The sequence below is a fragment of the Equus quagga genome, chromosome 5, assembly GCF_021613505.1.
Source record: "Equus quagga isolate Etosha38 chromosome 5, UCLA_HA_Equagga_1.0, whole genome shotgun sequence".
NCBI classification, from domain to species: Eukaryota; Metazoa; Chordata; class Mammalia; order Perissodactyla; family Equidae; genus Equus; species Equus quagga.
Window position 1 is genome coordinate 60,032,065 of NC_060271.1, and position 71,101 is coordinate 60,103,165.

Genomic DNA, 71,101 nt, shown 5'->3' on the forward strand with positions numbered 1-71,101 from the left:
TTATTGCTGTAGGCATGGTGAGGAGTGGAGCTGTGAGGGGTTAAACACCTAGTTTGCAGAGCCAGATGGCTGGGTTCCTATTCTGCCTTTGATACTTACTAGCTGTGTGACCTTGGGAAAAATACTTTACCTTTCTGAGTATGACTACAATAGAACCTAGCATTTAAAGTCTTTGAGAGGATTAACTGAAATAAGTCATGTATGTCACTTAGAGCTTGTTTGGCATTCTCCAAATGTTAGCCTTATTACCACAATTATAAGTTAAGCATTTATGTAGATTAAAAGGAAGTATGCCTGGTCAGTGCTATATCCTCAGCACCTAGCACAGTATTTACCACATAGCAGAATTTAAGAAATATTTGTGATTGAATGAAGGCCAAGTGTATCCTACAGGATATCAGAGGAAGGAGAGGCATTAAAGAGAAGAGATGGCCCACTCTTATCAATTGGCAGTGACAGCCTGGAGTCCTGTATGGAAAAATGATATTGCAGCTGCCTCTGGGTTCACAGGTAGAGTGGACTGTGATTGATTAATCATGTCTGCCATGGGCACAGGAAAAAAACCTGCAGCACAAGCACTAACGATTTGACATCCCTGCTGTAGAGAAGGCTCAGAGTTGTGTTGAAAACAGTACAGAATTGTGAAGTGACAACTTGCTCCTTCTCTCCACTGCCGGCCCTGCTTTCCTCTAGGCACTCAGGACTCTGCGTGGCATTGCACAGGCCCTCCGGAGCACTGTGTCTTTCTTTGGGCTGGTGTTGCACCCTGTTTCCGTCAGCATTACAAGTCAGTAGGCTCACTCCTGCCCTGATAGAGCAACCAAAATGAACCAATCCGCTAATCACCCTGAAATGACTGGACTTGACCCCTGATTGTGTTTTCCATCCCAGGGACATCTGCATTTAAATCTAGCTGGGGCTGGTGTGTGTGTGCGCCTGTATAGGGATGGGTGATGGATCGAACGCCACAGGGGCCAAGGAGGCCTACTGAAGCTGGCCAGAGCACGGGCATAAGCAGACCCCACGCCTGCCACACCAGAAGGTCAGTCCAATGCTGCCACAGCCTCCAATTTTTCAAGAGAATCCAGAAATCTGGATTTTTACATGAAATCTCCCAAGTTTAAAATGTTTGCAGTTAAATAAAATTTTAAGAGAGTAATGTGCGGGCTAATGAAAACAGTGTTGGGTGTATTTGGCTTATTTGCTATCTCTGCACAGGTCCTCACCAACCTTTCCAATCCTTCTGCAATGGCCTGGTCCTTCAGAGCCCAGCCTCAGGTGACTTCCTCTTCATGACACCACCCCCATCCTCTGGTCAGGAAAGCTTTCTTCTAGAACACTCTGTGGTCCCTCATGGTAATTACCATCTTGAAATCTATTTATGTTTCTGCCAGGCACCATGCATTACCCATTTCATTCTCTCAGCCACCCAGTGAAGTGTTTGCGCATTTAGAGATGAGGGGACGCTGCGGTCTTGCTGGGGTCACGATGCCAGCTAGTTAAGTGCTGGAGGTGAGATTCCAACCCCCTAAGCCTGCTCTCAGCCTTGAGGGGCACTGCCTTCCCTTTATCCTTCAACTCCATACCGGCGGGGCCCTGGTCTTGATTCATCTCTGCAGGAACCAACACCACTCTGGAAAGCTGGATAAATGTTCCTTTTCCTTTTATTTAATACACTTTCTTTTTAGAGCAGTTTTACGCCCCCAGCTACCTTTTAGTTTAAAATTTATTCTAATTTTTATCGTGGTCATTTCTAAAGAGTAAATTCTTAACGAGCACACGCAGCGGCGCCCCGTCCCCACCCCCGCTCTGGCGGAGGTAGAAAGTCGGTTGCGCGCCCTCCCACCCCTGGCCACGCACCGGGCAAAGGAACAGCGCAGGGCGGGCAGCGGGAACCGGGGCTGCAGGAGCCAGCCTGCTCCTTTGCCCAAGCTTTCCCTGCTGAAAATGCAGGAGGCGGAAACTCCGGACTCTGCGCGGACTTTCGGCCTCCGAGACCGGCGCGCGTTCCCGGCTCTCCTCTTCCCGCCTCCCAGGCCGCCGCTGTATCCTTTCCGGGTTTTCCCGCTCACCGCTCCTCCCTTCCCAGGCCGCAATCCGCTTCCGCGTTTTGCCGGGGCCCGGAGCGCCGGGGCGTGGAGGCGGTAACGCGCACGCGCGCGGGGTCCGGCCCGGGCCGAGCGCGCGGCCCGGAGATTGCGGGTGAGGGCAGGCTCGGCCCGGCGCGGTGGCGGGCCCTGGGAGTCGCGGCCGGGTCGGAGCGGGCGGGGGGCTCGGCGAGGGCCGCAGGGCTCCCGGGGCATGCGGGGACCGGGAGCTGGAGCCCGGGGCCGGGGCGGCCGGGGCCGGACGGCCGTGTTGGGCGGGGGGCGGACTTGGGCCGCGGTGACGCGGGCGCCGGGCCGGGGCAGGGCCCGGGCGGGCGGGAGGCGGGTGCGAGGCGGCTCCTCCTCGTCGCGAACTCTCGGTGACCTTGGCCAAGTCCCTTCATCCTCTCGAGCCGGCGCCTTCGTCTGTAAAGTGCGAGTTATGAGCCCTGCCGACTAGATGGGCCGTTTTGAGGTTCCGTGGCGAGACCCCCGCGGGGTCCGTGGAGTAGCGGGCGGTTTGCCTGGACGAGCCCGCCCCCGGGTGAGGGAGCGAGGGCTTCCTGGGGCAGCGTTTTGTTGCAGGCTTTGGGGAGGCGCTCTCACGGGTATATTTTAAAACCTCCAGAGTATTATGAAGTAGTTGCAAAACTTTTGTTTAACGTAGAACAAGAGCCTTCCAGGGCTTTCGAGGCCCGGGCTGCCCCGCAGTCGCTGCGGCGCTCAGGCTCCGGCTGCAGAGACGGCTCTGTGAAGCTTTAGAGGGTGGGAGGGAGCAGAGACCCTTCGCTTGGGAGGGATTAATATTTTTGATTCCTCTTGCTTGCCCAAACCCTTCCCGTCCGCGTAGAAAATTCTGGCGCCGGCCAAGCAAGTGTAGTATCTGTCATGTGAGGCCTTTGGAACAGTGGAGCCGCTCAGCCTTCCAGTTAGCGAATTTTGTAGAGGTCGGGTGTGGAGGAGCTCATGGTGCCATAGCCTGTGTTGGTGGTGCTGTGGGATCTCAGGAACCCTCCCTGTGGGGCGGCAAGCATCTGCTGTGTAATGGATATTCAATTATGATGATAGACGGTCACAAAAGTAAGAAGCATGTTAGATGTTCTAGGTTGGAAGAGTATTTGAATTGACTTAAACTGAAACTCTTTGCTGCAGGTGACTAGCATGCAGTTACCCATTCTCTGACTTGCTGCCCTGTTACTGACATGGCCCACCGGGGTGGGGACAGGGACTTCCAGACTTCAGCGCGGCGCATGGGCACCTCGTTGCTCTTCCAGCTGTCAGTGCACGAACGGGAGCTGGACCTGGTTTTTCTGGATCATAGCTATGCCAAGCCATGGAGTGCCCACCCGGATGCCAGTAGTGCCCGCCCCACCCGCATGCTTTTTGTTACTCCCCGGAGGCAGCACGAAAGTACCATGTGAGTTTGGGCTTCTCTCCTGAGGCCTGCCGTTGACGTCATTGGGCGGTGATCAGATTGTGGCATTTAGGATTCTATGTGGGAGATTATAGAGGGGGTTCGGGTGTTTAATTCAGGCATCTCTCTTAAGCATTGTGAGGCTATCAGGCTTATAGGTGGACATCTGCATTCAAGCCATCTAAGGAGTTAGGAAAGCAAGATGTTCAAAGGAGGGCCAACAACCTATTCCACTTAGATAATAGGACTTGTATGGAAAGAGGAGATTGAAGAGGATTATTTAGCTGGTGAAGAAAAAGACTAAAGAGTTGGTTTTTTAAAAAATTTTTTATTTTTCCTTCTCCTGAAAGCCCCCCCAGTACATACTTGTATATTTTAGTTGCGGGTCCTTCTAGTTGTGGGATGTGTGACGCTGCCTCAGCATGGCCTGATGAGCAGTGCCATGTCCGTGCCCAGCATTTGAACAGGTGAAACCCTGGGCTGCCGAAGTGGATCGAGCGAACTCAACCACTTGGTCACAGGTCAGCACCTAAAGAGTTGATTTTTAAAAATTGCCGTACAGGATTAGACTCATTCCTTTAGTCCAGTGTTCTGGCTTGTCCAACACTGGCAACAGTGACCTTTTTACGGTAATGCAGTTTGCTTTTTCTGGCTTCACCTGCAAAGTTTAGGAGCATATTCCCAAGACCTTGCTTCTCTCTTAGCTTGTTACAGAACTGTCACCCATGGGTTGATCTAAACCCTTCTTAGGTCTGGTTATATTTTCAGCTGGCCTACATTATAGGGTAAGAAATTTTTTCATAAATTTACTGTGTAATATGTGACACAATTACATTAGGCCTAAATAAATTTGTTTACCAATTCTTTTGAGCTTTAAGGTATTCTAATTACTTTACATTTCAAGATTGTTGATGTATTTTATTTTGATGATCACATCATGCCCTTAATAATTTTGTAAACTTTTTTGTTTGTTTGTTTTAATCTGACCTAATGTTTAATCTTTCCTCTAGCACAGGTCTTAGGTTTGTTGGGGAATAGAGATCTTATATTTTGCTACTTTAGGTTCCCCAGTGAGCCTTAATAAGCTAAAGGTACCGTGATGTATGTATTTTAAACACATGTCGAATAGTGGTTTTTGTTTCATTTCCCAATGAGGGCAGCATTTTGTTGGCTTCTTTGGTTGTACAGGGCATGGGATCTGTGACTACAGGGAATAATCCAGCTTAATCCTGATGCCTCTGGCCTAGGGCATAACTGAAGAGCTCCTTCAAATAGAATTTGAAGTCTTTTTTCTCTTAGTTATGTAATAGCTTCTTGCTAACATTGAAACTCCTATGTTGATATCTCATGATATTTTCTTAAAGTGAGATTCTTTGGACTTGGTCATTTCAGTACTTAGAAAATTATTTCCTCTTATATACTGTCTCCATATATTGGCCCTGAAAGTAGGAGTTTGGCACATTCTGGGAACCCTTTTTAGGCCATTGTGTCTAGAATATGGTTGCAATGGGGGTGTAAGTGGGAGCTAGGGGAGAAGTTGACAGAGGCTGCCTCATGTAGGAATTTGATTCTAAGAGTGGTAAGAAATTGTTGAAGGGTCTTAGACTTCCTGCTTGAGCAGCTGGGTGATGCCATAAGTTGGGGAAGACAGGGAGAGGATAGGTTTGGAATGGTGAAATCGAGAGTTCTCTTTTGGGCATGCAGGTCCAAGCGCCCAGCTGAGTGTCTGGTCCAGACAAGATAATCAGCTCTTTCACCTACCACCAAATCTAGCTGCACATTGTTTCACTTCATTTCATAGTGATGTAATTGTTCCAGCCATTGGGAACGGGTGCAGTAAGATCATCGAGGTCAAAAAGTTAAAGTGGCGTTTGGTAGACAGCCAGTAGACCAGTTTGTTTGGCGTAGTGTCGTGAGTCACAAAGGTGGTACGGTGAAGGACCCTTATAGCACTTTTACAACACTTTAAACTTATACAGCATTTTAAAATATGGAAGATCCCTCACATATCCATTTCCATTTGTTTTTGTTCTAGGCTCCTTGTGCAGTGACTTAAATACCTAAGGTGTCTACATTTCAGGTGATCTGTCTTAGGGAGTCATAGGCTTTCACAGCATATAATTAACTATCAGTTGGCTTGTTAATGAAAGGGAAAGTTTATGTGGATAATTTAAAACGCTAGACCAGCACTGTCCAACAGAACTCTCTGTAGTGGTAGAAATGTGTATCTGTGCTGTCCAGTATGGTAGCCACTAGCCACATATTTCTGTTGAGCACTTGAAGTGTCGCTAGTGTAACTGAGGAACTGAATTTTTAATTCTCTTTAATTTTTATTAATTTAAATAGTTGTGTGTGGCTTATAGCTATTGTACTAGAAAGCACGTTTAGGCAGTCAGCTATTTGCTTATGTAATATATTTGTCTTTTTAAAAAAAATAGCTGTTTGTCATTTTTTGCGTGGACTCGTTTTAAAACGACTTTGTGTTCCCCTTGCACATACCAGCATGTCAGAGGCCAGAGATCTAGACAAGTGTGAGAAAGATGACTTTGGATCCTAATTTTCTTCTTAATTATATTAAAGAGACATTTTTTTGGCAACCCGATGATCATTAAACACCTGTGTTGTGTGAAGTACATGTGGCCTGGTCCTATTTTCTCACCTGTTTACAGTGAATCAGACGTCCCAATAGACGTGGAGACAGTCACAGCAACCCCTGTGCCACTGTATGACAATCAGAAGGCGCGCAGCGTGATGAACGAGTGTGAACGGCACGTCATCTTCGCCAGGACTGATGCGGATGCCCCTCCCCCACCAGAGGACTGGGAGGAGCATGTCAACAGGTAGGCCGCTCCTCAGGTGGACTGGTCACTACTGGATTAATGGTCACCACACTGTAGATGTTTTGTATCATCGTCATCAAAACACATTTGTTAGGAGTTTATTTCATTTGCAGTCACGCAAGTCAGAATATTCTCTTAACTCTCTGTATTGTAACTCTCAGCTTCTTAAGAGGAGGGCTTGTATCTCAGCCGTCTTTGCATCCCTGACACCTAGGACACTGCCTGGCACATAGTAGGCATATAATAAATGTTTATTGAATAAATAAATGAATTAAATTGGATGGATATGACTAGCTCTGTAGCTTATGTAGTGCAAATTATGGTATCGGAGTTACTCAGGCTACGAAAAAAAAACCCCAAACCATTAAATAAATGTACGTTTAAGTATAAGATACTGTATTTATATGGGCTATAACTCAAGTAATGAAAACATTTTGGGAGTCATATGAAAAGCTAACAGATGTTTGATTTGAGTGGCTTTTAAAAATAGGTTTACAGTCTGTGGTTTTGAGGGAGCACTTCAGCCCATTTTCATGAATTTGCTGACTAGTTTTGTTCCTGTGCTTCCTGCTGACCTGGGGGCCTCAACACTCCTCTTCAGGTCATTTGTCATTCATTTGGCAGACATTTATTTATCTTTTATTTATTGCATAATGACTTTATGAAGATAAAATTTACATATACAATTCGCCTATTTAATTTGTACAATCAATGTGTGTTTTTAGTATATTCATCACCCCACTCAATTTGATGAACATCTTCATCATCCCAAAAAGAAACTCTGTACCTCTTAACAGTCACTTCCCATCTCCTCCCAACCCCTGGCAACCACCAGTCTACTTTCTGTCTCTCTAAATTTGCCTATTCTGGACATTTCATATAAATGGAATCATACACTATGTGGTCTATGATGGACTTCCTTTGCTTAGCAGAATGTTTTCTGGGTTCATCCATGTAGTAGCATGTATCAGTACTTCCTTCGTTTTTATTGCCGAGTGATATTCCATTGTATGGATATACCACATTTTGGTCATCTATGCATCCATTGATAGATATTTGGGTTGTTAACACTTTTTGGCTATTGTGAATAATGGTGCTACAAACATTCATGTACTTGTTTTTATGTGGACATAGTTTTCAGTTCTCTTGTGTGTATACCTAGGCGTGGAATCGCGGGTCATATGGTCTCTATGTTTAGCCCTTGAGGCATTCCCAGACTGTTTTCCAAAGGGGCTGTGCCATTTTACATCCCCACCAGCAGTGTGTGAGTTCCAGTTTTTCCACATCTTTGTCAATGCTTGTTATTATCTCTCTTTTTGTGTTAGGACCATTCTAATGGATGTGGAGTGACGTCTCATTGTGGTTTTAATCCGCATTTCCCTGGTGGCCCGCTCTCTCTATATTTACCTACTATGTGTAAGGGAACGTTAAAATGCTTACATCAGGAGTTGGTAGGTGGTAAACTTGCCGTAATGTTGGAGAGCTCTTTTTTTATAATAACAGAAGAGAAAGAGGTAATTTGGTACGAAGGAGGGTAGGAAAGTTTGAGGCAATTGGCCTGATTTATGAGTCTGGTCGGAAACAGGGAACGAGAGTGAGCCGGTGTGCTTGTGTGATCAAGGTAGTAGCTGTTGAGGGAGGAGCAGTTCTGTACCCTGATTGAAGAGCGTGTGAGGCACTTGTTTGAGGTCTTGAATTGGAGTTACTGTTGTGCCTTAAGAGGGAGAAATGCTCTCCAGAGCTTTAGATACAGAGGAAAACCCTGCTGTGAATGAAGATCAACTACTGGAGTACTGCCTAGGTCAATGAATTCAGCAAAACGGCTTATCACCATTGTTAGAGTTAATAATAATAAAAATAGTGACCAATGGTAGTAACAAAAAAGAACTACCATTTGTTGAGTGCTTCCTAGGTGCCAGGCATTGTGCCAAGCTCTTCATATGCGTTCTTTCTTTTGATCCCCACAGTGACTCTCCAAGGTCTATCCTGTCTTCATCTCTATTTTACACGGTGAGGAAACTGAGCTCAGGGAGTTTAAGAAACCTTAATTAGGAAGTGATGGAGCAGGGATTTGTTCAAAACAAGCAGTCTGACTCCAGAGCCCAGTGTTCTTGGCTACTGTACCCGCTGTTTAAGGGCAGTAAAGAGAGAGACCAGTTAGTGGTGGCTGAACAAGGTGACCTCACAGAGTTGTGTCTCCCGTTGTGGTGTTTACTGATTGCCTTGTCCTCAGTTTGCAATTTCAGTAACTGCACAGGAGAACTGCATAAAGTTTTTTATCAGTTCACCCAGGGTCGTGATCAAGAGGTTTTAGGGGACTCTTCATACTTGCCAAAGTCATCAGAGGCTTAATAATACACATGAATACAATTTCTTAATTTATAAGGAGAAATATAACTGCAAGGCAGATGAGACAGTAGGGTGGCCTGGCCAGAGCACTGATTCTCAATGGGAGAGTCTGGGAAGCCATTCAATTCCAGAAGTGGATGGCTAGTGGAGAGTCTGCACAGGAGGCACCCTCCTTCAACAAGGTAGCTGGATGCACCCATCTTTCCTCAAAGCAAGATGGGACCATAGCCTAGGTCAGGGCACACCCTCACCTGCCCAGTCCTGCAGAGATACAGTGACAGGTTCTTATCGTTGGCTTGTCTTTCTCCATGTGGACCTCCATCTTGTTATGACATTCCCACAGATTGATATGCTTAGTTAGTGCTCAGTTTATCTCAGATTATTTGTTTTTTGGTGTCTGATGAGATTTTGGAGGTGTCCTTCTCTCATTAGCAGCAGGCTTAGAAAGCTTCTCTTCAGGTAGGTCACTTTTGCACACAGCTAATTTGGTTATTTGCTGCTACTTACTGGCTTCAGTTCTGGAGGTCACCATCTTGTGACCTTGTCCCTGGATTCTGGATCTGTAGCCTATTTGGAGGTTGCAGTTGCCTCTGCTCTGATTATAATCATCTTGTTGCCGTTCTTTCCCTTGACTTGATTGTTAAATTGCTGCTTCTTTTCTTCCTGTATAAAATCATGTGAAATTACAGTTTCCCACATCAAGAACTCATGGACTGTGGGACAGCTCCCTAGAAATCTGTTGGCCTCAGAGCTTACTGATTATCAGTGGAGTCAGAAACTTAATTTTCTTTGTTAGTGCTCTTTTTCCCCCTCTTGAATTATTTCAGTAGAAACTGCCTTCAGATAACTTTCTGAGTGTAGAAAATGAAGTCCCCCCGCCGACTCTCACTTTCTCTGCTAAAGCCTGATGTTTTGTGAGACAGTTTAAATCCCCCTTTCCGCCTGATTGAATTGTCTAGAGCAGGGGTTGGCAAACTGTGGCCCATGTGCTGAATCTGGCCCATTACTTGTTTTTCTATGGCCCATAAGCCAAGAAGGTTTTTACATCTTTAAGTGGTTGGAAAAAAATCAAAAGAAGACACATGAAATTCCCATTTCAGTGTCCGTAAATACGGTTTTATTGGAACACAGTCATGCCCGTTCATGTAGGTGTCTGTGGCTGCTTTTGTGCTACGACTGCAGAGTTGAATAGTTGTGACGGAGACCATTTGGCCACAAACTCTAAAATACTTACTATCTAGTCCATTACAGAAAAGGTTTGCTGACTTCTGGTCTAGAGCATGTTCTCGTGTCTACGTGCCAAAGCCATGACGTGCAGAACCTTTGAAAGTGATTTACGTTTGCTGGTGTACTAACGTTGTCCTGAAGAAGTTGGACTTGCTTTTTTTCCCAGATGTTTGTCAAATACCAAGTTTAATTAGATGTACAGCTTTTGAAAGACATTTAACAAAATACTCCTGGCACACGATACTTCTCAGCATTGCTCAAATGGATTTTAGACATTTCCAGCTTTTTAGTAAAAGAATCTAGTGTCCTAAAGCAGGTTGTTATATCTTAGGAATCAGAACTTCTGAATTCAGCCAAAACAACCCCATTCTCCTTTTTTACATTTACTCTAATTATATCTCTCAATATTGTATGTATCTATCTGTGCATTAGTCTTAGGTTGGATGTTTGACATTTTGAGTCCAAGGTGTTTGAGTTGTTTATTTTCCCTCTTTTCTACCCCCCCTTCATTCCTTCCTTTCTCCTGGTATTTCCCCCACCTTTCCCCTTCCTTCCGTCCTTCCTTTCTCCTGATGTTTAAGCAAAGAATTTTTATAATCTGAAAAAGTAAGAGTGACCTATTCTGTCTCTCTGATGTTCTTTGTCCCTCCTTGTTTGACTTCTGGTTAAAAAAAAAAATCCTTTTAGATATTTTAGTATTGAATTAGTCTCCCTTGAAACAGTATCAGAGAAAGAATAATTACCTTTGAGAATACCAGGCTCTTCTAGGACCAATGTGAATTTTTGGCTGCTTTGGATAAGATGAACCAGAGGTCAGAACATCGTTCAGGTTAGTCAGAGCATGAGAACGTAAGATTATCTGAGCTCATCTCAGAAATGAAGAAAAGGCATGTTTGCACTCCTGAAAATTGAATAGGTTTCGGTGGGGACACACTGGCTCACCACAGTTCCCGTCAGCTATTTGACTCCTTAGGCTTGTATTTAAAATTCTGTCTCCTGTTTTTAAAATTTTCCTTAATTATATCTTTTGCATGCTCTTTATCTTAATCTTGGGTTAGATCATTTTTTTTTCTTCCCACTTAATTTTACAGCCTCCCACGAAGCTGACAAAATATAGAGAACATGTTTCAATTCTTGGAATCACTTTGTTATGTATCCAGCAACAATCCTAAGAACTTTTTCTGGAATTTTAGACTCTCAACGTTGTGGTTTTTCAATTTAATTTCAGCTGTCATTGGTGTATGGTAGTAATTTCTAAATAGCTTTCTAGCCTCTGCCCCCCCTCCCATTTTGTTCACATCATTTTGGGTTTCAGAATAAATACAGAATAAGAAAAACAAATAGAGAAGACATCCTGTTACAAAATAAAGAACAGGATAATTTTGGAAATGCTGTTGGTGCCTCATAAATAAATTATACCTCATTCTCTGTCCTTGGAATTAAAATTTGCAGCATGATCAATAGGCTTTGAGAAAGCTCAAGAGGTTGTTAAACATGAGGAAATTTACTCATTGCTTAACCTGCTTGATTATCAGTGATCATTGTTGCTGGACGTAAGGCTGTGGTGTAATACTGCTTTCAAGATGTCGCAGGTTATTTATACATATTATTTTCACAGAACTGGTAATTTGAAAATTTTAACACGGATAGCCTTTGCTCTTTCATTTCCACTTCAAGAAATTTATCCTACAGAGATACTTCCACAACCCTATAGAGATGTAGATTGATGTGTGTATTGGTGGGGAAAGGAGGGATGGTCACAGCAATGTTTATAAAGGAGACGCAACCTAAATGCCCACTAATAAAGTAGAAGCGGCCGTTCAAAACAAACAGGTGTTTTAATATGGAAATATATCCATGTATTTCCAGAGAGCTTTTTAAAACTACTTGTGGGAGTCCTCTGCCTCCTACCCCCACCACCAAATCCCCAAACCCGCCTGAGAATCACTGTACATCAGAGAGATGCTGGTTGCGTGAGTGTGTTGTGCATTTAAATAACGTGAAGGAATATGAGGTTCAGAACCAGTGGGCTGGAGCTGCTGGTCCCCACAGCCTTTCTGGTGCCAAGGTCGTCTGTGTCCCAACATTGAGTTGAAGCTTCCACTGCCCGCCTCCCAAGTCCAGAATCTCTCTGCATATCAAACCACAACAAAAGCTGATTGGATCCTGATGAAGCAGCAGGAATTAAGCCAAGAGAACTAGGGGAAAATAAGAAAAAGGACAATTCCAAGAACCTCAAGGCTGCTTTTATTTTTTTTTTTTTATTAATGTTATGATAGATTACAACCTTGTGAGATTTCAGTTGTACATTTTTCTTAGTCATGTTGTGGGTACACCACTTCCCCCTCCGTACCCTCCCCCCACCCCCCCTTTTCCCTGGTAACCACCGATCAGATCTCCTTCTCAATATACTAATTTCCACCTATGAGTGGAGTCATATAGAGTTCGTCTTTCTCTGACTGACTTATTTCGCTTAACATAATGCCCTCGAGGTCCATCCACATTGTTGTGAATGGGCCAATTTCGTCTTTTTTTATGGCTGAGTAGTATTCCATTGTGTATATATACCACATCTTCTTTATCCAATCATCAGTTTCTGGGCATGTAGGCTGGTTCCACGTCTTGGCTATTGTAAATAATGCTGCGATGAACATAGGGGTGCAACGGACTCTTGAGATATCTGATATCAGGTTCTTAGGATAGATACCCAGTAATGGGATGGCTGGGTCATAGGGTATTTCTATTTTTAACTTTTTGAGAAATCTCCATACTGTTTTCCATAGTGGCTGTACCAGTTTGCATTCCCACCAACAGTGTATGAGGGTTCCTCTTTCTCCACAACCTCTCCAACATTTTTCGTTCTTGGTTTTGGATGTTTTTGCCAATCTAACGGGGGTAAGGTGATATCTTAGTGTAGTTTTGATTTGCATTTCCCTGATGATTAGCGATGATGAACATCTTTTCATGTGTCTATTGGCCATATTCATATCTTCTTTTGAGAAATGTCTGTTCATCTCCTCTGCCCATTTTTTGATCGGGTTGTTTGTTTTTTTGTTGTTAAGCAGTGTGAGTTCTTTGTATATTATGGAGATTAACCCTTTGTCGGATAAGTGGCTTGTAAATATTTTTTCCCAATTAGTGAGCTGTTTTTTTGTTTCAATCCTGTTTTCCCTTGCCTTGAAGAAGCTCTTTAGTCTGATGAAGTCCCATTTGTTTATTCTTTCTATTGTTTCCCTCAACTGAGGAGTTACAGTGTCCGAAAAGATTCTTTTGAAACTGATGTCAAAGAGTGTACTGCCTATATTCTCTTCCAAAAGACTTATTGTCTCAGGCCTAATCTTTAGGTCTTTGATCCATTTTGAGTTTATTTTGGTGTGTGGTGAAAAAGAATGGTCAATTTTCAATCTTTTGCATGTGGCTGTCCAGTTTTCCCAGCACCATTTGTTGAAGAGACTTTCTTTTCTCCATTGTAGGCCCTCTGCTCCTTTGTCGAAGATTAGCTGTCCTCAAGGCTGCTTTTAGTGCCCTCCACAGGGTTACAAAAGGCGGGAGGCTTTGGAGGTTAAGGGGATTTAGCTGTAGCGAGGAGAGCTGCTGAAGACAAGGTGCTTCTCATGAGTTCTGTGCTCATGGACTTTGGCTGCTCTCTTGTACCTTTTGCTCCCGTCAGTAATCATAGCTAACCTGAGTTTTTATTGCTGGAAGGAAGCTGAGACATCATCCAGTCCTTGTCTGTTTTACAGTCAAGGAGACTGAGGGCACACAGCCAGCTCTTTTTGCAGAACTGGTTAGAGTCCTGGCTCCTAGTTGGTGTTCTCCTGGACTGTGTAACTGTGGTAAGTTGTTAAAATGGAGATGTGGTAGGTGGAGATTTTATTTTATAGGAGAAGAAGTTGGACCATTTTCCTTCTTTCTAGAGGGTATTTACTCTTTCCGAGGACAGTGGGATGGTTATACGAAGTGAATAACAAAGGGTAGTTTGTCCTCCATCTGCACATTTACTGGGCCGCGTTGCTGGTATTCTTAGAGAGATGACTTGTGGGAAGAAGGGTATCTGGTTGGTGGGGTGTGGTGGAAAGGGTGCTAGTTGGTTAGAAAGTAAGAGAGATTGAGATTGTTGAAGTCGTTTCAGGCAGCTTCCCTGCAGTTTGACCCTCCTGGTGTGGTGAAGGCTGTGGTTACAGTTGAGCCTAAATGCTTTTCAGTGCCCCTGCTGTCCAGTGCCCAGGTGCCTAGTGTGGTGGGCAGGGGGAGGGTTTGAGTTTGTATTCAGCTATGTACAGGACTTGGAATGCAGCATGCACACAATTCTTGCATTGATTTATTCAGCAGATGTTCACGTCCCTACTGTGTGTCACACACTGTTTTATGTGCTGGGGATGTACCACTTGAAAAAAGCCAACAAAAATTCCTGCCGTCTTGGCCTTTACATTCTAGCAGAGGGAGACAGACGAAAATAAACAAATAAAATGGATAGAAAGCGAGGTGGCGATATGGCTGGAAAGGGGGAGAGGGAATCTGGAGTGGGAGTAGGATGTTGGCAGTTTAAAATAGGGGTGAGTCAGGGGAAGCCTCAGTAGAAGGTGACATTTGAGCAGTGACCTAAAGGAGATTGGAGCCATTGTTTCAGGTAGAGGAGTGAATGACAAGGGCCCGGTCCGTGATGCGGGAGCAGGCGTGGTGTGTGTGGGGGTGGCGGGCTGTACAGTGAAGCCTTGTGTAAGCCGGGCGGTCATGGATGACGAGGTTGGAGAGGCAGTGGGGTGCAGACAGCCCATTGCAAGGATTTTGCCTTTTGACTGATTGAAATGGTGTCACTGAAGGGCTTTGAGCAGAGTGACATAATCTGACGTGTTTTTTGATTGAGTTTTTCCAGAGTTGATTTTCCAAATTGACTTTCCAAAGGTTGTATTAATTTACATTTCCATCAACAAAGTGTAGAGTGGCCTATTTTCTTACACTCTCACAACACAGAGGATTCTTAAACTTCTTAATTTTTATTCATTTAATAGGTAAAAACTAATATTTTATTATTTTAATTTGTATGTTTGATTTTGAAGGAGGTTGACTGTACTTTCCTTTGTGAACGGCCTTTTCATATTCTTTGCCCATTATTTTTGTTTTGAGTATTTTGTCTTTTTCTTAATAGTTTTCTAGAGGCTTTCTCTATTTTAATGGAATGGCAATTATTTTCTCATTTTTGTTTTAACTTTATGATACTTAATTTTTTTCTTCACAAAAGTTTGAAATTTTTAGGTAGTTATATTTGTCTATCTTCCTTTTATGGCTTCTAGGTTTTAGGTCACACTTAGAAAGTCTTACTCATTCTAAGATAGTTTTATATATGTGTACATATATATATATATATATATATATTTTGTCATTTACTTCCAATGTTTAATTTTTTTTTTTGCTGGGAAAGATTTGCCCAGAGCTAACATCTGTTGTCAATTTTCCTCTCTGTTTTTTTTTCCCTCCCCAAAGCCCTGGTACTAGTTGTATATTCTAGTTGTAAGTCCTTCTAGTTCTTCTGTGTGAGCTGCTGCCACAGCGTGGCTAAGGATGGGTGAGTGGTGTGGTTCTGCAGCCGGGAACGAAACCCAGGCACCGGAAGTAAAGTGTGCTGAACTGTAACCACTAGGCCATCAGGGCTGGCTCCAATGTTTAATATTTTTAATCTGTTTTACATAGTTGTGATTTATTTTTTTTAATGACTATTTTTTCCTAGTATTTTGGTAACTTTATTTTTTAATATTTATCTTTTCCACCTGAAATTTATTTTGGTATAAAGAGTGATGTGTAGGGATCCAGATTTGCTTTCTCCCCTTGGCTAGTGGTTGTCTCAGCCCTACTTACTTTATCCCTACTGATTTGAAATGCTATCTTGATCTCATTCTGGGTTCTCATTTGGATCTGGCATCCACTTAAAATTTTGTTAAGGTAATTTAATCACCAGTTTATGGCAAGGAGAGTTGGTAAACAAATATTAATTGGCCATCTTCTATTACCTTTCTCTTGCTATCTTTAGGCAGATTACTGGCCAGAGTTGGAGTATCAGAGTAATTAAGATTACCGGAAGTGGTGTGGAAGGGGGCTTTAACAAGCTCCACCCCACTGTGCCGGGTGTGATGAGTGGGGACAAGAGCAGCAGGACAAGTTTTTAATTGCAGGGAGTACAGCTGAGTTGGAGGAGGACACATAAAGCTGTCCGTAAGCAAGGTAGACGTGTGTATGCCAGTGTCACATGCTGGGATGATACGGTGTCAACCTACATGGAGCAGACCATTCAAAAGTAAATTTGTTAATTGTGTGATAAACAGAAAAAATATAAAAAATATACGTGGAAAAGGGAGCAAGATTAGTGGGGGGGTGGAAGATTAGGGAGTGAGAGAATGCCACCTCATTTCGTAAATTTCTGTTGTATTTTTGTTCGTAAATCTAATTTAAATAGGCCTCTTATCTTAGTTTGAGGTTTTAGTACATTAAAATGTTTGCGCATCCTGTCTGCCTTCTTATGTGAAATAGTAAACCTGTGAAATTCAAATAAGTCTGTGCAGTGGTGCCATGCTTTTATTTGCTAATGGATCATTTTAGCCACTAGGTAAATAATTAGCTTTGCTAGCTCTAAAAAGACTTGATTCGTGACTGGTTTTGACTTGTAGTGTGTGTATTAATACAAGTGTAAGCTGAGGTGACTCCGTGGCAGGATTGGGGCCAGAATCTAGGTCTTGTGCTTTAGCTCAGTGGTCTTAGATTAAGCTACTTTGAGTTATAGTGTTTCATAGTGGGAACAAAAAACATGGCATAATCTTCTTTGTACAGTGTACCTGTATGGGGAGTGTCCCCTGAGTTTGACTTAATTCCTCTGAGTTTCTCTTACAGGACTGGCTGGACAATGGCCCAGAACAAGCTATTCAACAAGATCCTCAAAGCCCTGCAGTCTGACCGGCTTGCCCGCCTGGCCAACGAAGGGGTAAGACTCCAGAAATCTGTCCACAGTGGGCAACTCTCCCTGGTTCAGGCCTCACTGGTGGACTGACTTGTTGCCCACCCCCCACCCTCACCCTAGTTGCTAATAAGGTGGCCCTCATGTTTTATCCCTCCACGTTCAGGCTTGCAATGAGCCAGTGCTGCGCCGTGTTGCTGTGGACAAGTGTGCAAGGAGAGTGCGGCAGGCTCTGGCAAGTGTGAGCTGGGACACCAAACTGATCCAGTGGCTGCATACCACCCTGGTGGAGACCTTGAGTCTGCCCATGCTGGCAGCCTACCTGGATGCTTTGCAGACGCTGAAAGGGAAGGTAAGGCCATGATTGACGTCTGCCCTGTCCTGGGGTAGCCAGCCTCTGTTACGGGTTCAGGAAGTGGGCTTGGGCAAGGAGGGCATGACTGAAGCTAATGGGTTTGCTATTAAAAATAGGAGACATGGTATCATTTCATGTTTTTGTCTGATGTAAACGTCTGCAGCTCTTCTGTCTCTAGGATGAGGTGTGGGGCCTGAAAACCTGAGTACGCTTTTAGCGTATACAGCCCTGTGGCTTGTGGTTTGAGTCACTTCTGAGGTGAGGTGAGAAAAAAATGGAATTATCTCGAAGAAGATGAAGGGAGGAGTGTTGAAAAGGGGGCAAGAAGCAGACCCTTGGTGCTGAGTGCAGGGTGGGGGCTGGGGAGATGTTCTAGAGCTGGAAAGTACAATAAGGCCTCAGTCTTTCTTCATCATGGGGTGAGCCTTCAGTAGCAACACTCTGACTTTAATAATTCTTTGTAAAATGAGTCATGACATTTTCCTGCTTTCTTACTTAGACAATATTGCACAAAGTTAAACTTATTGATGATTCCAGTTTATTGTGATATCAGTTACTGCCCTGGACTGTGTTCACGTGGCGGAATACAGGTTCTGGTTGAGACTGTGGCTGACCTTATGTGGATCACTAATTAGCTGTGTAATCTTGGATTAGTGTCTCAGCTTCCTTATCTCTAAAATATGGCTAATAATACCTAAGTAGGATTTTTGTGAAAATCAGTTAATTCAGATAGAATGCTTGACACAAAATTCGGCACATAGTAAGCGCACAGTAATAACTATTAACAATTATATAAGTGGTACCTTCATAGGTTCTTGAAATTTTTGGAATGTTTTGCTCCAATACAAGATGGCCTCAGACAACTGGGGTTAATTCAGTTCTTGACCATTTTTTTAAAAAATAGTTTTTCTTTCTTCTCCTTTGTAGGAAGCTGGCCCATTTGGCTGCTATAATTTGCTTGGCCAACAGATTCCCCCCAGCCATAGCCCCAAAATTTTCAGACTCGTTTCCTACTTTTTTTTTTTTTAAAGATTTTTTTTATTTTTTCCTTTTTATCCCCAAAGCCCTCCGGTACATAGTTGTGTATTCTTCGTTGTGGGTTCTTCTAGTTGTGGCATGTGGGACGCTGCCTCAGCGTGGTCTGATGAGCAGTGCCATGTCCGCGCCCAGGATTCGAACCAATGAAACACTGGGCCGCCTGCAGTGGAGCGCGCAAACTTAACCACTCGGCCACGGGGCCAGCCCCTCGTTTCCTACTTGTTTTTAAGTTAAAGGACGCTGTTTGTTTGAAAGCAAAAGAAGGCTGGTTCAGTGCAGAAATAAAACAAATCTCAGGACTAGATGCATTAATGATATGCATGGTAGGAAGTTTGACATTAATTTATTCATTCAACAAATATTTATTTCGTGCCTACAATGTGCTAGGCACTGGGGTGAGAAAAACAGAAATGCTCTCTACTCTGATGGAGCTTATTTTCTAGTGGAGAAAGAGAAAAAATAGTCCCAGACTTCCCCCGTATTGCTTCTCTGCAGTAGAATCCCTGGACCCAGGAGGTGAATGGTGGGCAGCCATGGGCGCAGGTGGGATGAAGGGCCAAGATAAGTCTCTGGCAGAGAGTGGTGGCCTGTGAGTATTTGAAGCATTTAAATGTTCTTCACAGCATACTACCTATGGTGAAGGTACAACATTGCTGGATACGCTCCAGGGAGTGCCTTGTTAGTAGTGGCCAGAGTCCCACTTCTCTGTGACGCTGCCTTACTTTGCATGGCCAGCATGACCTGGATGTAATTTCCCTCATAAGGAAGTGCAGTGCTTCCCCATTTAGGTTACTATCTTGATGTTCCCCAGTGAATGAGGTGGTGGTCAGGTTGTATGAGCATGACAGACCACTGAGGAGACTCCACAGGTGTACACAGTAGCATGCTCCCCAGCCATGCTGCTAGGTTCGTGCGGGTTAGCTGGAATGGCAGAGGACATGCTAGTGCACCAGCCAGCCAGGGCCTTAGACAGCAAGGCACTGTCCACCCCAGGCCATGCTCTCAGCAGTGTTTCCTCTACCATCAGCCTCTTATTTTCCTGTGACTCAGATTCACTTCAAATACTTTGGTTGTTTCCGAAAACTTAATGTACCTGCTGAATGAAAATGCAGGTGGCTGGGATCTTGCTCCTGGCCCAGCTACTTTCACCATGGATCCATTGTAAAGGGAGCAGAGACTGTATAGACCCTAGCCTCTTAATTGTCTGTTGAGAGTGATGCAATGCTGGGAAGATCAGGGAAGCTCGTTCTGCCTAGGTCCAAGCAGAGAAGTGGTTATTGATTAATTATTTCTAAGTATTCTATATTAACAGTGAATTTCAAGGCTTTGTCATTTCAGAGGTGTACTCTACTGCCAGGTAAAGTCTAATTTAGATCAGATCCTCCGCCTCAAGGTGTTGAAGGCTTCAGTTATAGAGTAAGTTACAAAGAAACGGCGAGTTTGGAGTGAGGATCCTTGGCAGTTTGGCCCTAGCCTTTGTTACTAGCCTTATGTCCTACTTCCTTACTCGAGTCCTCAACTTCAGGCCATCTGCGCCTAGAACAGGCCCCGTACATTCTTGCTTCTGTCTGGTGTCTCTCGTTGGAAAGCTTTACCCCATCTTCCATTGGAACTCTTGAGAGCTCATCTCACTTCACATGCTGTATCTTCAGTTCATCTCCTTGTTCTCTGTGGGATGGTATGAATCATAGCAGTGTGGGCCTTCTGTTTCTTTATGGCACTTATCAGCCCCCTTTTGTTATGTGTCTGTTTGTCTTCGTTACCTCTTGTAGATTAAATTCCTTTGCGTGACTAGCATGGTGCCTTGTAACAGCAGCTGTTGCATAAACATTTGCAACACTTGTTTCCTGAATTAAACTGAGAAAGTCTCTTAATATTCCCCTACTTTCTCGGGTGGAAATCTGTTTAGTCTTGCTTTTTTAAAATTAGAAACACTGTCTGCTTGTTATTGCCTGGAGCAGCTTATCTTCTTGTACTGTCTTGGAACTTTTTTTAATATTGAGGTATAATTGACATATAGCGTTATATTAGTTTCAGGTATACAACATAATGATTTGATATTTCTCTATATTGCAAAATGATCACCACAATAAGTCTAGTTAATATCTGTCACCATACAGAGTTTCAAAATTACTTTTTTCTTGTAATGAGAATTTTTAAGATCTACTCTCTTAGCAACTTTTAAATATGCAATACAGTATTATTAACTATAGTCACCATGGTGTATATTATATCCCCTATTACATGACTTATTTATTTTATAACTGGAAGTTTGTATCTTTTGATCCCCTTCACCCATTTTGCCCACTCCTCAGCACCCCCTTCTGATAACCACCAATCTGTTCTCTATATCTGTGAGGCTTTTTAAAAATTTTTAGATTCCTCATATAAGTGATATTTGTCTTTTACTGTCTGATTTATTTCGCTTAGCATAATGCCCTCAAGGTTCATCCATGTTGTCACAAATGGCAAGATTTTCTTGTTTTTTTTTTGCTGGATAATATTTCATTATATACGCCACATTTTTTAAATCCATTCATCCATTGATGGACACTTAGATTGTTTTCATATCTTGGCTGTTATAAATAATGGTGCAGTGAACATGGGGTACATATATCTTTTTGAGCTATTGTTTTCATTTTCTTCAAATAAGTACTCAGAAATGGAGTTGCTGAATCATACGGTAGTTCTATTTTTAATTTTTTGAGGAACCTCTGTATTGTTTTCCATCGTGGCTACACCAATTTACATTCCCACCAACAGTGCACAAGGGTTCCCTTTTCTTTACATCCTTGCCAAGACTTGTTAACTTTTGTCTTTTTGATAATAGCCATTTTAACAGGTGTGAGGTAATATGTCATTGTGGTTTTGATTTGCATTTCCCTGATGATTAGTGATGTTGAGCATCTTTTCATTTACCTGTTGGCCATCTGTCTTTCTTCTTTGGAAAAGTGTCTATTCAGATCTTCTGCCCATTTTTATGGATTGTTTATTTTTTCGCTATTGGGTTGTATGAGTTCTTTGTATATTTTGGATCATTCCTCTTATCAGATATATAATTTGCAAATATTTTCACCCATTTGGTAGGTTGCCTTTTCATTTTGCTGATGGTTTTCTTTGCTGTGCAGAAGCTTTTTAGTTTGATGTCATACCACTTGTTTTTGCTTTTGTTGCCTTTGCTTTTAGTGTCAAATCCAAAAAATCACTGGCAAGACTGATGTTAAGGAGCTTACCACCTATGTTTTCTTTTAGGAGTTTCATGGTTTCAGGTCTTACGTTCAAGTCTTTAATCCATTTTGAGTTAAATTTTGTGTATGGTGTAAAATAGTCATCCAGTTTCATTCTTTTGCATGTGGCTGTCCAATTTTCCCAAAACTGTTTTTTGAAGGGACTGTCCTTTCCCCATTGTGTATTCTTGGCTCCTCTGTTGTAGATTAATTGACCGTATATGCTATATACGCATGGGTTTATTTCTGGGCTCGCTATTCTGTTCCATTGATTTGAGTCTGTTTTTAAGCCAATACCATACTGTTTTGATTACTATAGCTTTGTAATAAAGTTTGAAATTCAGGAGCGTGATGCCTCCAGCTTTGTTCTTCTTAAGATTGCTTTGGCTGTTCAGGGTCTTCTGTGGTTTCATACAAATTTTAGGATTGTTTGTTTTATTTCTGTGAAAAATGCTGTTGGAATTTTGATAGGGATTACCTTGAATCTGTAGATTGGGTAATACGGACATTTTAACAATATTAATTCTTCCAATCCATGAGAACAGAGTATCTTTCCATTCATTTGTGTCTTCAGTTTTTTCATTAATGTCTTGTAGTTTTCAGTGTACAAGTCTTTCACCTCCTTAGTTAAATTTATTCCTAGGTATTTTATTCTTTTTGATGCAATTTTGAATGGGATTGTTTTCTTAATTTCTCTTTCTGCTAGTTCATTATTAGTGAATAGAAATGCAACAGATTTTTGTATGTTGATTTTGTATACTGCAACTTTACTAAATTTGTTTATTAGTTCTAAGAGTTTTTTGGTGGAGTTCTTAGAGTTTTCTGTGTATACTACGTCATCTGCAGACAGAGGCAGTTTTACTTCTTCCTTTCTAATTTGGATGCCTTTATCTCTTCCTTCCCTAATCGCTCTGGGTAGCACTTCCAGTACCATGTTGAATAACAGTGGCGAGAGTGGGCATCCTTGTCTTGTTTCTGATCTTAGAGGAAAAGCTTTCAGCTTTTCACTGTTGAATATGATGTTAGCTGTGGACTGAACTTCTACAACCCACATCACCATAGTACTCTTTTTTCTCCAGTTTCTCAAAAACTTTGTTTTTCTGAAAACTACCTCTAACATTTAAAGATCTTTCCTTTCCCCTAGGTCACTTTGACCTTTTGTGAGTAGCATGGAATTCACACAGATATTTCTTCTCAGTGTAAGCATCAGCATGTCTGAAACCTATATTTACACATCTGTGAGGTCACATTTTTGGTGAATAGTGAAAAACAGGATATGGTATAAATCACAGTATAGTAGGATGTAATATTTTGGGCACAATAACAGATTTCTCTAACATGCCACAGCTTGGAGGCAGTATTCTAGAACAAAATGCAGAATTTTAAAAAAGTTTATAAAATCAACTAATATTCATTGAGGCAATGTAGAAAATACAGAAATCTAAAAAGGAAAAAGTCATCCATAGCTCCATAAAGATCACCATTAACATTTTGGCGTATTTTCTTACGGTATTTTTTCTGAGTAGAGGTAACTTTTATATTTTCTGTTTTACCTTTAACATTTTAGCAAAATTATTTTCCTATGTTATTACAGATTCTTTTAAATATTTCAAATTAAACTTAATATCTAATTATGTAGATAATTTACTTACTTGCTCCCTTATATGTGCATTTAGGTTGTTTCTACTTTTTGATTATTATTGAGAGTGAATTTGTCTTTTGCATAACCCCCCCTCTCCTGAGAGTGTGTGTTTGTATTTGTGTTTCTGATATATTTTGTTAGGAAGGGCTCTCAGAAGTAGAATCCTTTAAGAAAGGGATAGGAATAAATTTAAGTTTCTTGATGTGTATCACCAGATTGCTTTCCAAAGGATAAAACCCACTTACCTTTAATGGTGGGAGGGAGGCATACTTTTTTAGCCATCCGGTTATTTGTGCTTTTGCTCCTGAGGAAAGTTTCAGAGGCTTAGCGTCACTGCGGCTCATAGTGGAGCGCTTCCTCCAGGCTGATTGCTGCTGGTGGGCAGGTCTTCTGCTTCACACTGGGAGCATCTTTGGTCTTCTTGCTTCTAGATCCCTAGCTTGATTGACCGGATGCTTGTGTCATCCAACACGAAGACCGGGGCGGCAGGAGCTGAGGCCTTGTCCCTCCTGCTGAAGAGGCCCTGGGACCCCGCTGTGGGGGTGCTTTCTCATAACAAACCGGTAAGTTGGGCGGCCCAGGACTTAATTATGGCGCATGAAACTTTTAGAATCCCGTCTTGGAACCTTGGCAAGAGGATAATGAATGGCTTGTTTAACTTTTTTCATTAATAACTGGTTATGTGTAGTGCTTGACATAGTTTCATAAGCAAATCAGCATTAGTTGGGCCAAGAAAGGTATTGGGATACTTGGGATTTTGTGGAGGAACATGTCTCACTCACTGGTTCTCTGGTGGGGTCTTTCTCCTTAGAGCAAACTCCCTGGCTCTCCTCTCATTCTCATTGCCTCGTCTGGGCCCTCTAGCTCCGTGTTCCCCACCTCACGCCGCCACCGCTTCTGGCAGTCTCAGCTGTCCTGCTTAGGCAAGGTATGTGTGGGGCCAGAGGACCTCTCGTGGGTGGAGATATAGTCTTGGGGGCTGGAGCAGACAGAGTGCAGGACTGGGTCAAAATGGATGAACTTAAATGTGGAGCATCCCCCACTTCTCTTTTTGTTTGGAATTGGATGGTGCTTATCCAGAGTAGAAGGGATCTCTGGTAGGTTAAGCAGAATTGAGAGATTTGAAACTTGCCTCTATTGGCATGGCTGCCACTTTCTTTCGTTTAGGTCATCCCTGTAGCCACCCATCTACTGAACAATGGTTGTGGGGTAGGAGTTTTGCAGTGTCTTGAGCATATGATCGGGGCAGTGAGAAGCAAAGTGCTGGAGGTGAGAATGCCCCTGTTTCAGTTCACTGTGGCGCACCCAGCATTCTGGGCTTGTTCTGTCCCCATCTGTGGCCTCCTGTCTTACTTCTTCCTTCTGTTCCCACGAAGGTTCACAGCCATTTCCCCCACAAGCCCGTTATCTTGATTGGCTGGAACACAGGAGCTTTGGTGGCCTGTCATGTAAGTGATTCTCGTCTTATGTGGTGGTTGTCCTGGGGTGGAGTAATGCTGCTACTGCTGCTGAAGGCTACCATGGGGGCCTTTTACGTTCCAGGCACTGTGCCAGGTGCTTTGCCTATGTGATTGCATTTAAACTGTAGAAGACAAACTTCGTTTTTTAACTTTATTGTGGAAAATTTTAAGCAGAAACTTAAAGTGAGAATAGACTAGTATAATAAACCCCCTGTGGGGTCAGCCTGATGGCGCAGCGGGTAAGTGCGCACATTCTACTTTAGCGGCCTGGAGTTTGCTGGTTCGGATCCCAGGTGCAGACATGGCACCGCTCATCAAGCCATGCTGTGGTAGGCGTCCCACATATAAAGTAGAAGAAGCTGGGCACGGATGTTAGCTCAGGGCCAGTTTTCCTCAGCAAAAAGAGGAGGATTGGCAGATGTTAGCTCAGGGCTAATCGTCCTCAATAAATACGTTAAAAAAAAAAACAAAAAAAACCCTTGGGCCCCTCACCCAGCTTTACCAGTGATCAGCTCAAGGCCTGGCTTTTTACTTCTTACTCCTGTCCACTTTCTCTCTCCTCCAGTTATTTTAAGGAACATCCCAAATATCATTTCATTTGTGTATATTTCAGCATGTATCTCTGAAAAAAAATTCCTTTTTCTTCCCAAACATAAGTACTATTCTTCCACCTAAAAGGACAAAACAAAACAATAATTCCAGCAGTTCCAGCAATAAAAGCAGACACTTTGAAGACTTCTAGCAGGCAAAAGTTTTAATAACTCTGGAATTTGATGTTGTGTTCATGTTCTTTCTCTTTCCAAGACATCAAGGATCCTTTTCTTTATTATTTTATATACAATTCTATGTATATTAGTTGCGTAAGTGTCCCTGACCTGTCCAAAGCCCCAGTTCTCAAGTGGATCAAATAAACAAAGTCTGTGCTGCTTCACATGGTCTAGTCAAGGGTGACGTCTAAGACCACAAGAGGAAGAAGGCCATCTCCTCATACGCCCTGGTCCCAGGGATGGCAGAACTCAGCGACTGCTCTAAGAAGTTTGAGCAGACTGGGAGCTATCCATTAAATTCAAAAGGGGGAGATTTTCTTTACTTAAGGGAGAAGAGCAACATTTGTGTTCTCCTGATTGCATTTCTTATTGGTGGAGGGAAAAGCGAGCAGGAGCACTCTAGTCTAGGGAATTGACAGAAGTATTAAACCTCCCATCCTATGGTTCAGCCCTCTGCTGGGTTACTCTCAGGGCCCCAGTTCTCTGGGTGGTGGCTGCTTGTGGAACAGTACGTCTTGTGTTCTGTGCTCTTACTGCTGCCACTGTGACTGGTACCCATGGAGTTAGGACAGGGAAAGAGGAGATGGGACTAGCTGGTAGGTTTGGATCACCCCTGGATTCTGCGTAGGAGTAGCTGCAGTGATGTCACTTGACCTTGAGACAAATTGTTTCATTATTTCCAGGTGTCAGTGATGGAATATGTCACTGCAGTTGTCTGCCTTGGGTTTCCTTTGCTTACCGTGGATGGCCCCAGAGGGGTAAGCATGGGGTGCAGCTGATTGCTGGGTCATTGGGAGGTGCGAGTAAGGGACTGCATGCCTCAACCAAGCAGGTGCTCAGCGACTGCAGTTGCCCAGCTGACTCCTGAGCAGACTTGCCAGGTCAGTGCTCAGTGAATATGAGCCAGCCAATTGTAAAACCTGTACCTGTTTTAGGATGTGGATGATCCCCTCTTGGATATGAAGACTCCAGTCCTGTTTGTCATTGGTCAGAATTCCCTGCAGTGTCACCCTGAAGCCATGGAGGACTTCCGGGAGAAGATTCGTGCTGAGAACAGCTTGGTAGTGGTTGGGGGAGCTGATGATAATCTCAGGTGAGTGGGTTTCCTGAGAGCTGCAAGAGAGCCATGTTGCAGTGTTAGAGAGATGCCTGTAAGGGAGAGATGTAACTGTAGACTAATCTGGTTCAGTGGAAGGGGGATGGTAGAAAACATTTTAACTAACAGATTTATAAAAAGTTTAAAAAATAGTACAAAAAAGTCCCATATAGCCTTAACCTGGATTTCCCAAATGTTGGCATCTTACGTAACCAAAGGATAATTATGAAAGTCAGGAAATTAACATTGATTCGATACTATTGTCTAATCTACAGACTCAGATTTTGTCACTTGTCTCTCTAATGTCCCTTTTCTGGTCCAGGATCCAGTGCAAGATCACAGGTTACTGTTAGTTGCTGTGTCTCCTCAGTCTCCTTTAATTTGATGCTGTTACTCAGTCTTTCTTTGTCTTTCATGACCTTGACACTTTGAAGACTTCTAGCCAGTTATTTTCTAGGCTGTCAATTTGGGTTTTTGACTTTTTATTTTTTTTATTTTTTTTTTATTGAGTTATTGATAGGTTACAATCTTGTGAAATTTCAGTTGTACATTAATGTGTGTCAGTCATGTTGTAGGTGCACCACTTCACCCTTTGTGCCCACCCCCCACCCCACCTTTCCCCTGGTATCCACTAAACTGTTCTTGGTCCATAGTTTTAAATTCCTCATATGAGTGGAGTCATACACAGATTATCTTTCTCTCGCTGGCTTATTTCACTTAACATAATTCTCTCAAGGTCCATCCATGTTATTGCAAATGGAATGATTTTGTTCTCTTTTGCAGCTGAGTAGTATTCCATTGTATATATGTACCACATCTTCTTTATCCATTCGTCTGTTGATGGGCACTTAGGTTGCTTCCACGTCTTGGCTATTGTAAACAGTGCTGCAATAAACATTGGGGTACACAGGACTTTTGGGATTGCTGACTTCAGGCTCTTTGGATAAATACCCAGTAGTGGGATGGCTGGATCGTATGGTAGTTCTATTTTTAGTTTTTTGAGGAATCTCCATACTGTTTTCCATAGTGGCTGCACCAGTTTGCATTCCCACCAGCAGTGTATTAGGGTTCCTTTTTCTCCGCAACCTCTCCAACATTTGTTGCTATTAGTTTTACATATTTTTGTCATTCTAATGGGTGTAAGGTGATATCTTAGTGTAGTTTTGATTTGCATTTCCCTGATGATCAGCGATGATGAGCATCTTTTCATGTGCCTATTGGCCATCAGTATATCTTCTTTGGAGAAATGTCTGTTCATGTCTCCAGCCCATTTTTTGATTGGGTTGTTTGATGTTTTGTGGTTGAGTTGCGAGAGTTCTTTATATATTAAGGATATTAAGCCTTTGTCAGATATATGACTTGCAAATATTTTTTCCCAGTTAGTGGGTTGTTTTTTTGTTTCAATCCTGTTTTCATTTGCCTTGAAGAAGCTCTTTAATCTGATGAAGTCCCATTTGTTTATTCTTTCTATTGTTTCCCTTCTCTGAGAAGGCATGGTGTCCGAAAAGATCCTTTTAATACTGATGTCAAAGAGTGTACTGCCTACGTTTTCTTCCAGAAGCCTTATGGTTTCAGGTCTCACCTTTAGGGGGTTTTTGACAGTTTTTTGTGATTAGATTGAGAATATGCATTTTTGGCAGGAATGCCACAGAGGTGATGTGCCTTTAGTGCATCTGCTCGGAATGCGTGATGTTCCTGTGTCTTATCACTGGTCGTGTTCACCTTGATCACATGGTTAAGGGAGCATCTGCCAGGTTTCTCCACTGTAAATTTACTATTTTTCCCCTTGTAATTAGTAGTTATCTTATGGGGAGAAGATACTTTGAGACTCTGTAAATATAGTCTTTGTCATCATGCTTTTCCTGGGGTAGGCCTCTCTGTATATTTTGTTTCTTACTGAGGATGAGTATGAACATAGATTTTATTTGTATTAAGCATCCTCTTATATATTTTGGAATGTAAACAGTCACAGTTTGGAAGGGGTTTTAAGAAGACACTTTAGTCTTTGAGATGGCCGTTCTTCCCTTACAAGTCTGGCTGCCTGTAGGGCCTTTAGTTATCTTGTCAGGAAATGTACTGAAAAAGAGGTTGTGTCATTTATTGAGCCTCCTTTTTTTGAGGAAGATTGGCCCTGAGCTAACATCTGTGTCCATCTTCCTCTATTTTATATGTGGGACGCTGCCTCAACGGGGCTTGATAAGCAGTGCATGTGTCCACGCCCGAGATCCAAACCGGCGAACCCTGGGCTGCCGAAGCAGAATGCAAGAACTTAATCCCTGGGCCTCCTTCTTTTATGTGCTCAGTCTTAGAGATTAATTTCATTTGTGTGCTGTAACTAGAGAGCTTAGAGCAAGTACCTGCTCCCACCTGTCTTGTCGGTTTCCTACCCAGAGATGTTTTGGAGAAGTCTTCCTGGCGTTTGTCTTTCTCTAGCTTCTTAGGAACCTAGTATCTAATCCTTGGATGCTCAGGGCAGTGTTTTGTTGTAAATACATGACTTTTCTTGGTAATTCAGACAGGAGAATCGATTGTATGTGTTGCGTTGCTGTGAGGGAGTGGGAGAGGTAGGAATACCCTTAGTGAGAGTTGGACTGTGACGCTGCTTTGGACACACATTTGCGTGGGGCGAAGAGCGCTGGACTGAGAATTGGGAGACCTCAATTTAACCTTGGCTCCTTTTGCTAAGAAGCTTGAGTAAATTGCTCAACTTCTGGGACTCACTGTCCTCATCTGTAAAATGAAGGTGTTACACAAGGTCAGAAGCCAAAAACCAGTAAATTGGGGTTTCAGAATTTGGAGGCTCACAATGTCACTTGGTGCCCTGTTTCTCTCTGCTGAGACCCCACTTGGAAGCCAGGGCTTTTAAGACGAACTTTCAGAGGGCCATGTAGCTGGCTGTGGTCATTTTCTCTTATCCCTTTAGAACTAACCTGTGACCACCCTTCCTCTCCTCCTACTCATCTCATTTCAAAGCGCGCAGTCATCTCAGGGTTTGGGCCTGTGCTGGAGGACATCTAGATGAAGTCTTAGCAATTGGGTAGAGTTTATCTCTGAAGCCGTAGGTATAGGACTTCTGGAGTATACAGTCCCAGGCACTTTCCATGTGTTCTTTGGTTCTTTACATATGTTATTTTGTGTAATCCCCACAAATCCACGAATGAGGTGTCATGATTCTCCATTTTGCAGATGTGGAAACTGAGGTTCAGATAGGTTGTGATACATGCCTAAGGGCTAATGTAGTCTTCCTTCCTGTGCACTAGAAAATAATCAACACAGAAGAGAAATCCATTCTTATTTCCATATGATGCCATGGAATGTTTAGAAAGTAAACATTTCCTCCTTTTTTTCTCTTAGAATAAGCAAAGCAAAGAAGAAATCAGAAGGATTGACTCAGAGCATGGTGGATAGATGTATTCAGGTACACAGTTGCTTTATGTGTTTTTCTTGGCTAGGCCTACCTTTCCATAACCTTTTAGGCTCGGTCTTGTTGGCAGCAGCCTCTTTGACTCTGAAGGGTGAGGGAGTATCCACTGGGACCATTGGTAGGCCTAAATCATAAGCAAAGAGAAGGGGAAAAGAGAGAGGGAGAAAAAGGGAAAAGGAAAGGAGCGAACGAAGACGTGAGTAAAGCATCAGAGGAGAAAGGGTTTATTGGAGGAGTCGTGGGGTGCGACTGCTGCAGGGCGCCACCTCACAGAGGCTTCTGGACTCAGGCTCCTGCTGGTCTTTGGCTCAGGCTGGAGTTTGTGCCAGGCTTTGTGTGCGGGGGAGGGACCGGCACATCTGATGCCAAAGCAGAGATGAATCGATTTTAGTTGCACATGTTGGGGAGGTTCCTGTTCTGCAGATGAGGACTCAGAGGCATCGGCCCCTCTTTACATAGGATGAGATTGTGGACTTTCTGACTGGAGTGCTCACTCGTGCTGAGGGGCACGTGGGCTCCGAGCCTCGGGATCAGGATGCTGAGAAGAAGAAGAAGCCCCGGGACGCAGCCCGCAGAGACCTGGCCTTTGAGGTCCCTGAGCGGGGCAGTCGACCTGCCTCGCCGGCTGCCAAGCTGCCTGCCTCACCCTCGGGCTCGGAGGTAATGCAGGCAGGGGGAGAGCTCTTTTGCTGGGGAATCAGGACTGCAGAGTTGGTTCCTCGTTTCCTGGGGATGCCTGTCTGCCTTGCCAGTGCTGTGGGCCTCTGAGTTCCTACAAGGAGAATTCCTGACCAGGGAATTCCAGAGAGGCATGATGATTGATGGTCAAATCCAAACAACAATGGCTACACCCTTGTCCCCACCCTACTCAGGATCTCTCCAGTGTGTCCAGCAGCCCAACCTCCAGTCCCAAGACCAAAGTGACTACAGTGGCCTCTTCCCAGAAGTCCAGTCAGATTGGGAGCTCTCAGCTGCTGAAGAGACACATGCAGCGGACAGAAGCTGTGCTGACCCACAAACAAGCCCAAGGTATGGGCACCTGGCCCCATGGCCTCTCTGGGGTTCTGCCTTCTGCAGTTGATGTCTTGTGGCAGTTGGAAAGTATTGGCATCTGCAGCTTTTTCCAGGGGTGTGTGAGAGGCACCCTTTCCCACATTTCTGTCCAGGCAAAATTTGGTTGAAATGAATACTGAGGGCTGTTAAACATCACAAAAGGTCTGCACTGGTGGAGCTGTACAGTTCCTCTGAGTACAGCTTTGTCTTGGTGTTTTGGGAAGTTAGGCTTTGTGAGCTGACTACACGTATATTGGCCTCAAATGGTTTTCTAACTCCCAGCTGGGGAAGCTGTGTGTACAGTTCTGGGCCCTGTGCAGCCACTCGTGCAGTCAGGGAGCTCTCCACATCCTGGGGACGGAGTGATTGGCTTTATTCATCAGATTCTAGGGCAGCTTAACTGGTGTTGCGCCCTTTTTTTGTTCTGCCCTTGAAAAATTAAGATTCCCATTCTGGGACTTTGAGTGAAGTTTCCCAGGGGTCTCTGTAGATAGTTTTTAGATTAGACTGGGAGATACTTTTATGGTTGAAAATAGAGTTTGGAGAATAGTGAGTGCTGTGTAAGAAGCTATAGAAAAGGGAGAGTTCAGTGGGAAGGGAGAGAAGAAGAAACAGTAGCTCTACCTCGCCCCTGCTTTGATCATTTGGGAAGCCCTGAGGTGAGGCCTCTTGGGTGTTGGTGTCTGATGATGTGTCCAGGAGTGTGTGTCATCTGAGATTCTCAGGTACCTGGGAAGAGGTAGCAGCCAGAGAGATGTCAAGTAGAGAGATGTGGAGGTGACAGGAGGCTGATTGCTCACTTCCTCTGTGTTTTAGTGGAGCCAAAGGGTCAGGACCTAAACCCAGGCCTCTTAGAGGTTGCCCTGAAGAGTGGTGCTAACAAGGAGCAGAAGTGTGAGTAGAGTGGTGAAGGCAAAAAAGAGACTAGGCCCTAGGGTCCACGTGGATGTTCTGTGACCTGGATCTTCTTAAGTGGTGGCAAGTTCCCCGTGGGTGGTGACCCTTAGACTTTTGATGAAGAGAAAGCCAGCAGTCTGCTGTGCTTCTGGAGGGATAATCACTTGAGGATCTAAGAAACTCTGGAAGGCTGATGGGTGAGCTGAGTTTGAAACGGGCCCCAGAGTGTCGTGGGGGAGAGCAGCAGGTGCTGCACCCTGGCTGTGGCAGAGCCCATGGGCAGGGGCATGATAATAGCTCGTGTTTATAGAACCTTTACTGCGTGCTAGAGCCTTTTCTTGGCACTTAATTTGTTCTTGCTCATTGAATCTTGGCAGTGGCCCCATGAGGCAGGTACATTTATTATTTTCAGTTTATAGATGATTCTAAGGAGCTACTAAATGGCAGAGTCAGGTTTCAAATCCATACAGTAATTCCAGAAAAAGCCCCTGTTGACCATTTTCTAGAACACTTTCGTATCTTTTTCTTACTCCTCCTCTTTCTTCTTTCTCTGGCTGGCTATGATTCTGTAATTCTTTCTGATTCATTCCAGCACAGTTTGCTGCTTTTCTGAAACAAAATATGCTGGTGAGGAAAGCTCTTCCTCCCGGCACCTCCTCCTGTCTCTTTGGTGAGTATCACTCTTTCTCTCACCTTTCACCTCTGCTCTCTGCTTCTCTCCCCTTCTCCCTCTTATTTTTTCCCCATCACTGCCTCTCGTTTGTCTCTGTTTAGTTTCCTCCTGTTCTTTTCTGCCTTTTTCTATCTTCTGAGTCTTTTTTTTTTTTTTTACTAATTCTTTCTGCTTACTCCATAGTCGTTGCTTTTTCTCCATTCTTTCTGTTTACCTCTCATGGTGTTTTTCTCTTTTTGTCTCTTATTCTGGTTCTTGGCTCTGCTTCTCCTGTGTATGCCTATGGACCATTGCCTGTGAGCCTGAGTTTCCTTGTGTGTTTTTCTCCCCGCCTTTGGCTTCCTACTTCATCTTGGCTGCTGCAAGCACACACCATTTATCAGCATAAAACCTGTAACTCCTTTCCCTTTTACCCCCCTTCCTACTTTGATTTTAGTCAGTGCATTTATTCCCTAAGCAATCCTTCCAGCTGGTGATGCCCTGACCTGGTCTAGCGTAGCTCCCTGTGGCCCGATGCCAGGATTACCCCTAATCCTTGTGTGACTGCTCTCTTTCTCCCCACCCTACCCCTGATTGCCTATGCTAAGAAGAGGGACTAGATGGGCTTCTGGGTTTAAAGAGAAGGGGATCTATGAGGAAGCCTGACAGATAACTTGAGTCTAAGAGGCTTGGCCATGTGTAGGATGAGTCTCATTGGTTCAGTGGAGGGGGAAACCCATGTGTGAACAGATGGCCTTTACTCTGTACTAATAAAATGACCTAGGGACTACGTTGTGACATGGGCCACTGTTGCCTGTTATTTTTGGACAGGAACTATAAAGTTGTCTTGGCTGAGGTGTTCCCTTACCTAGTAGATGCTCAACGCCAGCCTTGAGTCCTGGTGATAATCCTTCTCGTTGCTTCCGTTTGGCAGGCAAACCCTCAACCTTGGGCTCTTAGGGCAGGGTGGGACTCTCAGAGCCTTGTAAAAATCTCCCCTTGGAGAGGACTGGATAGCCTGCTTCTCCACTGCTTCTTTGTAGAATGTTTAGTGTCCTCCGGCTGTGTGACGTGGGGCAGGGCCTGAAACAGGACGATCATCATGTTCTTTGAGTCTGGGAAGCACTGTTTAGGCCCGTGTGCTGAGTCCTCTGTCTTTTGATTGGCTTCTGCTAGGCAGGGTCGGGATGTCTTCTCCTTTCTTTTTGTTCCTACCAGCTTAAAGCCCCTTCCTTCCTATTCCAGGACCGGGTGAGGGGTGGGGGTGAAGCCATCCTCTGAGAGGGCCAAGGTGGAGCTCCAGCACAGGTGGGGCTTGAGGCACTGGCAGCCTGCTGATGTGTGACTTCTTACGTGGAATGGTTCTTCCGTGTGTTCCCACACACGGCCATGCCCCTGCTGGTACTGGCTGTCAGTGTCTGTCGGCCTCTTTCGCATTGTGGAGAACCTTACCTCAGATCCATCTCTTAGTTCCCATTTCATCAGAACAAACGGAGGAAGCAGAGAAGGAGGATCTTAGGGTCCAGCTGAAGCGGCACCATCCCTCCAGTCCTCTTCCTGGCAGTAAGACCTCCAAGCGACCAAAGATCAAGGTGTCCCTTATCTCCCAAGGGGACACACCTGGAGGGCCTTGTACTCCTTCTCAAGGAGGAGCTCCAGAAGGTGAGTTTCTCTTGGCCTGTTTAAGTAAAAACTGACCGAGCTCTCGCAGGGCAGAGCGTTGCTCTCTTTGTGATTCTTGCTGGGTGGCTCAGCCTCTGCTTCAGTGCAGGAGGTGCCTGGAGTGAAGAGAGTAGGAGGTTGTACATGGAGGAGAGTGGGCAATGACCTGATGTGAACTAGGATCAGGGCGGCAGAGCCAGGATCAGAGGAAGCTGTGGGGTCATTCAAAGCATCGTATATTTTGTTCTTTTTTGGTCTCAATTAAAGATAAAATATTATAGAAAGTCTAGAAATAGAAGGAGAAAATAACCCCAACTCTCCCTATTCTATGTAGTTATTCTTCATTTTCCATCTTCTGGTCTTTGTCCATAATATCTTGCATTTAGCCTGGGCTGTGGACCCTGAAAGGTTGGGGCCACACAGGACTGACCTGTGACCTTTGGGTTTTCTGTTCTGCAGCTGCGGGAGGGAAGCCGGTCACCATGACACTGGGGCAAGCTCCCACAGGGGCCAAGGAGCTCACAGGGCTTCTCACCACAACCAAGTGAGTCTGTTTCTTGGTCTGTTTGGCCCTGTTCTCTTCTTTCTCTTCACCTTTTCTTTGGTCTATTTAGTGCTTTGGGAAGATGATGGATTTTGGATTCTGTCAGTTTTGGTAATGTGACTTCTTTCTGAGTGGTATCTTTTTCTTTTGGGTCAACTCACAGTTCATTTCTACTTAAAGTTTGCAAAGCACCCTGTAGCTCTTGCTTCAAGGCCTGACTTTAAAAAGGACTTGAGGCCGGATTCAGCAGGTGGGACAGAGAAACCAAAGGTTCTAGCCTTGTGTCCATTGCTGAAAGCCTTGCTGGGCCCCACTTTGGACCCTCACTGTCTTGTCAGGGTCTGCTACCCTTCGACCTTTGGCTAGTGGAGCTCCTGTCTTTGTCTCCAGGTCAAATGCTTCTGAAGGGGGAGTCTCAGCCAGCCCAGCCTCCTCGGTAGTCTCCAGCAGCACTACGCCCAGTGCCTTGCACACACTCCAGAGCCGCCTGGTGGCCACCTCTCCTGGCAGCTCCCTCCCAGGTAACTGGTAGCCCAGCCTTTCCTACCTCCCAGCCGAGCCTTTTGGGCTGCAGCAGGAGGGTGGTCCTGGGAAGCATCCCTGGAGCCGAGTCTGGAGAATGCTCCTCTGGTCTCAGGCTTGTTAAAGAGGCTCGACGTGAAGCTGGAATTAGCTTGGAGTTGGGGGAGCTCTTGGCCTTAATATCTACAGGGACTAAGTATCCCAGTCTGTACTATAAGGAGGAGAAGCAGCTGGTGGGAGACGTATGTATTGTGTTTCATTTTGGTGTTTTTAAGCATGTCTGATTGAGTGAAACTGTAAATGGTGCTATACTGGGCATTAGGAATACGAGACATTTTCCTGCCTGTGCTCGTCTCCTCGCTTTCCACACCCCGACCCTGCACTAAAAGGCTAGTCGCTGGAGTCCAGCAGGGCCAAGGCACTGCAGATGCTCTTCTCCTGCAAGACCTTCCTCTGCTTTGAGGCCACTAGACTGTGTGTAAAGTAAAGTGTATTGGGGATTCTTTTGGCTTAAAAAGTCCTCCTTCTTCCCTGAAAAGAAAGGAGGGAATTAAGATTTCTGGGAAGTGGGGTTCAGTCTCTCTTTGGTTTTCCTAAAACTGTCCGAAATGTAGGACAGGTGGTTTGGAGCAGGTTGGGATGTGCACAGCAAATCTAAGGCAGTGTGTCTGGAATAGTACCTTTCCTTATGTGGGCATCCAGCGTGCATGCCTGGGGAGCCCTTCCTTGCGTCTTTTTTTTTTGCTGAAGAAGATCTGCCCTGAGCTAACATCTCTGCCAGTCTTCCTCTATTTTGTATGTGGGTTGCTGCCAGGGCATGGCTGATAAGTGGTGTAGGTCTGCGCCTGAGATCTGAACCCGGGAACCCAGGCCACCGAAGCAGAGCGTGCTGAACTTAACCACTATGCCCGGGGGCTGGCCCCCTGGCATCTTTCTGAGAGCGCTGGGAATGTCTGAGGGAAAGAGCATTGGTATCTTGGTTGTTGAGGGTGGCTGGGCGTGGCCATTCTTGGGATAAGGGACTGAACCTGTGCTGATGTCTCTTATATCCTCTCCTAGGGCCCACGTCAGCCAGCAGTCTTCTCCAAGGTCTCAGCTTCAGCTTGCAGGATATCAGCAGCAAGACCTCTGGCCTCCCAGCAAATTCCTCCCCAGGGCCAGCCCCACAGGTACACATCTGCCTTCCACTGGACTGGGCAGGTGTGGGGAGGAGGCCTCCTCAGCTTAGTTGGTTTTGGCAGGGAGACTGGGTCTGGAGTCTGGGTCAAGGACAAACAGCTTTCTGACTTCACAGTTAGGAGCTACCAAAGGTTAAGGCTCCATCACTTACTGTGTGACCTTGAGCAAGTTTCTTGACCTCTCTGTATCTGTTTCCATCTGTGTAAAATGAGAATAATAATAGTACTACCCTTGCAGAGTTGTTTTGAGGATTAAATAAGATAATATATGGAAAATGCCTAGAAGAGTACCTTGCATGTAGTAGGCACTTGATACATGGTAGCCCTTAATATATGCTATGGGCCCTCCACACTCGAATGTTGCTGTTGGACAACAGCTTCTGATCAACTGGGCTTGTGTGTCCCACAGGCCACCAGTGTGAAGTTGCCCACCCCCATGCAGAGCCTGGGTGCCATCACCACGGGCACCAGCACCATTGTCCGTACCATTCCTGTGGCCACCACTCTCTCCTCCTTGGGTGCCACTCCTGGTGGGAAGCCCACAGCCATCCACCAGCTGCTGACCAATGGGGGCCTCGCTAAGTTGGCAAGCAGCCTCCCTGGCCTGGCTCAGATCTCTAACCAAGCATCAGGTGAGTCTCTCATGAGAACCGTGGGGACTCCCAGGTAGGGGATCTTCCCCCAGGACTTTCCCATCTCACATGAGCGGGGTATGATGTTGAACCCAACCCCAAGGGGTCCTGGCATTGACCCTCAGGGATTCAGCCATGTGGGTCTGTCCCCCAGAAAGGTTGAGAGAATACAGGCTGTTTCCTGCTGTTTTTCAGACTGACCAGTAGGGCACAGGTGACCCAGCTGGGGAGGAGGCCTAGGCGGGAGGCCGAGGGGGATGTGTTATGTGGGGAAGAAACTCTCCAGGAAAAGAAGGTGGAGGCTGTGGGAAAAAAAACCTACTTTCCTCTCTCACTCAGGCTTGAAGGTCCCCACCACCATTACTTTGACACTACGTGGCCAACCGAGCCGAATCACGACGCTGAGCCCCATGGGCTCAGGAGCCGCGCCGTCAGACGAGCCCACCTCCCAGGCACTGCCCTCCAGCTCACAGGTGAGTCTGCCTGGGAAAACTGAGGACACAGGCTCCATATTGGAAGTTGGGGGCTGGCTGACTGGCTGCTTGGAGGAGCTGCCAGTGCACTGGACTTGTAGGCAGACCACATTCAAATCCAGACTCGGGGGTTTGTAGCTTTGTAACTTTGAGCAAGTTAGGGACCTCTGTGAGTCTCTTTTTCTCTAACGCTCCCTGGATTGTTGTGAGTATTAGATATGTAAGTATGTTCAAGTGTGTAGCTGTGCCTAGTGCCTAATCTTTTTGTTTACTTTCCCTCTCCATTCCTCTTCTCCTCTCATTCTTGGTTTCATCAGTCAGAAGTTGTGATGGAAGCTAGTTAGCTAATACTCTTCTTTGACCAACGGTTTTCCAGCATTGTGCCATTCCAGATCTTGGCATTCGTTGCCATCTTTTTTAGGGCACAACTAGGTTTTTGTAGCTCTTACCCAGGAACTCACCATCAATTCCTCGTAGCTGATCTAGTTTCTGTTATGGCCTTTTTAAGTAAAGTGTTTCTAATCTTAAAGAGGTGACTGGAGAGCCACCCAAAGATCAGAGGTTAAAGAAAAAAGTAGTTGGAGTTCAGTATTCAGGGTGCTTTCCTTCAGTATCTTCTGTTTCAGCCAAGGCCTTCCTGTGCAGGGCACGGTGCTATGCAGGCTGCCGTGACTGAAGGCCTGGTCCTGTTCCCCTCATTCCCACCACACCAACCCTGTCTGGGAACTGGGCGGCTGGGTACTGTTGGCAGGTGACAGTTCCCAACTGTTCCAGAAGCTCTTCTGCCTCTTCCTTTTCAGGGGACATTGCTGCACAGAGATTGTTACCTGGTGTTCATAGGGATCATAGCTACCGTGCCCCCCCACCCCCAGCCTTTTTGCAGAGAGGTTCTTACTTATTTTATTCCTTGTTTTTTCAATTACAAAAGTGATTACCCTTATTTTAAGATTGGCACCTGAGCTAACTGTTGCCAATCTTTTTTTTTTTCCTTCTTCTCTCCAAAGCCCCCCAGTACATAGTTGTATATTCTAGTTGTGAGTGCCTCTGGTTGTTCTGTGTGGGGCGCTGCCTCAGCATGGCTTGATGAGTGGTGCCATGTCCACGCCCAGGATCTGAACCGGCGAAACCCTGCTGCACTGAAGCGGAGCTCACCAACTTAACCACTCGCTCACGGGACCAGCCCCTGATTACACTCATTTTAAAGAATTCAAACATTACAGAAATAATACAATTTGGAAAGTGAAAATTTCCTATGATACACTCTCGGAGATGATATCTACAGTTAGTAGCTTGATACACATTCTTCTAGATTTTTCTTTCTACACAAAGTACTTTATTTTATTTTATTTTTTTGACAAAACTGGGATCACAGAACATGGACTGTTTTGTAACTAGCCGTTGTTTACAAAACATGTGACATGTTTTGTTGTTGGTTACACAGAGACCTATTTGTTGTCAATGGCCTAGTATTTCACTGGGCAGGTGTACAAAAGCATGCTTTACCACCTCCCGTTAGATAGAGAGTGAATTATGTTTTGTTTTCTGATAGCGTAAATAGTGGTGTAGGGAACACCCTTGTTCATGGTATATGTCTGCAGGCTAGAGGCCAGTAAGTGGGGGGGGTGTGACTCTAAGGTCAGGCTGGCTGCTGACTAATTGCCCTTCAAAAGGTTCTGCTGGTTTACAATTCAAGCCACAGTGATGAGAATGCAACTGTGGAGATCAGTATTTTTAATTTTCTTGATTTGATGGGTGAAAAATGAAACTGTTTTAATGTGCATTTTCCTACTACTTATGAGGTTGCATGTCTTCTTATATAAATTGCTTGTCATTCTGCATCTATTTATTTGGTTTAATAGCAGTTTTATATATTCAGATGTTAATCCTTTATCTATTATACAAGTTGCATATACTTTATTCCAGTCAATGGCTTATCTTTTTTTCTTTCTTTCTATTTAAGTATTAAGTGCTTGTCTTTTAACTTTTGTTTCAGGATCTTTTATGATACAGACATTAAAAATTTTTATATAGTAAAATCTTCAAATTTTTCCCTTTATGGCTCCAAGGTTTTGTGTCTTAAGAAAACTCTTCCCATTGCAATAATATAATCTTTTTATGCTTTCTTTTCATGTATATATATATATTTTTTTTCCTTCATCTTCCCAAAGCCCCCCAGTACGTAGTCACATATTCTAGTTGTAGATCCTTCTAGTTGTGGCATGTGGGACACCACCTCAGCATGGCTTGATGAGCAGTGCCATGTCCGCACCCAGGATCCGAACTGGCAAAACCCTGGGCTGCTGAAGTGGAGCGCGCAAACTTAACCACTCGGCCACGGGGCTGGCCCCTATGTATTTTTTAAATTGTAGTAAAATTTACGTATGTGCAGCTTACCGTTTTACTCTTTTTAGGCTTACCTTTCAGTGGCATTAAGTACGTTAACGTTGTTGTGCAACCATCACCGTCATCCATCTGTAGAGCTTTCCCATCATCCTGTACTGAAACTGTTTTCGTGCTTTCTTAAAATGCTCCTGTTTTTACCTTTAGTTTTTCAATCCACTTGGAATTTATTTTTATATGCTAAATGAGATAAGGATCCAATTTTATTGATGAGTCCATTCATTCTTCCTTCCTTCATCTAGAATCTGCTGCTCTCACATTCTAGACTACTGTACACATGTGGGCCTATTCTGTACCCTTGACCTGTCTGTTCCTACATGAGCTTTATATTATTGTTTGATAATGCGGGTCCTTAAGTTAAGGAAGTACCAATCGTGTTTCTAGTTTGCTAGGATTATCTTCATTCTTTTCCTTTCTCTTGATAAGCAATGGGTTTTGAATTTTGTTCATTGCCCTTTTGGAATCAAATGAGATGAGTGAGCATAAACATTTTCTTTTAATCAGTTAAAATGAGGAATTATTTTAATAGATTTCCTAATATAAAACTGTCTAAATTCCAGATTGAGTAGCTTGTTCAATATGTCCTATTCTGGTTTGTTGCACGTGCCCAAATTTATTTTTATCATGCACGCAAAGGAAACAAGAGAGTGAAACAAAAAAAAAAGGAAAGCAGCTAAGTGCTTTAGAGGAAAGGTGGATCTACTCCTTTTTTTTTTCTTTTTTTGCATGAGGAAGATTGGCCCTGAACTAACATCTGTTGCCAATCCTTCTCTTCTTGCTTGAGGAAGATTGTCCTTGAGCTAACATCTGTGCCAATCTTCCTCTGTTTTGTATGTGGGATGCTGCCACAGCGTGGCTTGATGAGTGGTTTATGTCTGTGCCTGGGATCCAAACTCACGAATGAACCTGGGCTGCCAAAGCAGAGCGTGCCAGACTTAATCACTGCGCCACTGGGCCAGTCCCAGGAAAAGCCTATCTACTCTTGATTTGCTTTTATTTTACTTAGGATTTTGGCCTCTGTGCTGATTAGTGAGACTGGCCTATAGTTTTCTTTAATCTGGCCCTGCTTTTGTGTGTGTGTGCTTTCCTTGTCCAGTTGTATCAAAGGGGTAATTCTATCTTACAGAAAGAGATGGGAAGCATTTTAATTTTTTTCTCATATTTTAAAACATTTATATAGCACAGAAATTATCGGTTGCTTGATGGTTTGATGGAAATGACCTATAAAGCTGTGTGGGCCTATTTTCGAGGAGTCTTAACCTCTGCTGATGCCACGGTGATGCTCGAGTAGAGCACAGATCCCCACCGTGTGATCCCTTCCTCCTCTCTGAGGTGATCCTCTTCGGCCTTCTGTGGCCTGGAGGAGGGAGGTAGTGTTGAGAAGAGAGTAGAGGCCGTTGAGAACCCTTTTCCATGGCTAAATTGAAGTACAGCCTGAAGATCAAGATCTGGCTTCTACCTGATGGTATTAACTCAAGAGCTTAGTTTTTGTCTCAGTAAAATGAGTGTGTAGCTATTAGGAGGGTTCTAGTGGTGATTCTTTTCTTACAGACAAAGGAGGTATTGTTAGATTAAGACTTGCTGACTTGAAAGCTTCTAACAGTTACCTCAGGGTTCAGACTGCCAGGGAGCATGCTATCAGGGAAAGCACAGGGCCAGGGGTCAGGCCCCCTGTCTTCAGCCAGCTGTGTGGACCTGAGAAAATCACCTAGGCCCTCTGAGCTTTTGTTTTCCCATCTAGTCTAGTGAAGAGGTTGGTCTAATCAGTGATTATTTTGGTGGTGGGATTAGTAGGGGCTGTCTCAGAATCTCCTCAGGCTTTGAGAAGATGAATTTTTAAAAAAGTTTTTATTGTGGTCCTAATAGTTTATAACATGAAATTTCAGTTGTACAGCATTGTCAGTCACCGTATGTGTATGCTCCTTTACCCCTTATGTCCACTCTCCAACCCTCTTCCCCTCTGGTAACCACTAATCTGTTCTCTTTGTCCTTGTGTTAGTTTATCTTCCACATATGAGTGAGATCCTACGGTATTTGTCTTTCTGTGGCTGCCTTATTTCGCTTAACGTCGTACCTTCAAGGTCCATCCGTGTTGTTGTGAATGGGACGATTTTGTGTTTTTAATGGCTGTGTAGTATTCCATTGTGTATAAATGTGTATACCACAGCTTCTTTATCCATTCCTCAGTTGATGGGCACTTGGGTTGTTCCCACTTCTTGGCTGTTGTGAATAGTGCTGCAGTGAAAATAGGGGTGCATAAGTTTCTTTGAATTGTTGATTTCACGTTCTTTGGATAAATACCCAGTAGTGGGATAGCTGGGTCATATGGTATTTCTGTCTTTAATTGTTTGACGACTCTCCATACTGTTTTCTACGGTGGCTGCACCAGTTTGCATTCCCACCAGTAGTATATGAGGGTTCCCTTGAGAAGATGAATTTTTAAAGGTTGAGCAACAAACCACCCATTTATGGTATTTATGAGACAATTGGAAATTTGAACACTAACTGGATAATTGTTGATATTAAGGGATTGTTAACCTTTTTATATGTGATAATGTTGTTTCAGTTTGAAAAAATAATCCTTTTTTATTTTGGGATTACATACTGCAATATTTATGAATAGAATGAATTTGAAAAGAAAGAAGATGTAAACACCAGCTAGGCTCCTAAGGTCTATGCAAGCACTTAATTATCTGTTTTGTTTCTGGCACTGATGAATATTTACTGTTTCCTTTATGGACCTGGACTATTATGTACTCCTTACAGCTGAGAAGCTGCGGGGGGAAGGGAAGGGACAGAGACCATGTTGTCTCTGACGCCCTCCCTCAGAGTCTTGAGAATGCACTCCTTTCCTGTGGTCACAAGGTCTTCTCTCTGTCCATACTGTGGACACCTCTGGCCACACCATGACCTTGTCAGGCTGGCAGGCAGCCCCTCTAGCTGTCCGCCCAGCAAGGGGCATTGCGGCAACCCTTGCGCAGCCCCTGGGAGCGGGGCTCACTCTCAGGTGTAGGCCTAATCAGGGCAGAGCAATCATCTGTGCACAGCCCTGCCTTTGGGCAGGTGAGCAAATGGGAGGCGGATCCGTTCCAGTTCTGATTGTCAGACCCTTCATTCCCCCTCTCCTGTGCCCTCCATCTTCCTGCCTTTACTGCATTCTCAGAGACGTCTTAGGCGTTTTCCAAAAGTGAAATCTAGACAAGTGGGGAAAACCTTGGTGAAAAAAGGCCAACTCTCTCTACCTTGCTTCCTTCTTCCTGAGCTGCAGGGCTCAACAGTTTATGGCATCCTCCACAACACACAAAAATTGACAATACCTAAAAAAATGATATTGTCAGAGCAATCAAGGAAAACTTCCCTTCAACTCTGTCACCCTTAACAATTCACCTGTGTCCTTTTCTCTACGTTATTTTCCTGTCCTTAGGCTAACCTTTGTAGTTGAACACATAGTATACTCTAGGTACTTTATGTAGATTGTCAACAACCCTGGGGAGTAGATGCTGTCATCTGTATCTTACAGATGAGAAAAAGGAGGCTCAGAGAGCATAAGTCACTTGTCAGTTTCCCTAAAAAGTGGTAGAGGTGAGTCTGACTCCAGAGTCTGTATTCTGTTAACCGCTTGGTTGCTAGAACGTGTCCTTGTGCATCCACCTTTTTCCCTATCAAGAGTTACTTCTTTGGAATAAATTCTCAGGAGTAGGATGATTGGGTCAGAGGGTCTGGATGTGTTAACCTGGCAAAGTTTTGACTCTTGTTCACCACCTCTCCTACTACAGCGCCTGCCTCCAGCACCCTGAAGATACTGTGTGATACATCCTCCCTTACCAGGTTGGTGATGGCTGCTGCACGGTGAGCCCTGGGCACATGTGCTGTCCTGCTGAGCTGTCCACTTGTCTGAAGACCTCTTTAAGACAGTCGTTTTTGCCTCCCCGCCAATTGTCTTGAGGGTTGTGCCTCTGGGTCTTGTGAAACCATTAGGCTAGGTGGTATGGCGCCAGCAAGAGGAGCATTGTCTTCCAGCATCTACAGAATCTCCAGCTCCCCAGCAGATCTGGCTGTGTGTGGATCAGAGGCATTTATTCCCCAGCAGTAGCCAAGGAGAAGTGTTGGACTGCTCACTGCATTTAATAAAGGAGTTCCTTCTGGAAGTCTGTGCTCTCCCTGTGCCAAGTTGGGAGGAGACTTCCATGTGGTCTGGAGCTGTGGGAGTGAGGATTGAGAGCCCTTTGCTGAGGCCTGGGATCATCTGGGCCCACCAGCCAGTTATTCAGTGCCAGAAGGGCTTGTTTTGGACAAAGCTGTTGGCTTCACTAAGCAGCCATGGGAGAGTGCTCCCCATGCAACTCCCTCTTAGGAACCACGCCAGCTGCCGCCTAGCCTGCTGAGACCTGGGAACTCCTAATTTCAAACCCACCATAGGGCAAAGAGAACTGAGCTGTCATTTTTCAGTCCCTTTGGCCACTACAGATGTGGGCAGCAGCAGTTGCCAAGAAGTAGAAGCTGGCCCTTTTCTTTTTTTCATCATGCCTTGGGCAGTTACTGTATCCAGAAAGTCTGCAGGTCCAGAAAGGCTGAAGAAGAGAAACAGAACAGCAAATGAAGTGGCTTTGAAGGACGTGCCAGTAAGTCCTGTGGTGAAAATGATTTGGGCTTGAGGCTTTGCATCTAGTACCTAAGGCACTCTTGATACAACTGGAGGTGAAAGAAGAATTAGCCAAGTCAGAGGGAAGAAACCCGACCCCTAAAATTTCTCTCCGGGGCTTGGAAGTGGAATAGGGATAACCAGCTGAGTTAACATCTTGGCTGCCAGAAAGCTTAGGCATCAGGATGATGAAGGCTGTGTTTCATTGTTTCTGTTCCATACAACTTTTTGTCCTTTTGCACAGAAGTGGGAAGAATCTTGGCATTGACTCGACTGTAAGGGCTCTTGGTACTAACTTGAACCCTGGAGGTGCAGATCCCTGGAGAAACAATCACTGAAGATGGAGCTCTGAGCCCCTCCTTAACTCCTTCTCATAATACCTGTATGCGAAGGTGGTTTTAAGTTTGGCTGAGAACCTATCTTCCAGAGCAGGCTTCCTTCCCTTCCATGCTCTAGAATGTTTCTGGCTAAGGTGACAAATAAGGCAACCAAAATGTGACTCTGTTCAGTATCTGGAGGCAGGGAGGGCCCACAGCATGCCGTGACTGGAATTGTGGTCCCGGGTCTTGACCCATGGTGCAGCATATATCCAAACCAGGCCACCTGTGTTCAATCCAGGAGCCTCACCTGCCAGTCCGAGTGGCAGCCAGGTAGAAGTGTACACTGTGCAGGAGTCTCAGACAAGGCAGATTGGAGTGCTGCGGGCAGGGCCAGGGGCCATGTTAGAGGATGGGAGAGGGCATCTTAAGCACTGTGCTCTCCCTCCCTGACCTCCTGCAGAGCTGGTTTCAGCAGTGAGTCACACAGAATTAGACTGCGTTCTTGCATTACCTGGTAGGTAACAGCTTTCTGAATTCAGGAGGCGGTTAGTAAGTTTGAGCATATGAAATCTGAAAGAGGCGTCCGTGGGTAGGGAGTTTGATAACTTTACAGGTAGGATGATAACACACCAACAGGAACCGAGGACAGTAAGACTGTGTGAGACTGTGTGAGCTTTTAGGAATCATTGAGGACAGGCAGAGGTCCTGAACCACCCATTCATGACTTAGGAGTGTAGCCTAGACAGCACTGGAGGGACTGCTCCTGAAACATGCTGGCCCAGTGTGTGCTGGGACCAAAGGAAAAACTAACACATTGTCCTGCATTTGTGTAAATCCTCATATGCTTCCCGTGAGTGACCTCCTAAGGCTTGGGTTGTACACCTTGAAGAATGCCAACACTGGAGAAGGGGCGTGGTGAGGACACTGATTCTTCCTCACCTTGGAGGGACAGGCTAAGAGGGGGGAAGTGGTTGAAGTCTCTTGAGTCATGTTCTCCAGTTCTAGACTTCTCCAACCACACTTCTTGAAATGTAAAAGGAAGCTTTCCTCTACCTATCATATAGCAGACCTGGAGTCCATAACCTCAGAAGGTAATACTACTAGCGAAAAATGTAGAAGGATCAGGAAGGCTGTCGTTAAAGTCTTTGGGTGACAGATGAGTGTTGATGCACTATGGAAGATGTCCTTGTGCTTTGAGAAGAGGTCCCTGATGGAGGAAGACTTTCTGTCTGTTCTTAACCTCACCACTAGAACAGTCTTGGGCTGGATGGTTTATAGAGCTGAGTTGCTGTGATGGCTCTGTTCTTACATTAGCAGAAACAGTGGAAAAAAAATAAAAATAACTTTGGATTGCTTCAACTTCTTTTCAGTTGACTTCTCATGTTTATTCTGGGAACCACCCAATGAAGTGGCACAGAAAATAAAAGCTAAGATAATGTGGTAAAGCCAGTAATCATCTCACTGATGCCTGGTGCCATGAGGTGGGTACTGTAATTCCGTTTTTACAGGTGAGGAAACTGAGGCACAGAGAAGTCACAGCAGGAAGTGGCAGAAACAGGACTGGAGCCCATACAGTCTGAAGCCAGTGTCTGTTCTACTCTGCACTGTGCTGGGTTCTGAGATGGGAGACCAGAAGTGGAGATTAGCCCAGGAGGTGAGGAGATGGTGGCCTGGCCTTCATCTGACCCTTTTCAGTTTACTTCCCATCAGGCCTAGAGTGGTTGCTGCTGCCGTGGTGGGGCTCTTGGCTGGGGCTGAGTTGGTAGGTAGGGTCCTCGCCCTTGGTCCTGAGAGATTGAAATCCCTTTGCACATCATATACCTCCATCCGCCTCCAATAAAGAAATAAAGTCTTAACGATGAGTGAATGAATTCCAACCTCCAGATTATTTGTGTACTTTTATCCAGGAGGACATTCCTTTCTACCCTTAAATTCCAGGTCCCTACACTTAGCTTTGAAACCCTCTTGGTGGAAGCCATAGTTCGGGTAGACTGCCTGGAGTATCTAGTACGTATGGGGTCATCTTGTTACCATCCTTAGTAGAGACCTGATACTTTTCCCCTCCCTTTCAACTCTAGTCTCACTGACTTGGGTGAGTCAGATGAAGTAGAGATAAGGATTAGATTGTTTAAATGATAACTATCTTAAACTTCAGGAGTATAGGGACAGGGCCATAGCAAATTATGATGCAGAAAAATCTTTGTTACTTTATCTCCCTTTCCAAAGCGTATGTTTTAGTCACGGACATTGGTTGCAAGAAGCAGAAACCATTCACCACCTAAATTCGTTCTAAAAGGGAATTTTCTCTCAATAGGCATTCTCATAGACAGGGAGCCTGACAGTTTCTGCTACTTGCCTCATGACGTCAGCTGACTTGGACTTGCCAGGGACCAGTTGTCACCGGACTTTGTCGCTGTGGGCCTTTGTGGATGGCCAGTCTCTCTTTCAGTTCAAATTCTGAGCACAGTGAACCTCGTTGGCTCAGTCTTGCTCATGCGTTGGCTCCTCTCCCACCCCAGTCCAGTAATAGTGTCCAGAGGATGAAGTCATGTGAGCCAACACCTTTCTAAGAAGAGAGTAGAAAGGATAAAACAAACAAAACTGTTGGGCTATTCAGATGTGTGTGTTTGGTTTTTAACTTGCAGTTGTAGTTTAGAGAAGTCCCATGTTTTCTTTATCCAGTTTCCCCCAATGCTTACATCTGACATAACTGTAGTACAATATCGAAACCAGAAAATTAACATTGGTACAGTGTGTGTGTATAGTTCTATGTCATTTTATCCCCGTAACCATAATCAAGATACAGAACTATTCCATCGCCGCAAAGATCTCCCTCATGTTACCCCTTTCTAGTCACACCCATCTCCTTCCCCCTCACCATTCCTCACCTGTAGCAACCACTAATCTTTTCTTCATCTCTGAGTAGAATGATAAATAAGTAGAATCTTATAATACATGACCTTTGAGATTTCCTTTTTTCCCCACTCAGCTTAATTCCTTTGATGTTCATCCAAGTTGTTGTGTGTATTAGTAGTCCTTTTTTTTACTGCTGCTGAGTATGAATGTTCCATGGTGTGGGTGTACCACAGTTTCTGTAACCACCTTTTGAGGGACATCTTGATTATTTCCAGTTTGAGGCTGTTACAAATAAAGCTGCTGCGAACAATTGTAAGCAGGTTTTTGTGTGAATATTAGTTTTCATTTCTCTAGGATAAATGCCCAGGAGTGTGATTTTTGGGTCATATGGTAAGTTTTCAGTTTTTTAAGAAACTGCCAAACTGTTTTCCGGAGAAACTACCATTTTACATTCCCACCAGTAGTGTAGGAGAGATCCACTTTCTTTGAACCCTTACCAACGCTTGATGCTGTCTGTGATTTTTTATTTTAGCCATTCTAATAGGTGTGTGGTGATACCCCATTACGGTCTTTAAAATTTGTTCAGGTTTGTATATGGTCCAGGGTGTGGTGGTTTATCTTGATGTATGTTCTGTAGGCACTTGAAGAGTGTGTAGTCTGCTGTTGGGTAGAGTGTTCTGTAAATATTGGTAAAATTCTGTTAGTTGATGGTGTTGTCGAGTTCTTATATCCTTGCTGATTTTCTGTCAAGTTGTTCTGTCAGTTGTTGAGAGAGTGGTGGTGAAATTTCCAACTATAATTATGGAATTGTCTGTCTCTCCTTTCAGTTCTATCAGTTGTGCTTCGTGTATTTTGCAGTTCTGTTATCTAGTGCATACACATTTAGGATTCCTGTGTCTTTTTGGTGGATTGAACCTTTTATCATTATGTAATGTCTCTGTGTACCTGGTAATTTTCTTTGCTCTGAAGTTTATTTTATCTGACATTCAGATGTCAGATCTGATGTCAGTCTCTGTCTTTTAATTGGTGTTTTTAGACCGTCTCCATTTAGAGTAATTATAGATATGTTAGTGTTTAAGTCAGCCACTGTAATTTTTGTTTCCTGTTTGTCCTCTGTTTTGTTCTGGTTTCTTTTTGTTGCCTTCAAGTGGGTTACTTGAACTTTTTTTTTAGAATACAATTTTGATTTAGCTGTAGTATTTTTGAGTGTATCTCCTTGTATAACTTTTTAAGTGGTTGCTCTAGATGTTGCTTTATATATACACGTAACATGTTACAGTCTGTTGGTGTCCACATTTTACCAGTTGGAGTGAACTGAAGGAGCTTAACCTCCCTTTACGTCTCTTTACCCTCCCCCACTTCTCATACAATTGGCTGTATACATTGAGAGCCGTGTTAGACAGTGTTGTAAGTTTTGCTTCAAACATAATTTAGAAAACTCAAGAGGAAAAGGGAAATCTATTGTATTTACCCATATTTTTATTCTTTCCATTGTTCTTTCTTCCTGATGTTCCAAGATTCTTACTTTTATCATTTCCTTTCTGTTTAGAGAACTTCTTTTAGCAATTCTTTTAGAGAAGGTCAGCTGGCACAAGTGTTTTTAATTTTCTTTTATCTGGCATCTTAATTTCCCCTTTATTATTGAAGGATATTTTTGCTGGATGTAAATTCTGGGTTGACTGTTCTTTTCTTTCAGTACTTGAAAAATGTTATGCCTCTTCCTTGGTTTCTGATGAGAAATTATTGTCATTCAAATTGTTTTTTAACCCTATAGGTAAGGTGCTGTTTCTCTCTTTGTGCTTTCAATATTTTTCTTTGTCTTAGTTTTCAGACTTGACTTTGATGTGTCTTGGCATGAATTTCTTTGGACTTTTCTTGTTAGGATTCACTCTGCTTCCTGAATCTGTAAGCTTGTGCCTTTTTACCAAATTTGGGGAATTTTCAGCCATTATTTTTTCAACCCCACCCTCCTTTTCTACTCCTCCAGATCCCGATGACATGAATGTTAGATCTTTAATTATAGTCCCACAGGGCCCTGAGGCTATTCCTTTTTTTCCCCCTACTCTGTTTTCTCTGTTTAGATTGTGCAGTTTCTATTGTTCTGTCTTCAAGTTCACTAATTCTTTTCTCTATCACCTCTATTCTGCCGTTGAGCCCATCCACTGAGTTTTTCACTTAGGTGAGTATATTTTTCAATGCTAGAATTTTTTTTTTCCTTCTTCTCCTTAAAGCCCTCCAGTGCATAGTTGTATATTCTAGTTGTAGGTCCTTCTGGCTCTGCTATGTGGGATGCTGCCTCTGCATGACTTGTTGAGTGGTGCCAGGTCTGCGCCCAGGATCCAAACTGGCGAAACCCTGGGCCACTGAAACGGAGCTCGTGAACTTAACCACTCAGCCATGGGGCCAGCCTAAATGCTAGAATTTCTATTTTGTTTTTTTATCTCTTCTATTTCCTTGCTGAGAAATTTTTTATTTGTCTCAAGTGTGTTTGTAATTGCTCACTGAAGGATTTTTATGATGACTACGTTAAAATCCTTGTTAGACAATTCTAATACCTTTGGCATTGAAACGTTGACAATCTCTTGATTGTCTTTTCTCATCCAAGCTGAGATTTTGTGGGGATTGTTGGTATGGTCGTTGAGTGGTTTTAGTTGAAATCTGGACATGTTGGGTATTATGAAACTCTTGATCTTACTTAAATCTGTTTTAGCAGGCCTTGTTTGAGACTGCTCTGGCAGGAATAAAGAGGAGCTGCTTTGTCACTGTTAGGTGAGATGGGAGTCTGGGATCCCCACTTGGCTTTCAGTGATGCTGACATGGGAGAGGGGCTACTCTTTACTGCTGAGTGGAGGTGGAGTTTTAGCTCCGCACTAGGCCTCCACTGATGCCAACTCAGCTGGAATGGGAAAGGGTACCTTGTTTTTTTCCTCATGTTGCCTCAATTTATGCTGCAGAGGTTATGTGTCCTTGTTACCCTGGGCAGTGGTGAATGTTCTGACTCTCCACTAGACCTTTGCTGACCACCCCAGCTGGGGTCAGCGGGCGGGGAGGGTGGGGAGGCCCTTGTTACCTCCTGGTGGGGGTAGATGTCCAGGCTGACCATATGGTCTCCAGTGACACAGTAGGGATGAGGGTTGGAGGCCTCATTACCACTCATTGGAATGAAAGTTTTGGTTCCCCACTTGGCCTTCTTTGACACCAACCCCCAAATAATTAGACACTTTAAGAGACGATCACTTCATAAAAAAAGTAGCACACTGGACCATATATACCTTCTGAAGCAGAATTATTGGAAGAGTTGGACCAAGAAGTTAATATGTGATGAATATATGTAAGGAGTTAAAGTTAGAAATTATCAAGATGAAACAACCATAAGAAAACACCAAGAGAAATCAGATAGAAATATTAACTATGGAAAATATAGTATGTGGAATATGGAAAAAATAAATATAATTAAAACAAGATAATGATGGGATAAAAAGTAGAAGGAATATGACTAAAGAATGAATTAGTGAGTTGGAAATTTATAATTAGGAACTCTCCCTAGTTGTTGGTTTACAATTAGGAACTTCTCCCTGGAAGGCATCAAGAAAAGCCAAGAAATATGGAGAATAGAAATAGAAATAGTATAACACAATTAAGAATCTTGGAGAGGAAAATAAAAATAAAACCAAGGAAATAATTTTCAAAAGAATGGAGAATTTCTAGGAATTAAGAGAAAATGGAAAGGCCTCAGTTTGAAAGGGTTCACGTGAGTCCAAAAGGGAGAAATAAGGAAAACAAATGTCTGGACATATCATACAGGCATATCTCAGAGATCTTGCAGGTTTGGTTCCAGACCACTGCAGTAAAGCAAATATCACAATAAAGCAAGTCACGTGAATATTTTGGTTTCCCAGGGCATATAAAAGTTGTGTTTACACTATACTGTAGTCTGTTAAGGGTGCAATAGCATTATGTCTTAAAAAAAAACCAATGTACACACCTTAATTACAAAATACTTTATTGCTAGAAAAAATGCTAGCCATCATCTCAGTCTTCGGTGAGTCATAATCTTTTTGCTGGTGGAAGGTCTTCCCTTGATGTTAGCGGCTGCTGACTGATCAGGGCAGTGGTGCTGAGGGTTGGGGTGGCTGTAGCAGTTTCTTAAGACAACAATGAAATTGCCATATCAGTTGACTCTTCCTCTCATGAATGATTTCTCTGTAGCATGTGATGCTGTTTGATAGCATTTTACCCACAGTAGAACTTTCCAGATTGGAGTCAGACCTCTCAAACCCTGCCCCTGCATTATCAACTAAGTTTATGTCATATTCTAAATCCTTTGTTGTCATTTCAACAATCTTCACAGTATCTTCACCAGGAATAGTTTCCTTCTCAAGAAACCACTTTCTTTGCTCATCCATAAGGAACAGCTCCTCATCCATTAAAGTTTGACCATGAGCCTCCACTTCTAGTTTTAGTTCTTTTGTCATTTCTACCACATTTGCAGTTACTTCCTGCACTGAAATTTTGAGCAGCTCAAAGTCATCCATGAGGATTGGAATCAACTTCTTCCAAACTCCTGTTAATGTTGATATTTTGACCTCTTCCCATGAATCACAAATCTTCTTAATGGCATCTAGAATAGTGAATCCTTTCCAGAAGTTTTTCAATTTACTTTGCCCAGATCCATCAGAGGAATCACTATCTGTGGCATCTGTAGCCTTATGAAATGTATTTCTTAAATACTAAGACTTGAAAGGTGAAATTACTCCTTGACCCATGGGCTGCAGAATGGATGTTGTGTTAACAGGCATGCAAACTACATTAATCTCATTGTACATCTCCATCAGAGCTCTTGGGTGACAGATGCATTGTCATTGAGCAGTAATATTTGAAAGGAAGCTTTTTTCTGAGCTGTAGGTCTCAACAGTGGGCTTAAAATATTCAGTAAACCATGTTGTCAACAGATGTGCTGTCATCCAGGCTTTGTTGTTGCATTTATAGACCATGGGCAGAGTAGATTTAGCATCCTTCTTAAGGGTCCTAGGATTTTTGGAATGGTAAATGAGCACTGGCTTCAACTTAAAGTTACCAGCTGCATTATCTCCTAACAAGAGAGTCCGCCTGTCCTTTGAAGCTTTGAAGGCAGGCATTGACCTCTCTAGCTATGAAAGTCCTAGATGGCATCTTCTTCCAACATAAGGATGTTTCGTCTACATTGAAAACCTCTTGTTTAGTGTAGCCACCTTCATGAATTTTCTTAGCCAGAGCTTCTGAATAACTTGCCACAGCTTCTACGTCAGTACTTGCTGCTTCAACTTGCACTTTTATGTTATGGAGACAGCTTCCGTTAAACTTCATGAACTAAACTCTGGTACCTTCAGACTTTTCTTCTGCAGCTTCCTCACCTCTCTCAGCCTTCATAGAATTGAAGAGAGTTATGGCCTTGCTCTGGATTAGGCTCTGACTTAAAGGAATGTTGTGGCTGGTTTGATCTTCTATCCAGACCACTAAAACTTTCTCCGTATCAGCAGTAAGGCTGTGTAACTTTCTTGTCATTTATTTGTTCACTGGAGTAGCACTTTTAATTTCCTTCAAGAATTTTTCCTTTGCATTCACAACTTGTCTAACTATTTGGCACAAGAAGTCTAGCTTTTGGCGTATCTCAGCTTTTGACATGCCTCCCTCACTAAGGTTAATCATTTCTTGCTTTTGACTTAAAGTGAGAGATGTGTGTCTCTTCCTTTCATTTGAACACTTAGAGGCCATTGTAGGGATATTAATTAGCCTAATTTCCATATTGTTGTGTCTCAGGGAATAGGGAGGCCTGGGAAGAGGGAGAAAGATGGGGGAACGAACGGCTGGCCAGTGGAGCAGTCAAAACACACACAACATTTATTAAGTTCACCATCTTATATGGATGCAGTTCATGGCACCCCAAGACCATTACAATAGTAACATCAAAGATCACTGATCACAGATCACTATAACAAATATAATAAGAATGAAAAAGTTTGAAATATTGTGAAAATTACCAAAATGTGACACAGAGACACAAAGTGAGCAAATGCTTTTGGAAAAATGGTGCCGAGAGACATGCTTGCTGCAGGTTTGCCACAAACCTTCAATTTGTAAAAAATAGAGTATCTGTGAAGTGCAATAAAATGTATGCCTGTAGTCAAAGACAGAAAATCTTAAAGGCTTCCATGGAGAAAATGCAGATCCACCACAAAGTTTGAACCAGTATCAGACTGACATGCTACATCTTAACGTGAAACTTGGATTCAAGAATCTTGGATTAATATTTTTTATGTATTGAAGGAAAAGAACATAGAATTTAAATGTGAAGGCAAGATGAAAATGTTCTCAGGGATACAAGTTTCAAAAGTCTGCCACATAAAGACTCAAATTGAAAGAAGTTATTAGGGGCCAGCCCGGTGGCACAGTGGTTAAGTTCACACGTCCCACTTTGGCAGCCTGGGGTTCGTCGGTTCAGATCCTAAGGGTGGACATGGCACCACTTGGCAAAGGCTATGCTGTGGTAGGCGTCCCACACATAAAGTGGAGGAAGATGGGCAGGGATGTTAGCTCAGGGCCGGTCTTCCTCAGCAAAAAGAGGATTGGCAGCAGATGTTAGCTCAGGGCTAATCTTCCTGGAAAAAAAAAAAGGTATTTAGAAGTACTTAGAAATAAATCCAGACAAAGTTGCGAGAAATATAGGAAGTGAGGGTGATTAAATATCTTTATAAAGTTTATTGTTAAAATAAAAAAGGTCAGAAGTGCCCATCAATGGATGAGTGGATAAGAAAGATGTAGATATATATACTCCTCAGCTATAGAAAGATGAAATCATGCCATTTGAGACAACATGGATGGACCTTGAGGGTGTTATGCTAAGTGAAGTAAGTCAGATGGAGAAAGTCAGTTACCGTATGACTTGACTCATGTGGACAATAAACAAATACAAGAGATACAGAGAACAGATTAGTGGTTACCAGAGGGGAATGAGTAGAGGGGAGGACAAAACGGGTAAAGCAGCACGTATGTGTGGTACGGTAGATGGCAAGTAGACTTTCGGTGGTGAACATGATGCAGTGTATACAGAAGTTGAAATATAATGATGTACACCTGAAATTTATATAATGTTACAAACCAATGTGACCTCAGTAAAATAAATTTTTTAAAAAAAGGTCAAGCACAAAATATATATCTATCTAGAACTAAATTCTAGATAATGTGATTGGGGGTAGAGCAGGGAGCAAGAGATAAAAGGAAATGTAGGGGCTGGCCAAGTGGTGTTGTGGTTAAGTTTGCACGCTCTGCTTTGGTGGCCCGGGATTTGCAGGTTTGGATCCTGGGAGTGGACCTAACACTGCTCATCAAGCCGCGCTGTGGCAACATCCCACATAAAGTAGAGGAAGATTGGCCCAGATGTTAGCTGAGGGTCAATCTTCCTCACCAAAAAAAAATAATAATAAGGAAATATAAAGTATGCCTAAGCATTTGTCCTGTTGTGGAAAGATACTGATTAAGAAGCTGATAAGGGAGGGGCCAGCCCTGTGGCCTAGTGGTTAAGTTTGGCACTCTCTGCTTCAGTGGGCTGGATTCAGTTCCCAGCCATGGACCTACACCAGTTGTTGGTGGCCATGTTGTGATGGTAACCTACATACAAAATAGAGGAAGATTGGCACAAGTATTAGCTCAGGGTGAATCTTCCTCAAGCAAAAATAGGAAGATTGGTAACAGATGTTAGCTCAGAGTGAATCTTCCTCAGGGGAAAAAAAAAGCTGATAAGGGTGTATAAATATAATATGAGAATGGATATTAAGGCAATAGTAACCACCCTAAGAACAAAAATAGAATGTAAACCTTTTATACCCGCAAAAGAAAACTTGCTGAATTTATTGGAAAGTAAGAAAGAAAGAAAAAAAAGGAAATACGCCAAACAGAAAATGCAGAATGAGTAAATATAAGTGGATTAAATTTACCAATTAAAAAAGAAAGAATAGAGTCCTAGGTAACTCGCATCTGATGGGGGCTATTTTGTCTCAATCTTTGTTATCCAGGACCCTAGGCCGCAAGAACTGTGGAGACAAAATGCCAGGTAAATAAAAGCTGGGAGGGTCCTTGGAGATGATGCCTTGCCATGTTTTCCACACCTGGCTCGCTGAATTATTTGGGGATTTAAAATATGACCAAGTCCCACTCTCATAGCTTATGATTCAGATCTGGGGTAGGGCCGTGGAATCTGTGTTTTAAAACTTGCCTTACGTGAGCTCTGGGGATCTCTGGCTTCTGACACCCTCCCTCAATTCCCAGAGGAAGGACCTGAGTCTTGGAGAGGGCAAGGGAGTTTGCCAGGGCCACACAGCTGATGGCGGAGGGCTGGGAAAGACCAAGATGTCTCCAAAGGGCTCGTTCTGTTTCACTGGCCCTGGCCTAACGGCAGGTGGTAGAGCTAGTTCTGAGCTGTACTTGCTTCTCTAGACTGTGGCCTCTAGGAGTGCTAGTTGTCTCATGGGCTGGATACTGGGAGACAGAGGCAAAGTCTCCTACCTCTTATAAAGCCCACTCTAGGCATAGGAAGCCCTGAAACAGAGTTTTCTGGGCCATAGTGTCTCTGACATGTGAGGATTCCACACATGGCACTTTTAAAAATGTCAACTTTTTATTCAGATACAATGTACATGCAGAAAAGTCCTCAAATAAAGTGTACAGTATGATGGTTTTCCCAAACAACATGTGAACGCTACCGCACTATCCCCCTGCTACTCCAGAGTAACCTCTTTCCTGACTTCTACCCCTAGAGATTGGCTTTGCCTGTTTTCAAACTTTATAATGATGGAATCATGTACTTTTTTGTGTCTGGCTTTTTTCAACATTATCTGGGGTTCATCCATGTTGCGTGTATCGGTAGGTCATTCTTAATACTGTATTTCTTTGTATGAATATATCACCATATGATAGTTCCCAGTTTGGGGTTATTGTAAATAATGCTATTATATGCATGCCTTTTGGTGAATACATGTACCCATTTCTTTTGGTGGAATGGAATTGCTGGGTCATAGGGTATGCTTATATCGATCTTTAATAGATGCTGCAAAACCAATTTCCAAAGAGATTATAGCACATAGCACCTTTTAAAGGAAAATTTTTGATGGCGAGGACCCTATCCAGGAGGCTAAGAACTGGCCTGGATTCCTGCTCTAGAGGCATTTCTGCTGGGGAGGAAACTACTGTGCCAGCCATCAGCAGGCAGTTGTATGAACAGGACAGGTCCTGTTCCTGTGTAAGGGCCGAGAACTGCATATACATAGCTGTGTGTTTATTTGAGTGAATCAGCACAACTTTATTTCAAGTTTATGCCACTCTGAATGAACAGATGTGTCTTCTTTCAAAAGGTTTATTAATAGAGCTGTAAGTTAATGTCTTGGCAAGAAAAGACGGCATCTCAAAGGGCACATCAGAGTTAATGAAGAGACCATTTGGTCAGGGTTAAGAGAAACAAGAGATGCTGAAGTGCCCAGGGACACAACAGTGGAAAACTGTTGCCACTCGTTGACCCACAGGAACGCTGATTGGGTTCTGGCAAGAGCTGTAGCCCTGTAGAGCCAACTCGACTGTAAGAGGAACACAGAGAGAGTGGGTTTGGTGGGAGCTGGGAACAAATTCTCCAATCTCCTGTCCTGTCTCATCTGCTGGTGTATCCTGTTGGCTAAACCCAGGTGGAAGCCAGCAAACAAGAGGGGCCGATGCAGTCCGTGTGGGTCAGCCTCCTGGGATAGTATCCTAGGACCTAAAGCAGGGCAGAGGGAGAAGGATGGATCTGGAGGGGCAAATGGAGTGACCAACGCAGTAGTTACGCTTTTCAACTGTAAAAGACTTGCGTATTCAGAGTAGAAATTTTGGCAAGTGCAGAAAAGTATTCTTTAAAAGTGCTTATAACCTCACCCACTAGAAGCATCCACTGTTCACATTTTGGTGTATTTGTTTCTAGACCTTTTCTTTACTTATTTTAAATAGTTGAAATCATACCAAACATAGGTTTTTATTTGTAATGAGCTGGTACCAGAATTCCTCCTGAGGAGAAAACTTTCTGTTTGGGGAAAGTTCAAGAAACTGAAACAGATGGTGTGGCTCTGATTACCAGTTTTAGCAGGAACCCAAACAGAGTGGTAAATGAATTTATATTCATTTATGCAGGAGAAAGTGAATTAATTTATATTCACATGTGCTTTTCAAGGGTATGGGACTAGGAAATAGTCCTAATGGTGAAGTGGCCAAGGGATGGTTTAAGAATGGTATATCAAAACGGATGACTATTCCTCCATTCTCCATATTAGTAAAATTACAGTTTTGTTGAATTGGGAGAGATCCTTTCTCAGGGAAGGACTCAGCCCTTACTGAGGAATGGGCGTGTAGCCCAGTTCTGGTTAGTGAGTTATAAGGGCAGTGTGCCAGGGACTACTAGAAAGGGTTTTCCTCCTGATAAAAAGGGAGAGACATGTGAGGAGAAATTCTCTGCCCTGCGTTGACCTCTGTTTCCTGCCCTCAAAGGACATAATTCTAGGAGCTGCTGCAGCCATCTTGCAACCAGGAGAAAAAAGCCAAGGCAGCACTGAGTTACTGTTAGGCCCCGCACAATATTAAGAATCAGGATTCTGGCCCCACTCAACTCTGCCCCTGCATCATTTGTTGATGCTGAGTCCTTGTATCTTGACCGTGATTTGTCCTTGTAAGTGGGGAGAATAAAACAAACAGTGCTTACATCTAGGCCTTTTCCCAGGTTGTCATTACTGTTATTTTTCTCTTTTTTTATTGTGATGAAATTCACAATACATAAAATTTACCTTAACCATTTTTGAGTACAGTTCAGTGGTATTAAATACATTCACATTGTTGTGCAACCATCCCCACCATCCATCCCCATAACTCTTTTTCGCTTGTAAAACTGCAACAATGTACCTACTAAAGCAATAAATCCCTGTTCTCTCCTTCCCCCAGCCCTTGGCAACCACTGTTATACTTTCTGTTTTTATGATTTTGACTACTCTGATAAGTACCTCATCTAAGTGGAATCATACAGTATTTATCTTTTTGGACTGACTTATTTCACGTAGTATAATGTCCTCAAGATTCATCCATGTTGTAGCATATTGCAGAATCTCCTTCCTTTTTAAGGCTGAATCATATTCCATTGTATGTATAGACCACATTTTGCTTAGCCATTCGTCACTTGATGGACATTTGGGTTTTTTCCACGTTTTGACTATTTAATACTGTGAAAGTGCTGCTATGAGCGTGGGTGTACAAATATTTTTCCAAGACCCTGCTGTCACTTCTTTGGGGTATAGACCCAGAGGTAGAATTGCTAAATTATATGGTAGTTTTACTTTGAACTTTTTGAGGAACCACCATACTATTTTTCCCAGTGGCTGGACCATTTTACATATAATCCCACCAACAGTGCACAAGGGTTCCAATTTCTCTGTGTCCTCTCCAATCAACACTTATTTTCTTTTTTTTTCCTAAACAGCCATCTTAATGGATGTAAGTGTTATTTCATTGTAGTTTTGATTTGAATTTCCCTAATGATACTGATTTTGACCATCTTTTCATGTGCTTATTGGCCATGCATATATCTTTTTTGGAGAAATGTCTATGTCTATTCAAGTCCTTTGTGGTTTTTTGGCTTTTTTTCTTATTTTGCTGAGGATGATTTACCCTGAGCTAACATCCATTGCCAATCCCTCTTTTTTTTTTCTTTGCTTGAGGAAGATTAGCCCTGAGCTAACTAACACGTGTGCCAGTATTCCTCTATCTTGTATGTGGATTGCTGCCAAAGTGTGGCTGACAAGTAGTGTAGGTCTGCGCCCGGCATCCAAACCTGCAAACTCAGGCTGCTAAAGGAGCGCACTAACCTGAACCACCACACCACGAGGCTGGCCCCTGCCTATTGAATTGGTTTGTTTGGTTGTTGAGTTTTAGAAGGTCTCTATATATTCTGTATATTAATCCTTTATCAGATATAATAAATATTATCTCCCATTCTGTGAGTTGCCTTTTTACTCTGAGGATAATGTATTTTGATGTACAAAGTTTCAAAATTTTAATAAAATCTCATTTGTCTATTTTTTCTTTTGTTACCTCTGCCTTTGGTGTCATATTCCAGAAATCATTGCCAAATCCAATGTCTTGGAGCTTTGCCCTACGTTCTCTTCTAAAGAGTTTTATTGTTTTAGGTCCTTGATCCATTTTGAGTTAAGTTTTGTATATAGTGTTAGGTAAGGGTGTAACTTCATTCTTTTCCATGTGAATATCCAGTTTGCCTAGCACCATTTGTTGAAAAGAGTGTCCTTTCCCCATTGAATGGTCTTGACACCTTTGTCAAGAATTGTTTGACCAATCCCATTTGCAACAACATAGATAGACCTGGAGGGTATTATGTTAAGAGAAATAAGCCAGACTGAGAAAGACAGACACCATATAATTTCACTCCTATGTAGAAGATAAACAAACACACGGACAAAGAGAACAGTTCAGTGGTCACCAGGGGAAGGGGGTAGGGGGTGGGCACAGGGGGTGAAGGGGAGCACTTACGTGGGGACCAACAAGAAATAATGTACAACTGAAACATCACAATGATGTAAACTATTATGAACTCAATAGGAAGAATGTCAAAAAAATAATTTGACCAAATATGTGAGAGTTTATTTCTGGGCCCTCTATTCCATTGGTCTGTATGTTTATCTTTATGCCAATACCACAGTTTTGATTATTGTAGATTTGTGGTAAGGTTTGAAATCAGTATGAGCTTTCCCTGTTTTGTTCTTTCTCAAGATTTGGCTATTCAGGGTGCCTTGAGATCCCATATGAATTTTAGGATGGGTTTTGCTCTTTCTGGAAAGAACATCATTGGGATTTAGATGAGACTTGCCTTGAATCTGTAGATCACTTTGGGTAATATTGACATTTTAACAATAAGTCTTTCAGTTCATGAACACGGGATGTGTTTCCATTTACTTACATCTTCTTTAATTTCTTTCAGCAATAGTCTGTAGTTCTTATTGTGTAAGTTTTAACCTCCTTGGTTAATTCCCAAGTACTTTATTCTTTTTGATGCTATTGTAAATGGCATTGTTTTTGTAATTTCCTTTTCACACTGTTCATTGTTAGTGTATAGAAATTCAACTGATTTTTGTGTGTTTACTTTGTGTCCTGCTACTTTGATGAATTCATTTGTTCTAACAACTTTCTTGTGGAGTCTTTAGGTTTTTCTACCTATAAAATCATATCATCTGCAGAAAGAGATAACTTTACTTTTTTCTTTCCAATTTAGGTACCTTTTATTTCTTTTTTCTTGTCTAATTGCTCTGCCCAGAATTTCCATTATTATGTTGAATAGAAGTGGTGAAAGTGAGCATCCTTTCCTTGTTCTTGATCTTGGAGGAAAAGCTTTCAGTCTTTTATCATTAGCTATGAGGTTTGCTGTGGGTTTTTCATATATGGCTTTTGTTATGTTGCAGTAGTTTCCTTCTTTTCCTATTTTATTATGTATTTTTATCATGAAAGGATGTTGAATTTTTGTCAAATGGTTTTCCTGCATCAACTGAGATGATCATGTGATTTTTTTCTTCATTTTGTTGATGTGGTGTTTTACATTGATCAATTTTTATATGTTGAATCATCCTTGCATTCCAGGGATAAATACCACTTGGTCATGGATAATCCTTTTTTACTATGCTGCTGAATTCAGTTTGCTAGTTATTTCATTGAGGACTTTTGCATCAATTTTCATAAGGGATTTTGGTCCATAGTTTTCTTTTCTCATAGTGTCTTTGGCTTTGTGTCAGGTTTATGCTGGCCATATAAAATGAGTTAGGAAGTGTTTCCTGCTCTTTGATTTTTTGGAAAAATTTGAGAAGGATTGGTATTCTTTAAAGGTTTGGTAGAATTCACCATAGAAGCTGTCGGGTCCAGGACTTTTCTTTATTGGGAGATTTTTGATTACTGATTCGCTCTCCTTACTAGTTATAGGTCTATTCAGATTTTCCTTTTTTTTTTTTCTTTTTTGAGGAAGATTAACCCTGAGCTAACTACTGCCAATCCTCCTCTTTTTGCTGAAGAAGACTGGCCCTGAGCTAACATCCGTGCCCATCTTCCTCTACTTTATATGTGGGACGCCTACCACAGCATGGCTTTTGCCAAGGGGTGCCATGTCCACACCCGGGATCCGAACTGGCAAACCCTGGGCCACCAAGAAGCAGAGCGTGCGAACTTAACCACTGCGCCACTGGGCCGGCCCCGAGATTTTCTATTTCTTTTTGATTTAGTCTTGGTAGATTTTGTCCATTTCATCTAGATTACCCAATTTTTGGGAATACGGTTGTTGATAATACTCTCGTATAAATCTTTTTATTTTTATAGAATTGGTAGTAATGTTCCCACTTTCATTTTTGATTTTAGTAGTTTGAGTGTTCTCTCTTTTTTTCGTTTCATTTAGCTAAGTACCACTTTTGTTGATCTTTTTGAAGAATCACCTTTTGGTTTCATTGATTTTGTTTTATTTTTCTGTTCTATGTTTTGTTTCTCTCTGTTCTAATCTTTATTATTTCATTCTGCTGGCTTTGAGTTTGCTTGTTCTTTTTCTAGTTCCTTAAGTTGTAAGCTTATGTTGTTGATTTAGGATCTTGTTTTTTAAATGCAAATATTTATAGCTATAAATTTCCCTCTTAGTACTACTTTTGCCCTTTCCTATAGGTTTTGGTATGTTTTATTTGTGTGTGTGTGTGTGCAAAGTTTTATATTTTTTCCTTTTTTGATTGAGATATAATTGACATATAACATTGTATTAGTTTTCAATGTACAACATAATGATTTGATGTATGTATATATTGTGAAACGATTAACAATAAAAGGAAACGATTGTTTCCTTCACATAAATATCCAGAAGTGGAATTGCTGATCACATGGTAGTTGTATTTTTAAGTGTTTTCATCTTCATTCACCTCTAAGTATTTTCTTATTTCCCTTGTGATTTCTTCTTTGATCCATTGGTTGCTTAAAAGTGTCTTGTTTAGGGTGGCATAGAGGTTAAGTTTGCATGCTCTGCTGTGGTGGCCTGAGGTTCATGGGTTTGGATCCTGGGCGTGGACCTACTCGCTGCTCACCAAGCTGTGCTGTCGTGGTGTTCCACCTACAAAATAGAGGAAAATTGGCATAGATGTTGGCTCAGGGACAATCTTCCTCAAGCAAAAAGAGGCAGAGTGGTAACAGATGTTACCCCAGGGCCAATCTTCCTCACACACACACACACAAAAGTGTATTGTTTAATTTCCACAGTTTTATGAATTTTCTAGTTTTACTTTTGTTATTGATTTCTAACTTCATGCTGTTGTACTCACAGAAGATAGTTTGCATGATATCTGCCTTTTTAAATCTATTCAAACTTTATTTATGGCCTCACATCTGGTCTGTCCTGGAAAATGTCCCATGAGACACGTGCACTTGAGAAAAATGGGTATGCTGCTGTTGGGTGGAGTGTTATGTATATGTCTGTTAGATCGAGTTGGTTTATTGTGTTGTTAGTTCTCTGTTTCCTTCCTTGTCTTTTGTCTGATTGTTCTATCCATTATTGTGAGTGGGATATTGAAGTCTCTATTATTGTAGAACTGTCTATTTCTTCCTTCACTTCTGCTAGTTTTTACTTCATATATTTTGATGGTCGAGCATTAGGTGCATAAATGTTTATAATTGTTGCATCTTCTTGCTGTATTGAACCTTTTCTTATATGTCCTGGCCATTGGCAGTTGATTCAACCATAAGCCCCCCTCCCCTCCCTGGAAATCAGGGGGTGGCACTGAAAGTTCCCATCTTCTGATCACTGGCTGGTTCTCCTGGTAACTGGCGCCCACCCCTCGGGGGAGTCTTATCACTCAGGAAATTCCAAGGGTTTTGGGATCTGTGAGCCAGGAACTGTGGGTGAAAATCAAATATATCTGAGAAAGATATTTTGGTTATCTGAATGACCAAATGTGTATATTTCTTATAAATCACGATATTTTGTTATTTTAACAGAAAGAAAGCCAAATTCTGGTTTTCTGTCAGTATAATATTTGATACTAAAGCTCTTTCTGAAAATCTTATAAATAAAGACATCAAACCTTAGCCAGCTTTGACCACTCAAATAAAATTCCTTTCTACAAACCTATAACTTTTTATATCCATACATATCCCTTATAGCTTGTCAAGGTGGCAAAAATGAGCATGTTTATTAATAGACCTAAATATATATATAGTCTTCATTACCATATAAAGAGACAAAAATACATAAAAGTATGCTTGTAATTAGTGTTTCAGTGTTTTATTTTACTAAAAAATGATTTAGGAATTGAATGAATATCAATTAACTCAATTTACAATCAGTCCAAGATTTTAGGTTACCTAAAGTTCTTGAAAACTATCTTGCAGTTGACATACTGCAAAATGTAATTATTGTTGAAATAATGTCTGCCAGAGTAATTATTCTATTTGGTTAAACATAAATTTTTCATAATCTTAAACATTAAGTGATACTAGCGTATTTGACCAGTAAACCTCTGAGTTTAGGAAGAACATAGCCAAACAGAATAAAATGTAAGCTTGTATTATACTTAATGCTGATAACTTAGAGAAGACATAGCTGTTTTTGGTAAAACAATATTAGTCATTTGCAAAAGATTTATATAAATTATGTGATACTGAATTCTTAAAGCATTTGAGTTAGTTTGCATAAGAATGCTTTTTCCCACATTGAAAGTATTAGAGGTTCAATTTCCTTAATTTGGGGGAATTTTAGGAATATTCAGTTTACATAAGCTCTTATTTCTAAGATAAATAAATGTCAATCAGAATAGAGGTCCTTTAAGAGATTTATAACCTAATCTAATTTGATAATGCCATCTGAAGATAAGTACTTCACAGTCAGACACTTACACATACAAACAGAGTTCATAGTTTCAATTCTAAAATTTCAACCATGGGTCAAGCATACACAGAGAAAAACAACACTCAGTGTTGAACATTTCCTATCCATGAGCTGTTTCCTTCCCAGTGGGTGATACTGACCCTCTTAGTCTCAATTTCACATGCCAGTGTACAATAAGCTAATCACTGAGACACTGGGTGACTAGAGATGGAGAAGAGTTTATTCAAATTGGCCACAACAGGTGAGAGGATAGGTTCTCTCAAATCTGCCTTAAAAGAAGAAAGCAGGGGGTTTTATAGAGCTGAGGGGCTTGGGAGGAGGAGTTTCAGAGGACCAAAAGGGAAATCTGGGTTTCTTTCACTCCAGGTAAGCCCTTGGGCAACCAGACTTCTTGGCCTCAGTGGCAGCTGGGGGCTGGTTATCTGGTGATTATAACTTCCTTGAAGGCATTCTTTTTCTTCTGCAAAACAAGCTCATAAATCCTTGTGACCCTTAAGTCACCCCTCAGGTTAAACAAGAAAACAGCAAATTAACAAGATTAACTTCTTTTCATCTGTGTTTGTGTTGGGAACAAGGTTGAAGGGTAATCATGTTCTTTTTTTTTTCTTTTTTGTGGCAGATTAGCCCTGAGCTAACTACTGCCAGTCTTCCTCTTTTTGCTGAGGAAGACTGGCCCTGAGCTAACATCCATGTCCATCTTCCTCCATTTTTGGTAATCATGTTCTTATTAAATATTTACAGTAACACTCAGGTAACTGACTTCATGGACATGAATTCTTAATTGATTTGAGCTCAAAATACACAAACAGAAAAGAGTAGCAAACTAGATGCTCCATTGTCTTTCACCAACAGGGACAAGACCTCTATAAACCATTAAATCCGTTTGGTCGCCTCCTCCCATGGCTCCCTTGCTAATCTGTGTGCTCTGATAGGTGGCACCTAGGTCACATGCCTGCTCGGTGGCAGCAAGGGAGTTTGCTTTTGAAGACCCTTATGTACATTGGGCCTTCCTGGATAATTCAGGATGATCTCCCCGTTTCACGATCAGCTGATGAGCAACTGTAATTTCATCGGCAGTCTTAATTCCCCTTAGCCACGTAACCTAATATAGTCATAGGTTTTGGGGATTGGGATGGGGACATCTTTGGGGGCCGTTATTCTGCCTACCACATTGCCACATACAAAATCATACTCAGCCTGTTTAAAGATCCCCTTGAGTTCCAACTCTACAGCATCAATTTGAGAGCCAGGACGCCATCATTTAAATCAGGTCCAGCAGTGGATGAGGCTCCTTGAGTATAATTTCTTAAGTGCAGCTCCTCAGGTAGAGTTTCTCTGCATCCAAAGGCCTGTGAGCAAAAAGGCGATGTTATCTGCCCCCACATGCCCAACATACAGTGGTGGGACAGGCATGGAACAACCATGGTAGACACGCCTGTTCACAAAGGGGAGGAACGGGCACAGAGGAGTCACTGGTCTAGGGCAGTTTTAAAATCCAGCTGGGTGAACTTGGAAGGTCCTTGATTAGGGTTCATTCCTAACCTGTCTGAGAGTGATTCTCCGTGAGGTAAAGGAGAGGAGCAAAGGTTTTTCCAGAAGTCCTTCCCAGTGATTTTCCCCTTAGAGTCTTGTATCAGCTCAGGCCGCCATAACAGAATGCCATGGGCTGAGGGGCTGAAACAACAGAAATGTATTTTCTCACACTTGTGGTGGCTGGAAGTCCAAGGTCAAGGTCCAGCAGGGTTGGTTTCTGATGAGCCTGCTATTCCTGGCTTGCAGATGGCTGCCTTCGTGCTGCGTCCTCACATGGCCTTTCCTTTGTACATGGGGAGAGAGAGAGAGAGTTCTCAGGTGTCTCTTCTTCTTAAAAGGACATCAGTTATACTGGATTAGGGCCCCACCCTCATGACTTCATTTAACCTTAATTACCTCCTTAAAGTCCCTTTCTCCCAACACAGTCACAATGGGGGTTAAAGGCTTTAACATGTGAATTGGGGGTTGGGGAGGGACACAATTCAGTCCATAACAGATCTCAATGGCCAGAGCTGGGTCATGGCTCCTGGCTGCCAGGAGGCTGGGGAAGTGGGGAACAGGATTGCCTAGACCAATCATGTCCCATTAATCCTGGGATGATGCCCTGGACCTAGTTGGAATTCTGTTAGCAAGGACAGACGGGGCTGGGTGTGAGGTGGACAGATGACAGGGTCTGCCACACCACACAAAGGCATGCTCCTGACCCGCCATTTCGTCACACTCCATGAGCCCCGTGACACGAGGGCAGATTCATTCTGCCCCCTGCCCCCCAGGAGACTTGTCCTCAGTCTCGAGCCCTAGATCCCCATGCACAGGTCTGTCCCGTGCCTTCCAGGCCTGGTCCTCCTCAAGCCTTTCAAGTTTGTGGGCCACCGTCTCCTTTCCGTACATTCCTTAAATTACCCAGATGCTTCCTGTTGCTTACATTCAAAGAATACTACTAAATACTCATGTAAAAACTACTAGTAATAACGTGCGAGATATATTTCTATTTCCCGTTTTGCTACATAGTCTTCCTGTTCATAATTTGAGTGTCATAGATCACAGACAGTCTTCTTGCCAGAGGCATGATTGTCATTTATGTACCCTTTCTTCTATTGCCAAACATCTCCACTCATTTTATATAATAAAGACCCAGAAATAGGACCACTGGTCAACTGGTATGAATATTTTTATGACTCCTGATATATCCAAGAGGATTGTGATAAATTATACTCTCACCAGCAGTTGTTTTTTAAAATCACATCTCACTATATATTTTTAATTTAAAATAATGAAAAATGTTTACTTTTTCTTTTCACATACCTCAATTCCCAAGTTAGAAAATTCCCGTCAAACCACATGTCCCAAGTTCTGGTTTGGGGATATGGGAACGTGGTGAGAAGGGAGGTCAAGAAAGGGATGATCAAGGGGCTGGCCCCGTGGCCGAGTGGTTAAGTTCACGCGCTCCGCTGCAGGCGGCCCAGTGTTTCGTTGGTTCGAATCCTGGGCGCGGACATGGCACTGCTCATCAAACCACGCTGAGGCAGCGTCCCACGTGCCACAACTGGAAGAACCCACAACGAAGAATACACAACTATGTACCGGGGGGCTTTGGGGAGAAAAAGGAAAAAAAAAAAAGAAAGGGGTGATCTTTTATTTGCTATCATAGCTACATACTTACACACGCATGTGCCTGCATGCACACACAGGCACATTGTACACGTACGCACACTCACGCAGGCACCAGCAGTTTACTCTGTGTTTGAGCTGTTATAACAAAATACCACAAACTGGGTGGCTTATAAACAACAAAAATTTATTTCTCAAGTTTTAGAGGCTGAAAGTCCAACATCGAGGTGCCAGCAAATTCGGTGTCTGGCGAGAGCCTGCTTCCTAGGCTGTCTTGGTCTGTAACCCCACTTGGTGGTAGGGGCAGGGAGCTGTCCCGAGCCGTTTTTATAAGGTCGCTAGTCCCATTCTCGAGGTCCGCCCTTCTCACTGACTCACCTCCCAAAGGCCACCTCCTAACACCATCACACTCGTCACCAGGTTTTCACCATCTGAACTTGAGGGACACAGACATTCAGACCAGAGCCATTCCCGTGTGGGGTCCCTAAAGGGCTAGAATGAGGGTACTGAGGACTGAGGCGCACTTAACTGGAGGAGAGCAGAAGCTCCAGTGTGGCCACGTCATCCTCTGAGTCTCTCTCTGGCTTCTTTTATTATGTCATCCTTGACCCAAAAGTCCCTGCTGCTCCGAGTTTCAAAAGTTTTAACCCCTGGTCCAGGAGCAGAGGTTGATTATGGGACTGGAAATGAAGTTTCAGCGAGAAGCCTCAGAAGAGGTGAAGGCGAGTGAGTTTGGCTAAATCCCAAGGCGTTGGAGCCGCCTGGAGCTGGCAGGTGGCGGCTGGAGGTCTGGTCCTGATGCAGAGCCACGCACGGAACTGGGTGCAGCACCTGCCCTGGGGGTTGAGCTGAGTAGCAACTTCAGGAAGCAGTTATGGGTTGTGTCTTTGTTGTGCCTCTCTTCTGTTTTTCCTAAAACTTTAATAAAATCTTGTTACTGTCCCTACAACTCTGTGTGTGTGTGTGTATAGGGGGAAGAGGATGGAGTTTGGCCCATATTTCTGAAGCAGTAGTCAAGGGGGGTCCTATCCCTACTCCAAAGCTCGGTGGGGAATTAGCCAAGGCCACTGCTGGGAAGAGCTGCTCTTCTCCAGGGCCACCAGCATTTTGGGCTGGGGGGTGAGGAACAGTTCTCCAGAAATAACCTGGGATGGCTCCTCAACATGCAGGAGCCCTCCGGGGACAACTCAGAGGCAGCTGAGGAACTCTGAGGGTGGTGCTCTTATGTTGGCCAATGGGCACATGTACCATAATAATTGGGGTAAAAAAATGGAAAGGGTGAGTCTGGACACCTGTCCTATGGGGCTAGGTAGAATTGGGGATTGGCAGTGAACATGACACACTGACTGCCCTCAGGGGGCCTACAGTCTGCGCGCAGGGTGCAGACTCGTAACAGTTCCGACAGTGGCAGGACAGGAGAAGCACTGGGTGCTGTGGGGGCTCATGGGGTGGGCCCTGAGCCAGTAACTTTCCGGGAGGAAGACTTCTAGGTGAGGCTGGAAGGAAGAGTGGACAGAATATTTTTCAGGTAGATGTTTTCTGTGTTTCCAGAGCCAAAGGAGGGCCAGGCATGCTGGGGAGCTGAAGTGGTGCCTCAGGGCTTAGCCCAGACAGAGGCTGTGAGGGGCAGGGACGCCTGGGAGCGGGGAGGGCCAGTGAAGAGCCTAACAAGCTAAGACATTTGGGGTTTAACTTGAGGGCAGTGGAAGGCCGTGGCCAGGTTTATGCAGTGGAGTGAGCTGATCAGAGTTGGAATCTGGAATGATTCTTTTAATGCCCCGTACCCAAGGCCACAGGCCGCATCTCAAAAGCACTGCAGTTGCTCTACACATGACACTAGAATTGTTCTACTCTTGGTGTCCATCACAGATTATTCCTCTCCATACAGCCCATGTGGAAAGACCTTTTCTCGCAGGGGGCGGGGGTGGGCTACCTAGATTTCTCCCAAGAAGCTGCTCCCTGAGTACTACCCAGGCATTCAACTCAGTAGCTCATGAGCAAGTCATGTTCAATGCAGGCCTTTAGGATTTGGCTCCCAAGCCCTGCTCCCCCACAACCTGTGCTCATGTGGGAGGGAGGCGAGACAGCTCTGCACAGGACCTGTGGCTGAGATGTGGCTGTGAGGTCAGGGACCTAAGTTAGACAGCCCATCATCAGGTGGTCACAGCTAGTCATCATTGTATACATAGACGGGATGGCAACTCTGTGGCAGGTGAGCGTCCTCCCCGTCCCAGTCCTTGGCAGACATTACCAATCCATTGCATCACTTTCATACTGAGTCACCCCAAAGCTGCAGACAACCACGATCAATCAGAGCTGTTACCTGGGCTGAAGCTAATTTGCCAGTCTTGACCCAGAAACAGACTGAATCCAAAGGTCAGGTGACTCTGAGTCAGAAACCAGGCAGGACAGCAGCGGTCAGCACACAGCAGGAATTTCAAAAGCCCTGAGGTGAAGGGCAGGGCAGGGCTGGTCCGACTGGCCAAGCACTGCGGGAAAGGTGATGATTCACGTTCGTCCAGAACTTTAGTTTACGAAGCACTTGCACTAAATGCCCACAACTCTTGAGGTAGAAATTACTCACCTCCATATTATAGATGAGGAAGTGGAGGCCCAGTGAAGCGAATCCACCTGGGGTCACCAGTGTGGCAGCTACTGTTTTGGTCTACCTGGCTGACTCGCTTCCTCTGGGGTAACAGGCCTGTGCCTCGGGACCACAGGTAAGCACAAGACATAAGGTCAGATTCTGTCTCCTGAAAATTTACCCTTGAGCTGAGACCCACTGGGAGGGAAGCAGCTGGAGCTGAGCCAGATGGTGGTGGTGTGCTGGTGGATGCTGGAGCACAGCTTGGGGAGGCAGGGTGACTAGGGACCCGGGAGGCTCTGGTTTGTAGCATTTGCTCATTCCCGGGGCTGTGAATACTGGTGCTTTGGCCTAGTTCAAGCTACAGCATGGCATCATTGAACACAGAGTTGAGAAGTGATGAGCCAGTAGGAGCCAGCTGCAGCTCTCCGATGGCAGTGCCCCAGAGGCCTGGTCGGTCAGCTCTCCCTGTTGTTCTTTGAGCCACACAGGCTGGTTCCTGCCTGGGTCGAGTTCGCGCTGTTGCCTGCAAGTGAAGGGCCTGAGAACCCTCACTGAACTCGTGTGTGGGTCAGTCTCAGGGCCTGCGTTGTGGCTTCCAGCTCCTTCATCTTTCTTCCCCACCCCACTGCTCCCTCAAGGGAAGGGTGACAAGGCCAAGCAGGTGGTAGGAATCCCAAGCACCAAGCCAAGGACCTGGAGACAGGAGCCCTGCAGGG

At 43.5% G+C, this 71,101-nt stretch overlaps 1 protein-coding gene across 7 annotated transcripts; it reads left to right on the top strand.

The window, feature by feature from the left end:
• Nucleotides 1-2,118: 2,118 nt before the first annotated feature.
• On the top strand, nt 2,119-58,791 carry KANSL3 (KAT8 regulatory NSL complex subunit 3). Of its 7 annotated transcripts, none has more exons than XR_006888486.1 (23): nt 2,314-2,631; nt 3,240-3,504; nt 6,171-6,341; nt 16,800-16,890; nt 17,030-17,215; nt 23,557-23,688; nt 23,937-24,053; nt 24,293-24,394; nt 24,502-24,573; nt 26,036-26,110; nt 26,288-26,445; nt 29,803-29,866; nt 30,332-30,532; nt 30,745-30,901; nt 32,415-32,492; nt 33,945-34,136; nt 34,596-34,680; nt 35,071-35,201; nt 36,262-36,371; nt 36,790-37,012; nt 37,352-37,485; nt 43,662-44,507; nt 55,755-58,791. XR_006888486.1 is itself a non-coding variant. In XM_046660342.1 (22 exons), exons 2-22 carry the CDS (start codon nt 3,290-3,292, stop codon nt 43,680-43,682), a joined length of 2,715 nt encoding a protein of 904 aa, XP_046516298.1. In that variant the 5' UTR covers nt 2,119-2,202; nt 3,240-3,289; the 3' UTR covers nt 43,683-50,021. The 7 variants fall into 7 exon arrangements, 3 of the variants coding, with proteins under 3 accessions (XP_046516298.1, XP_046516297.1, XP_046516299.1); XR_006888483.1 differs by lacking the exon at nt 55,755-58,791 and adding an exon at nt 47,162-50,021 and having other exon boundaries at nt 43,662-46,501; XR_006888484.1 differs by lacking the exon at nt 55,755-58,791 and adding an exon at nt 44,772-50,021.
• The last annotated feature ends 12,310 nt before the right edge of the window (nt 58,792-71,101 follow it).

Coding starts and splice junctions, on each gene's coding strand:
- KANSL3 (XM_046660342.1), top strand. CDS start 3,290: ATGGCCCACCGGGGTGGGGACAGGGACTTCCAGACTTCAGCGCGGCGC. Junction 30,902..32,414: donor GACCCACAAACAAGCCCAAG/GTATGGGCACCT, acceptor GATTCATTCCAG/CACAGTTTGCTGCTTTTCTG. Junction 37,486..43,661: donor CACTGCCCTCCAGCTCACAG/GTGAGTCTGCCT, acceptor CTCCTACTACAG/CGCCTGCCTCCAGCACCCTG.